A 72,089-nucleotide genomic window follows, 5' to 3' on the forward strand; every position below is an offset into this window, starting at 1 on the left:
TGATGGGCTTCCCCGGAATCTAAACGTCACCGCATAATATACGTCCAGATCGACCAGGTAGCAGACCCATCACCTTCCCCTCTCCCCCTCCCCCTCTATAGATTAAAAAAAGTTTGCAGTGCATGACCGGGCAATGATCACCACACACTTGGGTTGGTTTTGGTTGTTTGGATAGCTTCAGAGGTCCTGCATAAGGGCTTCGCCCCTAGTCTGGGAGCTCCCGCCAATCTGTTAACGCCTAAGTATGGGACTGTTTACTGTATTTCCAGTCTTAGCCCTTGTACACACGGTCGGACATTCCGACAAACAAATCCGTCGGATTTTCCCCGACGGATTTTGTCCAAAACTGTTGCATACACACAGTCAGACAAAGTTGGCAGAAAATCCGATCGTACTTAACGTGATGACGTTATTTCGTTAGGACGGGACTACGTTCAGGCTAGTAGCCAATAGCTTTGGTCTAGGACAGTGATGGTGAACCTTGGCACCCCAGATGTTTTGGAACTACATTTCCCATGATGCTCATGCACTCTACAGTTTAGTTGAGTATCATGGGAAATGTAGTTCCAAAACATCTGGAGTGCCAAGGTTTGCCATCACTGGTCTAGGAATTTGATCTGAGCATGCGTGGCACTTTGTCCGATCGGAATTCTCTACACATTATTGGACAAAGTCCGATCGGATCATGTTGTGGGAAAATTTTATAGCCCAGCTGGAAAAATTGGACCGTCGGATACTCCGATGGGGCCCACACACTGTCGGATTATCCGACAACACGGTCCTATCGGACATTGTCCATCGGAATGTCCGACCGTGTGTACAAGGGCTTAGTGTTACTGTGTCTTTTGCTCTTGGATTTGTATTTGTTCCATCAGTGTTGATCATGACTCTGTTATGTTTTTCTTTCACTTAAAGCGGGGCTCCACCCAAAAGTGGAACTTCCACTCATCGGAACCCTCCCCCCCATCCGGCGCCACAATTGGCACCTCTCAGGGGGGAGGGGGGGGTGCAGATACCTGTGCAGTACAGGTATTTGCACCCACTTCCGGCATAGATATCCGCAGAATCTACAGATATTTACGCCACTTCCTGCGGATCCCCCGCTGTCCGCTGGGAAACACACGGATCCCAGGGACAGCGGGGGACCATCCTTATTGCGCAGCGCGACTCGCGCATGCGCAGTAGGGAACTGGGAAGTGAAGCCTCAAGGCTCCACTTCCTGATTCCCATACCCAAGATGGCGGCGGCAGCACCCGAGAGACGATCGAGAGATCGGCTTCGGGTGCCGACATCGCTGGGCGGGTAAGTGTCCTCATTTTAAAAGGCAGCAGCTGCAGTATTTGTAGCCACTGACTTTAAAAAAAAAAAAAAAAAAAATGGCCAAACTCCCGCTTTAATAAAGGAATTACAAAAAGAAAAAAAAGCTAGTACAGTATTTAGGAAGGGCATTCAGTGTTGTGCTGAGGGCTCTCTCTTGTGGCCACTTTAAATACGACATGAAGTAAGCCGTTTGTGTGGAGTGAGGTTTTGCATTGCACTTACAATCTATGATGAGAGTTGAATGTTGGCAAGGTCGTGAGTTCAACCATAGGGGAAATCTGTTGTGAACTTCCGCTAAGTAGAGTTTCCTTTTCTTAGTGAGAGCCCTGAAGTCGTAGGTGAAAATCGGAGAAAGGTCATAGGAACAAAAAAAAAACTGAAAATAAAAGTAAAAAAGAGATAACCACACATCTGGTGGAAAAAAAAAACATATGCAAGGGGTGTCCCTTAACAGTTCAAGCCTGTAGGCCCTCACAGATTTCCTTCCGGGGATTAACGTATGCTTCATTTCCCATCTGGGTTTAATAGTGTGATTTGGCATTTTTATTTGTAACCCTTTTTCCAGTCGGGTTCAACCTGTCTTGCGGGTCTGGCAGAGTTCTGGTCCTCCGTACGTTCGGGAAGAATCTTTCATTCTTCCAGAAGAGAAAGGCCTTTCTCTAGGGATTCTACAATGTGGGTGCATCCAGTGCTGGGACAAAGTCATCCAGAGCCCAGAGCAAACATGCCAAACTGCACCCCCCCGCCCCCAAGGTGTATGAGCATTATGTGTCATCAAAAATCCCCCCCCCCAAAAAAAACTGAGCACTAATCTTTTTCACCCCCTAAGTATAAATTGCCCCTCCTCCCAGTGCAAATCTGTCCCCCTGCTGAAATCCCCCCTCCCAGCACAAAACTTACCCCCCTCCCATTCCCCAAATCTGCCCAATTAAAGTGCCCCCCCCAAAAAAAACACTCCTCCTAGCACAAATTATCTACCCCTAAAATTGCCACTCCCAATAACCCCACTGCAAATTCCCCCTTCCAGCACAAAGTGCCCCAATCATCCCTCCTAGCACAAATCTTCATCCCCTATTCCTTCTCCCCCTAACTTTTAGCATACCCCTCCAAAATTTCCCCTCCTAGAACAATACTTACTCCCTGCTGCCCCCCAAATCTCCCTTTCCAACACAAATCCCCTCCCCCCTATTTCCTTGTGGTGCCCCCCCACCTCACATGATACCACTGTGCCCAAGGCGGCCAACCCTCCTGCCCACCCCTTGTCCTGGCCCTGGGTGCATCCTTCCTTTATAATGGAGAGTTTGGTAGGATAGCCCCACCCGTAGATTTTTACTCAGGTTTCTGAGTACCTTTGTAATAGTATTCAAGTTTTTCCTCTTTTGCAAGTTATATTGGGACAGGTCGGCGTAGAACTGCAGATTTTGATATCGCGTCATACCTTGGCATGATAGAAATGGAAAGGTAGAGTCATGTCCCTCAAGGAGTCCCTCAAGGATCACCCTTGTTACCAGTCCTCTTCAACATTTACATCCGCCCACTCCTCCAAATTATCAGATGTTCAGACCTCTGCTTCCACTCGTACGCTGACGACACACAACTTTATTTCCGTATCACTGGACATAGAGATCACCACCAACAACTAGAAAATTGCCTCAATTTAATAGAAGACTGGATGACCACTAACTCCCTCAAACTCAACGAATCAAAGACAGAGCTTCTTATCCTACACCCAAACCATAATTCCTTAACCAAAACCTCCTGGACACCACCCGCCATCTTTGGGCAGACCATCTCCCCAAAGACCAAGGCGAAGAGTCTCGGGGTCATTTTGGACTCACAAATGTCAATGGATGCACAAATAGGAGCAGTAGTCAGTGGTTCTCACCATCTGCTACGCCTACTACGCAGACTCATCCCTTTTATCCCAAAGAATGACAAAGCAGTGGTAGTTGGAACGGTCATTAATTCACAACTGGACTACGCAAACTCGCTTTACATAGGATTACCACAATATCAACTTGCACGATTACAACTGATCCAAAACACGGCGGCAAGGCTGATAACAGGAAAAAAAACCCTGGGAATCAATCGCCCCTTCCCTGAGGAGCCTACATTGGCTAACCGTAAAGAATCGGATCACATTCAAGACCCTTTGCCTCACCCACAAATGCGTGCATAAAGACGCTCCTCAATACCTAATTGAGAAAATAAATCATTGCACACCAAGCCGCAGTCTTCGATCAGCCCAAAAAAACCTCCTCCTCGTGCCCAAATCCCGGTACAAATCAAAGGGGGATCTGAGATTCGCTGTCCAAGGACCTTGGTTATGGAACGCTCTACCAACCAACATCCGCCTGGAAGAAAACCACCTGACCTTCCTCTTCTAGATGTTGGACAACCAAGCTCTTCACAGCGCCTTGAGGCGATTCAGTTCGCGTTGTGCGCTATACAAATACTTCATTCATTCATTCATTCATTCATATCTCTGGGTATTTGTTCAGGCAGGTGAGCTGGTTTTGGTAAACGGGGGATTCTGTCAACGATGACATCTAAATCAGAGAGGTCAGGGATGAGTGACTTAAACAAAGAAGAGGCATAGGTGCGCAGGTCAGCTTATTGGACTGATTTGGGGACCCCCCTTATTCTTCCTGGACCTGTCTTCAAGATCTGCTAACTTAGCCTTTATCAATTCAGTATCCCCCTCTCTTTCTTCATTGCAGTCTACTAATTCTTTAATGGTGGTAGGATATTCCTGATCCCCTCTGGATTCCACTGCTTGTATGCCACTGTTAAATCCAGGGCTTTTTCCTGGGGGGAATAGGTGCAGGAACTCCTCCCGTCTCAGTCACCCCTTATCTCTGCTCCCTACCCACCTCTGACCACCGTCCCTTGATTCCACCCCCCTACCAGTACTGCCCCTTTTAGAGAATACAGAACCAAGTATCATTTTGTGGTGCTAAATCATTTGTATGGAACATGTTGATGATAAAAAGAAAAGCAGTAAAATAGATCCCCTGCAGCCAGCAACAATAGAATCCCAGCAATAGATCCCCACACCATAATAAACTCCCCCAGCAACAATGGACTCCACCCCAACAACAATAGATTCCCTGCAGCAACAGTGAACTACCCACAACAAAATATCACAACCAGTAACAAAATATCAATTTCAAACAACATTAGCCCCCCCCCCAGCAGATCCCCCAGCAGCCAATATCAATAGACCCGCCAGCACACCCCACACCCCATGCTATTACATACATTCAGTGATGGAGGTGCCGGAACTGCGTTCCCCCGCGTTCCCGCTGAAAAAAAGCCCTGGTTAAATCTATGCATGCATTTGATCATATCAGCTTGCAGTGAGCTGAGAGACAGAAGCATGTCTTTTATGACAGTGTCCATCACAGGTTGGTGTGAGGTAGGAAAGGATTCAATAGAATCTGGCAGCTCCCTTGTGTCATCCCCTGATTCAGTGACAGGGCTTGCTTCTGGATTGTATCCGTCTCCATCCATCCTAAATTTGGCTTTGGCTGGGCTGCTAGAGGCTGGGGATGGAAGGTAAGACAGTGGGCTGTCAGGGTAGCCCCTATTTGGAGCCACCCCGCCCAATGTGTGTGATTTGGGCTGTGTTTTAGGTGCAGGGATAGATGACGGTCCAGCGCCATTTTGCCTGCCTCTATGCTGTTTAACCACTTCAGCCCCGAAAGATTTTACCCCCTTCCTAACCAGAGCACTTTTTACGACCGCTTTAAATGACAATTGCGCGATCGTCCAACTTTACACCAAAACAAAATTGATGTCCTTTTTTCCCCATAAATAGAGCTTTCTTTTGGGGGTATTTGATCACCCCTGCGGTTTTTTTTTTGCTCTGTAAACAAAAAAAGAGCGACAATTTTGAAAAAAAAAGCAATTTTTTTACTTTTTGCTATAATAAATATCCCCCAAAAATATATAAAAAAAACATTTTTTTTCCTCATTTTAGGCGGATATGTATTCTTCTACATATTTTTGGTAAAAAAAAAAAAATCACAATAAGCGTATATTGATTGGGCTGCGCAAAAGTTATAGCGTCTACAAAATATGAGATCGTTTTATGGCATTTTTATTATAATTTTTTTTTATTAGTAATGGCGGTGATATGCGTTTTTTTTTTATTATTGTGGCTGCAACATTATGGCGGACACATCGGACACTTTTGACACTATTTTGGGATTATTGTCATTTATACAGCGATCAGTGCTATAAAAAACTGATTACTGTGTAAATTACAGGGAAGGGGGTCAAACACTAGGGGGCAATGAAGGGTAGCGTATATTGAACGGGTTGCGCAAAAGTTATAGCGTCTACAAAATATGAGATAGTTTTATGGCATTTTTATTAGAATTCTTTTTTATTAGTAATGGCGGTGATATGCGTTTTTTTTTTAATTTTCTTATTGTGACTGCGACATTATGGCGGACACATCGGACACCTTTGACACTATTTTGGGACCACTGTCATTTATACAGCGATCAGTGCTCATTACTGTGTAAATTACAGGGAAGGGGGTTAAACACTAGGGGGCAATGAAGGGTAGCGTATAATGAATGGGTTGCACAAAAGTTATAGCGTCTACAAAATATGAGATAGTTTTATGGCATTTTTATTATAATTTTTTTTTTTATTAGTAATGGCGGTGATCTGCGTTTTTTTTTTATTGTGACTGCGACATTATGGCGGACACATCGGACACTTTTGACACTATTTTGGGACCATTGTCATTTATACAGCGATCAGTGCTCAATACTGTGTAAATTACAGGGAAGGGGGTTAAACACTAGGGGGCGATGAAGGGGTTAAGTGTGTCCTTCTAACTGTGGGGGGGGGGGTGGGCTACCACTGAGAGAGATCACTGCTCCCGATGACAGGGAGCGGTAGATCACTGTCATGTCACAAGGCAGAACCGGGAAATGCCTTGCTCCGCGACACGACCGTGAGCCCCCGGTAGACATTGAGTCTGCAGGACCCGCGGGCATGGTCACGCTGTACGTGGCAGGCGCGTACCCGCTAGCTCCGCCAATTAAGTGTGTCCTAGGGAGTAATTCTAACTGTGGTGGGGGGGTGGGCTACCACTGACAGAGATCACTGCTCCCGATGACAGGGAGCGGTAGATCACTGTCATGTCACAAGGCAGAACCGGGAAATGCCTTGCTCCGCGACACGACCGTGAGCCCCCGGTAGACATTGAGTCTGCAGGACCCGCGGGCATGGTCACACTGTACGTGGCAGGCGCGTACCCGCTAGCTCCGCCAATTAAGTGTGTCCTAGGGAGTGATTCTAACTGTGGTGGGGGGGTGGGCTACCACTGACAGAGATCACTGCTCCCGATGACAGGGAGCGGTAGATCACTGTCATGTCACAAGGCAGAACCGGGAAATGCCTTGCTCCGCGACACGACCGTGAGCACGGTCACGCTGTACGTGGCAGGCGCGCGCCCGCTAGCTCCGCCCATTAAAGGGGACGTACAGGTATGCCCATTTGCCCATCGCTGCCGATGTATATTGGTGTGCAGCGGTCGGCAAGTGGTTAAGGATGAAGAAGTCCGTTAGGTGCTGCGGCTTCCTTTCCGCCTTTCTTTTTCTGGGCATGATCCCGGGGTGTTCCGGAGCCAGAACGCCTGGAAAAGCAGTTTAAAGTGCGTCCTGGCTGGTCGTTTTGTGCCGCTGTATCCCGCCTGATCAGCGGCGAAAGCAGGCTTAGAATTGTGAAAGCCGTTTGCGCAATTCAGAAAGTACCTTCAGAGGTTTAGTACAGGCTTGAGTATACATTTTTTTGAGAGTCGGAGTCTAACTGGCTTGCGAAAACTGATCCGGTCGACGAAGGCGAAGAGCCAAGAAAGTATCTGGCTTGTTAGCCTTGGTGTAAATTGTGTGACGAGACCTGCCAAGGGCTTTCTCAGCCAACTCAGCTAACAGTTATGCCTCGTACACGCGATTGGACTTTCTGCCAACAAAACCGTGGAATTTTTTTCTTCGAAAGGGTGTTGGCTCAAACTTGTCTTGCATACACACGGCCACACAAGTGTTGGCCAACGATGACAAACGTAGTGACGTACTACATGGTTTTTCAGATCTTTAGCGCCACCCTTTGGGCTCCTTCTGCTAATTTCGTGTTAGTAGAAGTTTGGTGAGTGTCGATTCGCGCTTTTCTTTTTCGCGCTTTTTATTTCGTGCTTTTCAGTTAGTTTCTGAACGGCCGTTCGTCAACCAGACATGTTGCGGAATCGGAGGAGATAACTTGTTATTTATTATTGGCCTTGGAGTTATTGCTTTGACTCTTTTTGGTTGAATAATAATGATTGGATTTGTTATATTTTCTATGTTTTTGGATGCATAGAATGCACTTTTTGGTTAAGTTCTATTGGCAGATAGCATGTTTAATTTTTTTTTGTATTTTTTTTCTTTAACCACTTGAGACCCGCGCTATAGCCGAATGACGGCTACAGCGCGGATCTCCTTTGCCGGGACGACGTCTATTGACGTCGTCCCGTGCACGAGCGGCCTGCGCGCCCCCTGAGGGGCGCGCCCGGCGCGCTCTGTGATCGGCGAGTCTATGAGACTCGCCTGATCACCGATCCGAGCAAGGGGTCGATCCTGACCCCTTATCACGTGATCAGCTGTCAGCCAATGCCAGTGCCACCCAGCAGTGCCCACAATCTGCCTCAACAAAGGTGCTGCACCCCAGTGCCACATATCCGTGCCCATCAGTGTCATCTACCAGTGCCCATCAGTGCCGCCCATCAGTGCCCAGCAGTGCCACCTATCAGAGCCACCTATCAGTGCCCATCAGTCCCATCTATCAGTGGTACCTATCAGTGCCCCTTAGTGCCACCCATCTGTGCCACCCATCTGTGCCACTCATCCGTGCCATCTTATCTGTGCCCATCTTTGCCCATCAGTGCCGCCTTATCTGTACCCATCGGTGCCGCCTTATTGGTGCCTATTAGTGCCGCCTTAACTATGCCTATCAGTGCCCACCAGTGCAGCCTATCAGTGCCCACCAATGCAGCCTATCAGTGCCCACCAATGCAGCCTATCAGTGCCCACCAGTGCAGCCTATCAGTGCCGCCTCATCAGCGCACTTCAATGAAGGAGAAAAATTACCTGTTTGCAAAATTTTATAACAAACTATTAAACATGATTTTTTTTGCATCTTTTTTTGTTTGTTTAGCAAAAAATAAAACTCCCAGCTGTAATTAAATACCACCAAAAGAAAGCTCTATTTGTGGGAAAAAAAATGATAAAAATTTCATTTGGGTACAGTGTTGTATGACCGCGCAATTGTCATTCAAAATGCATCAGCGCTGAAAGCTGAAAATTGGTCTGGGACTGAGGGGGGTTTATGTGCCTAGTAAGCAAGTGGTTAATGCACAATTAAAAAAAATTGTTTAGAATAATACTTGGCTATGTGTTTTACTTTAAATGACAGTTTGGGAGTAGGTAGGTACATTTTAAAAAATAACCAATTTACTTTCTCGTAAAAGCATATATTAAAGGCATTTTTATACAACTAGGTGCGAGGGGCCAAGAGGCAGCAGCAAAAGCATGTGAAAGAGTTCACTGATGAAATTTTCAGGTTAGAAACAATGTAATACAGTAGGTGCCGCCGATATTGTGTTTCCAGCGCGATCCTGTTGCGCTGGTTCCCGGCGGCAGGCTTCTCTAACCAGCGCGATCCCGTTGCGCTGGTTCTCGCATTGGCTGCAATAGGAAAATCTCATTTTCCTATAGTAGCGAGCGAGCGAGAAAGCGGCGATAATGTCGCCTCACTAATGAAGCCTGCATGCCTTCTCGGGGGCATACCAGGCCCTTAGGTCCGGTAGGGATTTTAAGGGGAATCCCCTACGCCGAAAAAAACTGCGTGGGGTCCCCCCCCCAAAATCCATACCAGACCCCTATCGGAGCAACGCAGCCCGGCCGGTCAGGAAAGGGGGTGGGGACGAGCGAGCCCCCCCCCTGAGCCGTACCAGGCCGCGTGCCCTTAACATGGGGGGGTGGGTGCTTTGGGGGAAGGGGGGTGCCCTGTGGCCCCCCAACCCCAAAGCACCTTGTCCCCATGTTGATGAGGACAAGGGCCTCTTCCTAATAACCCTTGCCATTGGTTGTCGGGATCTGCGGGCGGGAGGGGCTTATCGGGATCCGGGAGCCCCCTTTAATAAGGGGGCCCCCGGATACCGCCCCCCCCACCCTATGTGAATGAGTATGACCGTGTCCCTTCACTGAACGTGAGGTATGTTGCTCCTTGGGCTTAGTTACTTACAGGGTGCGACAAAGCGGGGGGCACTATGCAGTTTGGGGCTCGCAAAAATGTGGTGCGTTTTCAGATACGTGGGGGGTGCCATTAACAATTGCTGCCACTGTTACTCGCCTGCGTAATGGCAGTTGACTTTTCTACGTGTCAGGAAAGCGTGCAATTTAGCGTGTATTACATGCATTATTGCGCCATAGGGTGATGCCCCTCAACACGCGGGTTAACACACAATGCAGATCTCTAAATGAGCCCATGGCTGGACTGGGACAGAAATTTGGCCCTGGACTTCATCCAGATCGGCACACTTACATTTTGAGTGTCCCGTCAGCACTCCCTTACATCAGAGTGTCCCATCACCAGCCCCCTTACAACAGAGTGTCCCATCAGCACCCCCTTACATCAGAGTGTCCCATCAGCACCCCCTAAAATCAGAGTGTCCCATCAGCACTCCCTTACATCAGAGTGTCCCATCACCAGCCCCCTTACAACAGAGTGTCCCATTAGCACCCCTTATATCAGAGTGTCCCATTAGCACCCTTTACATCAGAGTGTCCCATCAGCACCCTCTTACATCAGAGTGTCCCATGAGCAGCCCCCTTACATCAGAGTGTCCCATCAGCAACCCCCTTACATCAGAATGTCCCATGAGCAGCCCCCTTACATCAGAGTGTCCCATCAGCACCCCCTTACATCAGAGTTTCCCATCAGCAGCCCCCTTACATCAGAGTGTCCCATCAGCAGCCCCTTACATCAGAGTGTCCCATCAGTACCCCTTACATCAGATTGTCCCATTACCAGCCCCCTTACATCAGAATGTCCCATCAGCACCCCTTACATCAGAGTGTCCCATCAGTAGCCCCCTTACATCAAAGTGTCCAGTCACCAGCCCCCTTACATCAGAGTGGCCCACTGAGCCATCGGCCCACCGGGAAACTCCCGGTAGTCCCGATGGCCAGTACATGCCTGAATGAGCCCTGAGATTCACTGAACTGGAGCACGTATCTGTCGACTCGTTGCATGCCAGTGACTGCATTTCAATGTTCTTAGCATTTCCTAACAGTTGATATTTGGAATGAATGTCCAACTTCCCCTTTGCCATTCTCATTAGGGAAGTAATAGTATAAATTAGGAAGTCCTTGTTACCCAATAATGGTTTGACCCAAGAGATCCTAATTCCAATAAACTTGTAAGTTTGAAGGAATGGATGTTGCAAAACCTATAAAAAATAATATATATTTATCATTTATTATACATTCATAAATAAATGTAATATATTTTTTTTTAAATACATTTCTGTTGCAGTTACTATATTTTATGTATAAGATATACTTATACTGTATACAGTGCCTTGAAAAATATTCATACCCCTTGAGATCTTCCACATTTTGTCATGTTACAACCAAAAACGTAAATATGTATTTTATTGGGATTTTATGTAATAGACCAACACAAAGTGGCACATAATTGTTGTGAAGTGGAAGGAAAATTATAAATGATACAAATAAATATGTGAAAAGTGTGTGTGTGGGGGGGGGGATTTGTATTCAGCCCCCTTTACTCCGATACCCTCAACTAAAATCTAGTGGAACCAATTGCCTTCAGAAGTCACCTAATTAGTAAATAGAGTCCACCTGTGTGTAATTTAATCTCAGTATAAATGCAGCTGTTCTGTGAAGCCCTCAAAAGTTTGGAGAACCTTAGTGAACAATCAGCATCTCGAAGGCCAAGGAACACACCAGACAGGTCAGCGATAAAGTTGTGGAGAAGTATAAAGCAGGGTTAGGTTATAATTATATCCCAAGCTTTGAACATCTCACGGAGCTCTGTTCAATCCACCATCGGAAAATGGAAAGAATATGGCACAACTGCAAACCTACCAAGACATGGCCGTCCACCTAAACTGACCGGGCCGGGCAAGGAGAACATTCATCAGAGAAGCAACCAAGAGGTCCATGGGAACTCTGGAGGAGCTGCAGAGATCCACAGCTCAGGGGAGGAGAATCTGTCCACAGGACAACTATTAGTCGTCTCTCCACAAATATGCCCTTTATGGAAGAGTGACAAGAAGAAAGACATTGGAGAAAGAAAGTCATAAGAAGTCCTGTTTGCAGTTTCTGAGAAGCCATGTGGGGAACACAGCAAACATGTGGAAGAAGGTGCTTTTTGGCCTGAAAAACAAAACTCTATGTGTGGGGGGGAAAACTAACACTGCACATAACCCTGAACACACCATCCCTACTGTGAAACATGGTGGTGGCAGCATCATGTGGTGGGGATGCTTTTCTGCAGCAGGGACAGGGAAGCTGGTCAGAGTTGATGGGAAGATGGATGGAGACAAATACAGGACAATCTTAAAAGAAAACCTGTTAGAGTCTGCAAAAGACCGGGGCGGAGGTTCACCTTCCAGCAGGACAACGACCCAAAACATACAGCCAGAGCTACAATGGAATGGTTTACATCAAAGCATATTCATGTGTAAGCCCTTGTACTGTATTGTTTCTGTCCTCATGCTGACAGCGTGAGGAGAGAAAAAGAGAGCTGTTAGCCCTTGTACACACGGTCGGACATTCCGACAACAAAATCCGTCTGATTTTTTCTGACGGATTTTGTCCGAAACTGGTGTTGCATACACACGGTCGGACAAAGTTGTCGGAAAATCCAATAGTTCAGAACGTGATGACGATATTTCGTTAGGATGGGACTACGTTCAGGCTAGTAGGCAATAGCTTTGGGTGTAGGAATTTGTATCTGAGCATGCGTGGCACTTTGTCCGATCGGAATTCTCTACACATGATCGGACAAAGTCCCATCGGATCATGTTGTCGGAAAATGTTATAGACAAGTTGGAAAACTTGGTCCGACGGATACTCTGACGGAAACAGTACGATGTAGACCACACACAGTCGGATTATCCGACAACACGGTCCGATCGGACACCTTCCGTCGGAATGTCCGACCGTGTGTACAAGGGCTTAGAACGGCCCAGTCACAGTCCAGACCTAAATCCCATTGAGAATCTGTGGCAAGACTTGAAAATTGCCATTCACAGATGCTCTCCATCCAATCTGACAGAGCTTGAGATATTTTACAAAGAAGAATGGGCAGAAATGTCCCTCTACAGATGGGCAACGCTGGTAGAGACACCCCCAAAAAGACTTGCAGATGTAATTGCAGAGAAAGGGGGTTCTACAAAGTATTGACTCCGGGGGGCGCCATACAAATGTACCACCCCCCCCCCCCCCCCGACACTTCTCACATATTTATTTGTAAAAAAAAATTTGAAAACCATTTATCATTTTCCTTCCACTTCACAATTATGAGCCACTTTGTGTTGGTCTATCACATAAAATCCCAATAAAATACAGTATATATATATATATGTGTGTATATATATATATATATATATATGTGTGTATATATATATATATATATATATATTGAATGAATTAACCACTAGCCGACCACCCGTCGTCATTCTACGGTGGCAGGTCGGCTCTCCTGCGCAAATCGCCGTAGCTGTACGTCAGCCCTTTATACAGCTATGGCGTGTGTGTGCCCGCTGCATGGCAGGGGGGCCCGATGTGCGATCGTGGGCACGAGAGCCAGAAAGAGGAGAGGAGAGACAGATTGTCTGTTCCTGCTAGCTAGGAGCAGCAATCTGTTTCACATTCCCCCCCACAGTTAGAAACACACACTGAGGGAACACACTTAACCACTTGATCGCCCCCCAGTGTTAACCCCTTCCCTGGCAGTGACCTTTATACAGTAATCAGTGCATTTTTATAGCACTGATCGCTTTATAAATGTCACTGGTCCCCAAAAAGTTTCGAAAATGTCCAATCTGTCCGCCCGCAATGTCGCAGTCCTGCTAAAAATTGCAGATTGCCACCATTACTAGTAAATAAAAAAATGCCATAAATCTATCCCCTATTTTGCAGAAGCTATAACTTTTGCGCAAACCAATCAATATACGCTTTTTGTAATTTTTTTTTTTTACCAAAAATATGTAGAAGAATACATATTGGCCTTTTGGGGGGATATTTATTGCAGCAAAATGTAAAAAAAATAGCGCAAAAAAATAAAAATTGCAGAGGCGATCAAATACCACCAAAAGAAAGCTCTATTTGTGGGGGGGGGGGGGGGGAATGCACATTTGGGTACGGCGTCACATGTCTGCACAATTGTCAGTTAAAGCGACGCAGTGTCGTATCGCAAAAAAAAATGGCCTGGTCATTAAAGGGGGACAAATCCTTCCGTGGCTGAAGTGGTTAAAAAAAAAAAAAAAAAACAATCCGTAAAGTTAGCCCACTTTTTTTGTATAATGTGAAAGATGATGTTACGCCGCGTGAATCGTGATCTTTATTCTAAGCAAAAAAAAAAAAATCGGGATTCTCATTTTAGCCAAAATTGTGCAGATCTATCCCCAGTGGGGACACTGACAGCAAAAAAAAAAAATCCCAAAGGGGTTCAAACTCTTTCCTACTCCAAAGCTAAAAAAAAAAAAAAAAAAAAAAAAGCATAGTTACACTTTAGAAAACGAAACTTTGTAAACTGTGTAAAGCTCCAGTCAGTACATGCACAAAGTTTCAGTTTGTATCATCTTGTCCCAAGGTTTCCTGCCAAAATGAATTGTGACCATTATTCCCGGAATCATCAAATGTTACATTCTCAAATGTTGAAATAACAACTATGATTTCATTGTAACCAAATAACCATAAAACAAAAAAAAACATAAAACAAAAAAAAACATAAAACAAAAAAAAAATATGTTTATCTGATCCTGGGAAACTCTTTGCTGTGCTGAAAAACTCTAATTTATTGTCAACAATGCTTGTCCTATAAAAAAAACAACACATGTTTTTCCTTTAATAATGAACTTTTTGTACATGGTGATGGAACGTTGTGGGTCATTCTGATGTACCGTAAAGATTAACCATTTGTCTTCTGGGCCAATTCTAACACTTCTCTCCTACATGTAAAAATATATATATATATATTTTTTTTTAAATTGAGCTGGAAACCACCCAATCATTATATTATATTATATTTTATATATATATATACAGGGCTTGTTTTCTCAAAGAATAGGCGCAGGAACCCCTCCCTTCTGAAGCACCCTTTGTCTCTGCCCCTTACCCACCTCTGAGCACCATCCTTTGGTCCCACCCCCTTCCCACCTCCCAGTACCACCCCTTTTAGAGAATATAGAGAATCATTTTGTGCTACTAAGTAATTTCATTTGTATGGAATTTGATAGACCCCACCCCAGCAACAGTAGACCCCACCAGCAACAAAAGACCTGACCCCAGCAACAAAATACCAACCCAGCAACAATAGACTCCCAGCAGCAAAAACAGATCTCCCAGCAGCCACCATCAATTGACCCTCCAGCAGCCAGCAACAATAGACCCTCCGGCAGCCAGCAACAATAGACCCTCCGGCAGCCAGAAATAATAGACCCTCCGGCAGCCAGAAATAATAGACCCTCCAGCAGCCAGAAACAATAGACCCTCCAGCAGCCAGCAACAATAGACCCTCCAGCAGCCAGAAATAATAGACCCTCCAGCAGCCAGAAATAATAGACCCTCCAACAGCCAGAAATAATAGACCCTCCAGCAGCCAGCAACAATAGACCCTCCAGCAGCCAGAAATAATAGACCCTCCAACAGCCAGCAACAATAGACCCTCCAGCAGCCAGAAATAATAGACCCTCCAGCAGCCAGCAACAATAGACCCTCCAGCAGCCAGAAATAATAGACCCTCCAACAGCCAGCAACAATAGACCCTCCAGCAGCCAGAAATAATAGACCCTCCAGCATTCCTTTATCATAAAATACAACAAGTGCTGGAGGTGCTAGAACTGTATTCCCCCACGTTCCTGCTGAAAAAAGCCATATATATATATATATATATATATATATATATATATATATATGTATATATATATATATATATATATATATATATATATATATATATATATATATATATATATATATATATATATATATATATATACATATATATATTTATATATTAGCAGAGGCCCTAGAGAATAAAATAGTGGGGGTTGCAATTGTTTATGTCACGCAGTATTCGCACAGGAATTTTTTTAACGCATTTTTTGGGGAAAACTATACTTTCATAAATTTTATTGCACACAAACATGATATTATACCCAATTGATTGGTAAAATAGAAAATATGATGTTACGCCGTGTAAATAGACACCTAACATGGTATGCTTTACAATTGCGCACGCCTGTGGAATAGCGCCAAACTACGGTTCTAAAGACTCTCCATAGGTGACGCTTTAAATGCCTTTAGGGCCAGTTCACACCATAGAAACACAGTCCAGATACGTTCTAGATGCCCTTCTTGCTTGCGCTTTTTGACCCGTTTTTAATGCGTTTCAGTGCATTTTTGATTTTTTTTGGTGCAGTTTCCCCCCCTCCCCTCTTTTTTATTAAGCTTAAGGTTGCATTCACACTAGATATGTGTGGTTTTCGTTGCAAATTAAAATTCGGACAAACTTTTGTTTTTCGGAAATTCTGATGCATCCGAAATTTCCAAATTACAATAGTACCAGATTTGAACGAATCTGAAATAATGAAAAAAAAAAAAATTCTGACGAAATTCATACATTTCGGAATAGTTTTTAAATACTTTTCGAATTCGAATCATTTTTAGATTCGGATTCGAAAAACTTTTTGAAAATTGAATAGTTTTACAATTTCTAAAGAGAATAAAAATCTATTTTATTCTCTGTGAAAATTGGAAAACTGTTGGAATTAGAAAACTATTCGAAATTGATTTGAAAACTCTTCGCAAACTTTTCAAATCGATCCAAATTTGGATTAAAAAATTTGAATCGATTCGAAAAAACAAAACGAATTCCGAGAAGGAATTAAAGGAGTGAATAAAATTGAACTAAATGAATATATGTAAATAACGAATCGGAAAAAAAACAAAACAAATGTTTTCGTTCTGCACAAGCCTAATTCGCGCTTTAGCGTTTTGAATTGCAGACCCATTTTCCGCGAATCCGCCTGCGATTTGAAAGCGCTGATGTGTAAATGACAAATCGTGGGACTCGCATTTGAGATGCCACGCATTTGAATGGCACCTCAAATCGTGGCGCGGGTCTGCCACGATTGTCACGTGATAAATCATGCCTGCAATTGCGTATCACCCCAGAAGTAGCTCCAGAACTTTTTTTTTGGGTGACATGATTCCCGCGATGCGCATGGGCGTCCGCAGAACTTTTTTTTTTTGGGTGACATGATTCCCACGATGTGTGTGGCTGCGCTTGCAGCCCGAGTTGTTGTAACAGGGAGGAACATGCTCATCTAAAGGGATGCCAGGGATGTGTTCTGTCACTCATGGCTCACCACTCAATCCCTTACACTCTCTGCTCTCAGTGCATATTAAAGGGTTTGCTAGACAGAAAGATATTGAAAGACTAATTGACATAAGACAAATAATAATAATAATAATAATAATAATAATATAATAATAATAATAATAATAATAATAATAATAAATAATAATAATAAGACAAATTGTAGACACAGGCATAAAGGAAAGGATTTTTTTTTTCTTTTACTTTGGTTATGCTTTAAAGGGGTTGTAAATCTTCGTGTTTTTTCACCCTCTGGGCCACTCTGTGCAAAACGAGCTGCACAGTGGAGGCAAGTATGAAATGTTTGCTATTTAAAAAAAATAAAATAAAATGTAACCCTTACAATCACTTTAAGCAATAATTATTCCTCTTCTGTGCTATCCCTGCGCTCCAACTGCACAGATATAATACGTTAGTAGAATTAACTTGGCCTCAAAAAGAAAATACTTGTGGTTTCTTACTCATAAATTCACTTTATAGTGTTTTTGTATTTTAGACAGTGCTGTGGTTGTTGCATACAAATAAAAGAACTCCAAATACGTCAAACATTCTGTGCTGTAACTCATTGCATCTGAAAGATTTGTGCAACAATGTTTCTAAATGGCAACAAAGATATCAAAATAGAGTGAGGGAAGAAAAGAGTATTGGACCCCCCCTGCTGATTCTGTAAGTTTTGCCCTCTGACAGAGAAATGATCAGTCGATCAGGTTAATGGTCGGTTTATTTTAACAGCGAGAGACAGAATAACAGCAAAACTATCCAGAAAAACGCATTTCAAAAAAGTGCTAAATTGATTTGCATTTTAATGAGTGAAAAAAGTATTTGGGCCCCTTGAAACATGACTTGGTAGTTGGTGGAGAAACCCTTGTTGGCGATCACGGAGCTAAGATGTTTCTTGTAGTTGGCCACCAGGTTCGCACACATCTCAGGAGGGATTTTGTCCCCTTCGCAGATCCTCTCCAAGTCATGTAATGTTTAGAGGCTGGTGTTTGGTAACTCGAACCTTCAGCTCCCTCCACATATTTTCTATGGGATTAAGGTCTGGAGACTGGCTAGGCCGCTCCAGGTCTGGAGACTGGCTAGGCCGCTCCAGGTCTGGAGACTGGCTAGGCCGCTCCAGGTCTGGAGACTGGCTAGGTTACTCCAGGTCTGGAGACTGGCTAGGTCGCTCCAGGTCTGGTGACTGGCTAGGCCGCTCCAGGTCTGGAGACTGGCTAGGCCGCTCCAGGTCTGGAGACTGGCTAGGTCGCTCCAGGTCTGGTGACTGGCTAGGCCGCTCCAGGTCTGGAGACTGGCTAGGCCGCTCCAGGTCTGGAGACTGGCTAGGCCGCTCCAGGTCTGGAGACTGGCTAGGCCGCTCCAGGTCTGGAGACTGGCTAGGCCGCTCCAGGTCTGGAGACTGGCTAGGCCGCTCCAGGTCTGGAGACTGGCTAGGCCGCTCCAGGTCTGGTGACTGGCTAGGCCACTCCAGGTCTGGAGACTGGCTTTTCAATTGGTCCGGTGGCAGGGGAAGGAGAGGGGGGGCGAACTTCCCGGAAGCGGGGAAGCGGACCTGTCATAAATGGGTCCCCTTTCTCCGCTACCCCTGAAAAGCGCCAAATGTGACATGGGAGGGGGGAGGAAGCATGTAAGCGGAAGTTCCACTTTTGGGTGGAGATCAGCTTTAACCGCTTAAGGACCACCTCACGCCGATATACGTCAGCAGAATGGCACAACTGGGCACAAGCATGTACAGGTACATTGCCCTTTAAGAGCCCAGCCGTGGGTCGTGTGAGCGCCGGCGGCGGTGCACTCGCAACCTGGTCCTGAGCTCCGTGACCACTCCTCGTGACCTATTAACACGATCGGCGCTGGTGTCCCGCGATCAGGTCACAGAGCTGAAGAACGGGGAGAGATAAGTGTAAACAAACCTCTCCTCGTGCTTTCTAGTGAGCCTGTCACTGATCGTCTGTTCCCTCTCATAGGGAACGACGATCAGTGACATCACACGCCAAGCCACGTCCCCTACAGTAAGAAACACACATTAAGTCACACTTAACCCCTTCACTGCACCCTAGTGTTAACCCCTTCACTGCCAGTGCCATTTTTACAGTAATCAATGCATTTTTAATCACACTGATCACTGTATTAACCACTTAAGGACCAGGCCTCTTTTTCAAAAACTGTTTTTTTTGCTAGAAAATTACTTAGAACTCCCAAACATTTTATATATTTTTTTTCTAACACCCTAGAGAATAAAATGGCGGTCATTGAAATACTTTTTTTTACACCGTATTTGTGCAGCGGTCTTACAAGCGCACTTTTTTTTGAAAAAATGCACTTTTTTGAATAAAAAAATAAGACAACAATAAAATTAGCCCAATTTTGTTTTATATTGTGAAAGATAATAGTATGCCAAGTAAATTGATACCCAACATGTCAAGCTTCAAAATTGCGCCCGCTCGTGGAATGGCGTCAAACTTTTAGCCTCAAAAATCTCCATAAGCGACATTTAAAAAATTCTACAGGTTGCATTTTTTGCGTTACAGAGGAGGTCTAGGACTAGAATTATTGCTCTCGCTCTACCGATCGCGGCGATATCTCACATGTGTGGTTTGACCACCGTTTTCATATGCGGGCGCTACTCACGTATGCGCCCGCTTCTTTGTGCAAGCTTTTTTTTTTTTCTTATTTATTTTAATTGATTTTATTTATTTTATTTATTATTATTCCTATTACAAGGAATGTAAACATCCCTTGTAATAGAAAAAAGCATGACAGGTCCTCTTAAATATGAGATCTGGGGTCAAAAAGTCCTCAGATCTCATATTTGGGCTAAAATGCAAAAAAAAAAAAAGAAAATCTGACATTTAAAAAAAAAAATACCTTTAAGAGGTATGGGCGGAAGTGACGTTTTGACGTCGCTTTCGCCCTCCTATGGTATAGAGACGAGTGGGGGCCATCTTAGCCTCACTTGTCTCTATGCCCAGCTAGGAAGAGGACCCGATCGCCTCCGCCGCTACCGACGGCTCCGCTAAGCGGTGGAAGGTGCGGGAGGGCGGCGGGAGGGGGGGTGGCACCTCTCCCGCCGCCGATAGCGGTGATCTTGCGGCGAATCCGCCGCGGAGACCACCGTTATCGTACAGCCGACCGCAGCCTGAAGAGATGGATATCTTGGTTGTGGCAGCAGCTGCTGCCGTTACAGAGATATCCCTCTTCAAAAAAAAAACGTACATCCCCGTGAGGCGGTCCACAAGTAGTTAATGCCAATGGTTCCATGTGTAAAAATTGTCCGACGTGTCTGCCATAATGGCGCAGTCACAATAAAAATTTGCGATTGCCGCCATTACTAGTAAAAAAAAAATGATTAATAAAAATGCCATAAAACTATCCCCTATTTTGTAGATGCTATAACTTTTGTGCAAATCAATCAATAAAAGCTTATTGCGAATTTTTTTTTTTTTTTACCAAAAATATGTAGAAGAATACATATCGGCCTAAACCAAGGAAAAAAAAATGTTTTTTTATATATTTTTTGGGGATATTTATTATAGCAAAAAGTAAAAAATATCGCATTTTTTTTCAAAATCGTCGCTCTATTTTTGTTTATAGCGCAAAAAATAAAAACCCGAAGAGGTGATCAAATACCACCAAAAGAAAGCTCTATTTGTGGGAAAAAAAGGACGCCAATTTTGTTTGGGAGCCACGTCGCACGACCGCGCAATTGTCAGTTAAAGCAACGCAGTGCCAAATCGCAAAAAAAAAGGGGCCTGGTCCTTTAGCTGCAAAATGGTCTGGGGCTTAAGTGGTTAAAATGCAAATCAATTTATAACTTTTTTGAAATGCGTTTTTCTGGATTTTTTTGTTGCTATTCTGTCTCTCAATGTTAAAATAAACTAACCAATAAAATGATAGACCGATCATTTCTTTGTCAGTGGGCAAATGGACAAAATCATCAGGGGATCAAATACTTTTTTTTTCCCTCAATGTAATATAACTACAAAAGTTTTGTAGCTATATTATTTTGATACCTTTGCTTCCACTTTGTAACAAAAACATTACTGTGCAAAAAAAAAAAAAAGGAAAAAACATTTCCTAGGCAAACAAACATCACATAAAATATAAAAAATTCAATATAAAATATAAATGTAATTATTATTTTATATCATTTGACGTAATTATATATATATATATATGTTTGTTTTTCACAGGAAATATATATTTTTTAAAGTATCGTACAGCGATGGTATATTGAAGATATATTGATGTCTAGCAACGATATATTATTTCGACCAATTTGGAAAGATACAATGAGATAAAACACAGAACATTCAAAATATTTGGATAAATTTTATTTGTATAAAATAATCATTCCTCCCCGAGCAGATGTTCCAATTTCCTCTTGGCGTGGGTGAAAAGGGGGGCGGGTCGGCTAGACGGTTGAGCTGGGCAGCCACTCTGATAGGTGCTTTTGGCAGGAAAGGAAAATGTAATCGTTCTCTTCAAACTGATTAGATCTTTCCATGAAAGCTCTGGAAAGAGATAAGATGGACCAGGCGCTGGATGGAGGAGATCCACCTCCTCCTTACTATTCACCAGACTCTCTACCCCTACGGGCCACTGACTTCCAGACCTGCTTTCCAGAAACAGTGGTCCATGACTCTCAGCACATCCTCGTGCAACAGCCAACCAGTACAGATGGGGTGCTGGTGTTAGAGTCGGCAGAAGATGGCCCCCGACCGAAGCCCAGAGATTACCTTTGGTTCTCCATCTTGAGCTTCCTATTTTGTTGGCCCCTGGCGATTATTGCCTTGAACTCTTCTTTAAAGGTAACCGGGGTGGGGGGCTCATATAGCATTAGTGCCAAAAAAGGAGACAACCAGATAACTGTAAACTCTATCAATGGACAGATGGGGTGATGGTGAGGGTGGGGGGCTCATATAGCATTAGTGCCAAAAAAGGAGACAACCAGATAACTGTAAACTCTATCAATGGACAGATGGGGTGATGGTGAGGGTGGGGGGGGGGGGGTCATATAGCATTAGTGCCAAAAAAGGAGACAACCAGATAACTGTAAACTCTATCAATGGACGGGTGATGGTGAGGGTGGGGGTGGGGGTGGGGGTGGGGGGGGGTCATATAGCATTAGTGCCAAAAAAGGAGACAACCAGATAACTGTAAACTCTATCAATGGACTTATTTTCCTTGTTTCAGTCTGTAGACTACATCAGCTTTTGTAGCTTTACATCCTTACATTTTTGCTGTAGAAATTATTATTATATTATTATTATTATTATTATTACTGCAATCATTTTTGCAATACACACTATTCCCAAAAGCAGTGGCGGCCCTTCTCCTAACCATGTGTCTGGCCCCCTAATCTACATGCGGGGCGCCGGACGCATGGATTCCAATGTTTTTTTTTTTTTTTAAACCACGTGACTAGAGCCAGCGGCTCTAATAGGCTTCAAAAAAGAGCGGGCTCGGGGCGCAGAGCACTGTGCCCCGAGCCCATCCAGTTGTGTCACAATACCAAATGAATATTCGCTATTGTCACACTGATTTGCCTCGGGAAGTGGGTACTGAGACACATCACCCGATTGGCTGAAAGGACAGGCGATAATATTGGCCGCCTAGGAGGAGAAGCGAGTAGCAGGGAGGAGACCCATGAGAAGCCAATGCCCATAGCCTGGAGGAAGGCGATGCGCGCTCGATGGGGTAAGTCTTGGGCCCACTGACTGACCGACGGGGGGGGGGTGGTGTGTTGCGGATGACCCGACAGACCAGGGAAGTGGTGGCTGTGGGTGCATTGTTTGCCACCCTCCCCCCAAAAAAAAACCCCACCAGCCACCACTGCCCAAAAGAGATCCTAGTTTATTTAAGTATATGTATATATACTGTGTATATATATATATATATATATATATATATATATATATATGTGTGTGTGTGTGTGTGTGTGTGTGTGTGTGTGTGTGTGTGTGTGTGTGTGTGTGTGTGTGTGTGTGTGTGTGTGTATATATATATATATATATATATATATATATATATATATATGTATGTATGTATTACATTATTGTACAATTATAACTAAAATATTAATAATCAAATATTAACAAAGTTACCACTGATTTAACAGCTGTCATTTTGACAGCTGATAATTGCCAGTAATAGTGGCAGTAGGGGTAGAAAAACAGGTCACAGAAGGAACATCCCAGAAAACTTTTTTTTTTTGTTTGGGAATATCTTCCCAACATCTATGTCACATAAGTTGTGGCTGAGCCTGACATGCAGAGGGAGGCCTCTCCTAACAGCCCCGTCTTGGGGACCACTGACGTTGTGACAGTGGTTGCAAGAGTACGGTGAGGTATGAGGGCCTGTGTGTCACCAGAGTTGGCCGGATAGCTTGAACAGCAGATGTCAACAGGAACAGCAGAAGTCAGCAGGAACAGCAGAAGTCAGCAGGAACAGCAGAAGTCAGCAGGAACAGCAGATCTCAGCAGGAACAGCAGACCCTTGGCTGGTAGACAGCAGGCAAAGGTAGACAGCAGCTGGTGGAAGGTACAGGAAGACTGGTGGCCCATAGTAGAAGAAGCTCCAGCGGGAGCTAAGCAGGTGCAGGCAGGGCAGATAAAAAATGGATGCAAGTTCAGACAAGCCAGGTCGGCAACAGATGGTCAGATGCAGGCACAGACAGCAGGCAAGGAATTTTCAGGGTACAGACAGAGGTTGACAACACAAGATCAGGAAGATGGGCAGAAGGCAGAGCAAAGTCCAGAGATGAGCCAGGGTTAGGGCAGGTAGTGATCAAGCAAAGTCAGGAGCAAGCCGGGTCAAACACAGAAGTCAGCAAAATCAGCAGGAACACGGGTAAAGCTGAAGATCAGACAGCAATGAACTAGTGCAGCTGCTGCACTTATACAGGCCAATCAGTGCCAGTGTCAATGGCCAATGCACGCACATGCGTGAGCAAAGCATGGTGGGCTGGGCACCTGCAGGCTCACGCCTGTGCATTTGCCTGCACCTCGGAACTTCAGCTATGCTATGGCCAGCACGTTCCAGACAGTCTAAAATCCACAAATGGTTAAATACAGTATTAAAAGCATTTTGTTGTGTCTGTGTTAAAAATTTCCACTGATTCTTCTTGAAATTGAGTGAGCCATAAACATTTGCAACCATCACATCTAAAGGTCGCTAAGCTGCAATATATGACATTTTTCTTTACAGTAAAACTACTAGTAATTTTCCATGATTTTATGAATTTTGTTAATTGATTATAAACAATTACCAATAGTTACAGAAACACTGGTCAAAATAGCAATTTTCCATGTTTTTATGAATTGTGTCAATTGATTATAAAAAAAATTGCAATAATTACATAGAATTAATAATAATTATTATTATTATTGCAATCACTTTTGCAATAGACAATATTGACAAAAGAGATCCTAGTTTGTTGTACAAAAAAAAAAAAAATGTATTAAATTGTTGTACAATTATTAATAAATTATAATTAATGTAATATAATATAATATATTACAATCATTTTTGCAATAGACAATATACAATATTGAAAATAGACAATATTGGCAAAATGGATCCTAGTGTGTTGTAAAAAAAAAAAAAGTATGTATTAAATTGTTTTACAACTATTAATAGATTATAATTAATTAAATATTACAATATATTACAATATTGACACGGTTACCTTCAAATTAACATCCTGTTAATTGGATGGTAACTTTTTCAATACTGTAATAAATAATAATGCATGCACACTAATGCAATACATACATTTTATTGCACAAACGAGACATTCTTTTACGCAATATAGTCTGTTGCAATAATAATAATAATAATGGTTTCCATAGCAAAAATGTAAAAAAAAAAAATATATATATACTATGGCCCATAAGGATATAAAGCTACAAAAGCTGAAGTCGTTTTTTCCAGACTATTATTACTTTAAGTAATAAGTAACTATGTAACTATTGCATTTTGTTTAAATAATCAATTGAGAAAATGTTGTTGTTTATTTTTTTTTTAACCTGGTGATTCTTCCAGTAACACATTCCTAGTCCTAAGGTGCCTCCAGCATTTCCACCATAGTGGAGAAAATGTATTAATTAGAACAGCAAAACATTTCCTCCTCTCTTTCTTTCCAGAACACAGAGGGAGGTGTTCTATAGTCATCACAGAGACAATAAGACAGAGGCCAATGTTTGCAGCGCACACAAATTCTGTAATAATCATTTTTTTTTATTATTGAATTTTTTTTTAACTCAGACATAACAAAATGCTTTTAATGTTACACTGAATGTAGCCTCTTGCTGATTTTTGATGTAGGAGATACGCCCTTAAAAAAGTATTTTCTGAGTATACCTCCTATGCCCTGTTCTTCTCCCCCTGCTACCACCATTACTGACGATTATCGGCTGCCAGAATGACAGCTGGGAATCCTTAAGTATTACATAGCAGCAACACTGTTAGATAGATGCATTGTTCTGTTTTAATTACTGATCTATAATCTGATGTTCAGGAAATTTACTAGTACATTTTTTTTTTTTTAAGTAAAATATATTCCTATTTAACTCCTTATTAACCCTTATTTAATTCAGGCCTAATTACTTGCTCTTTTCTCCGCTTAGTTATTATTTTTCTGCTGTTTCTTTTTCCTACTTTATTAGTATATTGCATTTAACCACTTGTGGACTTTCGACATAGGAGATGTGCTCTGAAAAAAGTGTTTTAGGACGTATCTCTTATGCCCTGTTCTTCTCCCACTGTTGCCACCATCACTGACGATTATCGGCTGTCAAAATGACAGCTGGGAATTCTTATGTATTACATATCAGTTACAGCTGTTAGCTACATTGTTGTGTTGTATTTACTATCTAACAGCTGTAACTGCTATGTAATACATAAGGATTCCCAGCTGTCATTTTGACAGCCGATAATCGTCAGTAATGGTGGCAGCAGGGGGAGAAGAACAGGGCATAAGAGATACATCCTAAAACACTTTTTTCAGGGCACATCTCCTATGTCGAAAGTCCACAAGTGGTTAAATGCAATATACTAATTAAAGTAGGAAAAAGAAACAGCAGAAAAATAATAACTAAGGAGAGATGGGAGGAAGAAATGAGGCCTGAATAAGTTAATTTTGATAGTCCATAATTGCCAGTAGTGGCGGCAAGAGGATAGGAACAGGGCATAGGAGATACGCCCTACAAAACTTTTGTAAGAAATACTGTATCTACTATATCTAAAATCCACACATGGTTAAATACAGTATAACATTAAAGTAGAAAGAGAAATTTGCAGAAAAATAACAGCGAAAGCGCAGAAAGAGAGGAAGAAATTCTGCCTGAATAGCGTTAACTAAGGGTTAATAAGGAGTTTAAAAGAAATATATATATATTTTTAAACGTTACTAGTAAATTTCCTTTACTGATGTCAGATTATAGTTCACACTTACATGCATGAGATAGATACATTGTTGTGTTGTATTTACTATCTATCTCATGCATGTAAGTGTGAACTATAATCTGACATCAGTAAAGGAAATTTACTAGTAACGTTTAAAAATATATATATATTTCTTTTAAACTCCTTATTAACCCTTAGTTAACGCTATTCAGGCAGAATTTCTTCCTCTCTTTCTGCGCTTTCGCTGTTATTTTTCTGCAAATTTCTCTTTCTACTTTAATGTAAGGCCGCGTACACACGCGCAGACTGTTCGCCCAACTTTGTCCGTCCAACAGTTTCGGCAAACAGTCCGCTCAAACTTAGCATTGACGGACATGCCCACACACGACGGACGAACAGTTTGCTGAAACCGTGCGCGATGACGTGAACGGCACGTACGACGGGACGAAAAATACGACGTCCTATACACTGCATTATAGCTTTCGGCGTGAAAATCCTTTCTGAGCATGCGCGCAACTTTGTTTGACGAACAAGCCTACACACGAGCGGACTGTTCGCTGAAACAAGGTTTCAGCGGACAGTTTTTCGGAAATTCCGAAAAACCTTGTCCGTCAAACTGTCCGCTGAAACTGTCCGCTGAAAGCCCACACACGAGCGGACTGTCCGCCCAAACACTGTTCAGCGGACAAAGTTGGGCGAACAGTCCGCCCGTGTGTACGCGGCCTCATACTGTATTTAACCATGTGTGGATTTTAGATATAGGAGATACAGTATTGCCTACAAAAGTTTTGTGGCGGACACTATATGATGGCAGGACACTATATGATGGCAGGACACTATATGATGGCAGGACACTATCTGCCAGAACACCGGGATTGTTCTGTAAGGTTGATGACGTTTCTCTGCTTGTCCAACCAGCTTCTTCAGTCTTCAGCATTACAGGAAATGGCCAGGTGAAGGTGACTAACTAATGCTAGCTATACCATGACCTGGATGTATGGGAACCATCACAGATACCGATCTGATCCACTCTTCTATCTCATGGAGACTCACAATGATGAGAAAGTGGGAAATCTGAACCAGTGAGCCCATCGTGAAAACCCCCCAAAAGGATCTGATCACCCATTACTGACGTAGGGGTGGTGGATGTTGGGGAACTAAACCCCCTCAGAGTATCTTCTATCTTTTGGGGACTCTTACCTACTATGCCCATTATGAGAGGTTCCCACCATCCCTGTGCTGAGTTCCCAGGTCTGTACACCCTCTGTGCACATTACGAGGGGTTCCCACCATCCCTGGCAGCTTTTTTTTATGTATATTTTATTATGGAGAATGTAACAGGAGGAGCAGGGACACCTAAGGTATGTAGGAAGGATTGAGCACTTTTTACAGGACAACGGAGACCGCCCCTCATTTCTATGCACACAACCTCCTTCATTAGAATGAATAAAATGAGTTCTTTGTTTCCTTATCTGATGGAACAAATCTCTTCCGCATCCGATATTTTATAGAAGTTTTAAAAAGATCTTTCCTGTTGTCACACGTTTATCCCAAATGATTCATTGAGCTGCAGAAACTTCCTCTTTATTCATTAATGTACCAAAAAAACATTTACACTTCTCAGCCTCCTCCTTACATTCCTTACTCCTTAACCTCCTCCTTACACACCTTACTCCTCAGCCTCCTCCTTACTCCTCAGCCTCCTCCTTACACTCCTTACTCCTCAGCCTCCTCCTTACTCCTCAGCCTACTCCTTACACTCCTTACTCCTCAGCCTCCTCCTTACTCCTCAGCCTCCTCCTTACACTTCTTACTCCTCAGCCTCCTCCTTACTCCTCAGCCTACTCCTTACACTCCTTACTCCTCAGCCTCCTCCTTACACTCCTTACCGCTCAGCCTCCTCCTTACACTCCTTACTCCTCAGCCTCCTCCTTACACCCCCTTACTCCTCAGCCTCCTCCTTACACTCCTTACTCCTCAGCCTCCTCCTTACAGTCCTTACTGCTCAGCCTCCTCCTTACACTCCTTACTCCTCAGCCTCCTCCTTACACTCCTTACTCCTTAGCCTCCTCCTTAAACACCTTACTCCTTAGCCTCCTCCTTACATTCCTTACTCCTCAGCCTCCTCCTTACACCCCCTTACTCCTCAGCCTCCTCCTTACAGTCCTTACTGCTCAGCCTCCTCCTTACACTCCTTACTCCTCAGCCTCCTCCTTAAACTCCTTACTCCTCAGCCTCCACCTTACATTCCTTACTCCTCAGCCTCCTCCTTACTCCTCAGCCTCCTCCTTACACTCCTTACTGCTCAGCCTCCTCCTTACACTCCTTACTGCTCAGCCTCCTCCTTACACCTCAGCCTCCTCCTTACACTCCTTACTCCTTAGCCTCCTCCTTAAACTCCTTACTCCTCAGCCTCCTCCTTACACCCCTTACTCCTTAACCTCCTCCTTAAACTCCTTACTCCTCAGCCTCCTCCTTACATTCCTTACTCCTCAGCCTCCTCCTTACTCCTCAGCCTCCTCCTTACATTCCTTACTCCTCAGCCTCCTCCTTACTCCTCAGCCTCCTCCTTACACTCCTTACTCCTCAGCCTCCTCCTTACTCCTCAGCCTACTCCTTACACTCCTTACTCCTCAGCCTCCTCCTTACACTCCTTACTGCTCAGCCTCCTCCTTACACTCCTTACTCCTTAACCTCCTCCTTACACACCTTACTCCTCAGCCTCCTCCTTACTCCTCAGCCTCCTCCTTACACTCCTTACTCCTCAGCCTCCTCCTTACTCCTCAGCCTACTCCTTACACTCCTTACTCCTCAGCCTCCTCCTTACACTTCTTACTCCTCAGCCTCCTCCTTACTCCTCAGCCTACTCCTTACACTCCTTACTCCTCAGCCTCCTCCTTACACTCCTTACCGCTCAGCCTCCTCCTTACACTCCTTACTCCTCAGCCTCCTCCTTACACCCCCTTACTCCTCAGCCTCCTCCTTACACTCCTTACTCCTCAGCCTCCTCCTTACAGTCCTTACTGCTCAGCCTCCTCCTTACACTCCTTACTCCTCAGCCTCCTCCTTACACTCCTTACTCCTTAGCCTCCTCCTTAAACTCCTTACTCCTTAGCCTCCTCCTTACACTCCTTACTCCTCAGCCTCCTCCTTACACCCCCTTACTCCTCAGCCTCCTCCTTACACTCCTTACTCCTCAGCCTCCTCCTTACAGTCCTTACTGCTCAGCCTCCTCCTTACACTCCTTACTCCTCAGCCTCCTCCTTACACTCCTTACTCCTTAGCCTCCTCCTTAAACTCCTTACTCCTCAGCCTCCACCTTACATTCCTTACTCCTCAGCCTCCTCCTTACTCCTCAGCCTCCTCCTTACACTCCTTACTGCTCAGCCTCCTTACACTCCTTACTGCTCAGCCTCCTCCTTACACCTCAGCCTCCTCCTTACACTCCTTACTCATTAGCCTCCTCCTTAAACTCCTTACTCCTCAGCCTCCTCCTTACACCCCTTACTCCTTAACCTCCTCCTTAAACTCCTTACTCCTCAGCCTCCTCCTTACATTCCTTACTCCTCAGCCTCCTCCTTACTCCTCAGCCTCCTCCTTACATTCCTTACTCCTCAGCCTCCTCCTTACTCCTCAGCCTCCTCCTTACACTCCTTACTCCTCAGCCTCCTCCTTACTCCTCAGCCTACTCCTTACACTCCTTACTCCTCAGCCTCCTCCTTACACTCCTTACTGCTCAGCCTCCTCCTTACACTCCTTACTCCTCAGCCTCCTCCTTACACTCCTTACTCCTCAGCCTCCTCCTTACACCCCTTACTCCTCAGCCTCCTCCTTACACTCCTTACTCCTCAGCCTCCTCCTTACACCCCTTACTCCTCAGCCTCCTCCATACACTCCTTACTCCTCAGCCTCCTCCTTACACTCCTTACTCCTCAGCCTCCTCCTTACACCCCTTACTCCTCAGCCTCCTCCATACACTCCTTACTCCTCAGCCTCCTCCTTACACTCCTTACTCCTTAGCCTCCTCCTTAAACTCCTTACTCCTCAGCCTCCACCTTACATTCCTTACTCCTCAGCCTCCTCCTTACTCCTTAGCCTCCTCCTTACACTCCTTACTGCTCAGCCTCCTCCTTACACTCCTTACTGCTCAGCCTCCTCCTTACACCTCAGCCTCCTCCTTACACTCCTTACTCCTTAGCCTCCTCCCTAAACTCCTTACTCCTCAGCCTCCTCCTTACATTCCTTACTCCTCAGCCTCCTCCTTACTCCTCAGCCTCCTCCTTACATTCCTTACTCCTCAGCCTCCTCCTTACTCCTCAGCCTCCTCCTTACACTCCTTACTCCTCAGCCTCCTCCTGACACTCCTTACTGCTCAGCATCCTCCTTAAACTCCTTACTCCTCAGCCTCCTTACTCCTCAGCCTCCTCCAAAGATAATTACCTACCGAAAACGCGATTACATTTCATTGTTTCATTAATTTAACAGAGCGGTGATATCTAGTCAACCTTCCATAGAATTTGAACTTGTGTCCATAAACTCCTGAGATCTACACAGCTCTGCCACGCATCACAGTCCCGCCTGGCAGGTCAGGGGACCTATTTTTCTATTTTTCCTATCTTCTGCAGTGTCAATAACCCTCACAGGTCCCCTCCCACAAACTTTGATTGAACAATGACGGAGAAGCAGCAGACTAACAAGCTTTGGTGAAATATCAGGGGTTTAAACAGAGTGAAAGAGATTGAGGACAGAGCCTCCCCAGTCCCTTTCTCTGCAGCCTCAGCTGCACGGGGTAGTGAATGAATGGGAAGTGCTCTGTGCTGAGCGGCTTCCTGTTCATGTACTATTCCTTAGTTAAGAATGAGTACAAAAGTGATCGCTACAGATTGCTCACTGTGTTCATTCATTCATACATCCTGTAACATCCCTTGCAGCAGCAGGCGGGAGAGGAGGGAAGCTGTCAGCACTGCAGAGGGGGGGGGGGGGGGTAGATGGGGTGCCAGGAAGCAGGGGGAATTGGCAGCGCACAGGGCGTGTAAGGTGTGCCCAGGCACACCCAGCACACTCTGTGTGCACGCGTATGGCCTGCAATCAGGATATTGTCAACTATATTGATTCCATTAAGGGGGGAAAGATTAAAAAAAAAAATACAGCAGCTGAGTTTGTGGGCCTATGATTGGACTGAAATGATTGGACTGAACCTGTGACTGTCTTTCAGGCAAGAAAATGCTCCGCCCGGAACGACATGGCGCGAGCCAAAGAACACGGAGACGGCGCCCTGGGTGTGAATATCGTGGCTTTGGTCAACGGTTCCATATTGCAAGTCTTGATCTTCCTTTTTCATAATGGATATCTTTCTCGTAAATGAATAAAATTAGTCGTGTGAATATACATTTTGTCGTAGCCGTCTTCCTGCAGAGCTGAAAACATCAATGGAAAAATGTGTTGAATATCATAAAAAAAAAAAAAAAAAAACACGCACCGCGCCAAAGGAATTTATCAACCTTGCTGAGTAATCAGCAAAATATTTGTGAATATATCAGTGGAAATTCCCAAATGAATTTTTCTTTCGATGTTCTCACTTGGGAATTTTCACTGATATATTCACATACTGTATATCGCATATTCACAGTTATTTATCATACAGGGGGGGGGGGGATAATGATTTGATCCCCTGCAGATTGTGTAGGTTTGCCCACTTATGCCGCGTACACACGGTCAGAATTCCGGACAGAAAAAGACAGATGAGAGCTTTTCATCGGAAAATGCGACCGTGTGTACGCTCCATCGAAAATTTAGCTGTCCGAATTTCCGCCAGCCAACAATTGATATCATGTTCTCAATTTTCCCGACAGGAAAAACTTTCTATCTGTAATTTCCGATCGCGTGTATGCAATTTCCGACACTCCAAAAAAATCACGCATTGCTCAGATTCAACTACGAGACAGAAGCTATTGGCTACTGGCTATTGAACTTCCTTTTTCTAGTTCCGTCGTACGTGTTGTACGTCACCCGCAGGGCCGTCTTTAAGGCCGGGCAAAAGGGGCAGCTGCCCTGGGCCCTGTCATTGTTGTGGGGCCCAAAGCAGCTGCCTCATACTTGCCAACTATCCCAGTTTAAATTCCCTTGTTCATTGAGGTTTTAGTCCTGTGCTGTGTCCCAATATCTCAGTGTGAAGTGCTGCTACTAATGCTGCCCAGCTCTGACCTATTGTTGTGTACATATGACTCACCTGCAGACCCTGTGTTTACATGTAAATAACCGGCATTCATATGTAAATAGCAGTGACATGCATATGTAAATAGCTGAGGCCAACAGCATTGCTATGTAAATATAAGGCAGCATTCATATGTATATCATGCCCCCCTGCAGTGAGGAGAGGATGTTCTGTAACCTATAGCAACCAGTGAGCAGTATTACTGTACAGTATTTTCTAGCAGCCAATAAACAAGCAGAAATCATGTGCTGTAACCTTTAGCAACCAGTCAGTAAGCAGTAATGATAGGCTGTAACCTCTGGCAACCAATCGCTGCCTGATCTGATACAGTAAACTGATTTTAAGTCTAGCTGCTATTTATTGTATGTCTCAGAGAAGGTGGAGAGCGAAATTGCATGGGGGGAGGGGGGCCCTAAGAAAATTTTTGCCCAGGGTCCAATCAATATTAAAGCGGTTCTTCACCCTAAAGGGGAAGTTCCGCTAGTATTATCCCTCCCCCCCTCCGGTGCCACAATCGGCACCTTTCGGGGGGAGGGGGGTGCAGTTACCTGGGTAATCCAGGTAACTGCACCCACTTCCGGCCAGGCCGCCGCAGACCCCCGCATCGCTCCGCCCCCCCCCCCCCCCGTTGTGTTCTGGGAAACACACAGTTCCCAGAGACACAGCGGGGAACCAGCGCAGCGCGACTCGCGCATGCGCAGTAGGGAACCGGGCAGTGAAGCCCTCATGCTTCACTTCCCGATTCCCTGACAGAGGATGGCGGCGGTGGCTGCAGCGAGACGAGCGATCGCTCGTCATCTGCCGCCGACATCGCTGGAACCTGGGACAGGTAAGTGTGATATTATTAAAAGTCAGCAGCTGCAATATTAGTAGCTGCTGGCTTTTAATATTTTTTTTTTAGGTGCAGCTCCTCTTTAAAGACGGCGACTCACCCGCGTTCTAAACGATCGGAATTTGGTGTGACCGCGTGTGTAGGCAAGACAGCTTGAGCGGAATTCTGTCGGGAAAACCAATCAGAGCTTCTTCCGACGAGAATTCCGATAGTGTATACACGGCATAACAAAGAAATGAAGGATCTATAATTTTTATCATAGGTGTATTTTATATGATAGAGACAGAATATCAAAACAGAAAGGGAAAAAAAGGGGGATAATAGGGGCGGGGGGAGGGACTTTATATGAAATGCACCACTCAGGGTAGGCTGAGATATTAGTTATAGTACATGTAATGTTCTGTAGTGGCAAAAATGGGCATAGAGCAGTATTTAATAAGATAAATTTAATTAAATAGATAATATGGTACACAATAGATAAAAACATGATACATGCAGTATATTAATTAGATCAATGGTACAAAAATATAAAATAAAATAGAACATAATTAGTACATTGTCTAATGATCAACAAATAGCATACAATATTTCATAGTCAAAATTAATACCATGATAGGGAAATATCTCACATAATAAAGATAACTGTCAGCAGTATGCCCATAATAGACACAAACACAATGAACATATTATAATAATAATAATAATAAAAAAAAATATTATTATTATTATTATTATTATTATTTATTATTAAAATGTTTTTTTATTATTATTATAATATGTTCATTATATTGTAAACACATTACATGAACATATTATAATAATAAAAAAAAATATTATTATTATTATTATTATTTATTATTAAAATGTTTTTTTTATTATTATTATAATATGTTCATTATATTGTAAACACATTACATGAACATATTATAATAATTAAAAAAAATATTATTATTATTATTATTATTTATTAAAATGAGTTTTTATTATTATTATAATATGTTCATTGTGTTTGTGTCTATTATGGGCATACTGCTGACAGTTATCTTTATTATGTGAGATATTTCCCTATCATGGTATTCATTTTGACTATGAAATATTGTATGCTATTTGTTGATCATTAGACAATGTACTAATTATGTTCTATTTTATTTTACATTTTTGTACCATTGATCTAATTAATATACTGCATGTATCATGTTTTTTATCTATTGTGTACCATATTGTCTATTTAATTAAATTTATCTTATTAAATACTGCTCTATGCCCATTTTTGCCACTACAGAGCATTACATGTACTATAACTAATATCTCAGCCTACCCTGAGTGGTGCATTTCATATAAAGTCCCCCCCCCCCGCCCCTATTATCCCCCTTTTTTCCCTTTCTGTTTTAACTTACTAGGGATGGGGACCTAGGTACGTTAGGTTCAAGGCCTCATTCAAAGTCCCAACAATTCGTTTTTTTCAGAGACAGAATATCAACCAAAAATCTAGAAAAAAAAAAAAAACACAAGATACAAATGTTATAAATTGAGTTGCAGTTCAGTGAGTAAAATAAGTATTTGATCCCCAAGCAAAACATGACTTAATACTTGGTTGAAAAAGGAGTTGTGACCTGTACCAGCCTAGCTATGAACAATGACATGTCTCCATCCCTGGTTAGTATGGAATCAAGGATAGACATGACTTAATAGTTGGTGGAGGAACCCTTGTTGGCAAGAACAGAAGGTCAGACGTTTCTTGTAGGTGGTGACCAGGTTTGCACATATCTTAGGAGGGATTTTTGTCCGCTCTTCTTTACAGATCTTCTCTACATCCTTAAGGTTTCTTGGCAACTCGAAGTTTCAGCTCCTTCCATACATTTTCTACAGGATTAAGGTCTGGAGACTGGCTAGGCCACTCCATGACCTTAATGTGCTTCTGGAGCCACTCCTTGGTTGCCTTGGCGGGATGTTTTGGGTCATTGTCATGCTGGAGAAGACCCGTCCACGACCCATCTTCAGTGTTCTGGCTGAGGGAAGAAGGTTCTCCTCCAAGATCTTACAATACATGGCCCCCGTCCATTGGCCCCTCAATGCGGCAAAGTCCTCCTGTACCTTTAGCAGAGAAACAGCCCCAAAGCATCATGGTTTCCACCTCCGTGCTTGGCTGTAGGGATGATGTTCCTAGGGTCACAGTCAGCATTTTTCTTCCTCCAAACATGGCGGGCCCCCTCTTTTAGCCCCCGTACACGCGGTCGGAGATTCTGGCAACCAAATCCGATGGATTAATTCCAGAAGAGGTCCGGAAGTGATGTTGCATACACACGGTCGGACTCAGTTGTCGGAAAATCCGATTGTACATAACGCGATGACGTTATTTCGTTACGACGGGACTACGTTCAGGCTAGTAGCCAATAGCTTTGGTCTAGGAATTTGATCTGAGCATGCGTGGCACTTTGTCCGTCAGAATAGGCTACACATGATCGGAGTATGTCCGATCGGAGCATTTTGTCGGAAAATTTTACCGGCAATTTGGGTAAAGTTGGATATTCCGACGGAAACAGTCCGATGCAGACCACACACAGTCAGAATATCTGACAAAACGGTCCGATAGGACACATTCCGTCGGAATCTCCGATCGTGTGTACAAGGGCTAAAATCCCCCCACATACTGATAGGAGAGGAGAAGGGCCTCCATCTGCACCCCCCCCCCCCCCCATGTCTGCCCACACTCCAATCTCCAGCGCTGTGCCTCAGAAAAGGAAAGTTGGGGTCGGAAATTTGAAGTCCAGCAGCCTCAGATATATCTGGATGAGAGATGCTGACTGCAAAGTGGTGAGTGAGCTCACCATCCATCCCTATCTGTGACTGAAGTCTCCCCCTTCTCTCTCCTGCCTCTGAGTGAGTACACTAAGATAAATCAGGGTTCTCAGAGCATCCCTTACATCAGAGTTCCCCTTTACACCAGAGGCCACAGTGTTCCCCCTTACATCAGAGTCCTCTCCGTGCATCAGAGTTCTCAGTGTTCCCCCTTAAGGGATGCTCTGGGAACCCTGATTTATGTCAGAGTGCCCAGAGTTCTCGCTTACATCAGAGTCTGCAGAGTCCCCTCTTACAGTGAAAGGGAACTCTGTGGACGCTGATGTAAAGGGGGACTCTTGTTGTTAACTTCATATGAGTAGAAATGTTATTTAATAGCAAAATATATGTATAGTTTCTGGTTTGACTTGACAAAAAGGTGGCAACCCTAGGTGGAGTTCTGCTGTTGGGGCCCTATAACCTGTTTTATGGCCTAACGCGTGCTGAAGTGGTCCTGAAGCGGCCTTGCCTGGACTGGAGTAAGCCGTGCTAAGGGGGAGGCCCCCTTGCTGGAGAGAGCCAGGAAGAAGGCCGGTCTCTCAGAAGGGTGGCCCTCTTGGAGGAAGCACTGAAATTTGGGAACGTGCTTACAGTGTTGCCAAGGCTCTGACACTGTGAAGCCTGACATGGAAAATCTGCTATGGTATTTGGGACCCCTAACCAGGGCCGGGACAAGGGGTGGGCAAGAGGGACGGCTACCCTGGGCGCAAAGGTTTATTGCAGGGATGAGGGTGCCTTGACCCTAACCCTAAAGGAATGGGAGGGGCGCCGCTTGGCATCTTTGCCCTGGGCGTTGGATGACCTTGTCCCAGCACTGCCCCTAACCCTCACATCCTTAAATCGCTCGGCAATAAGAAGTGACTGGTGTCCAATATCCTTTCTCAGTCCTCCTATTTTAGCCTTGGGGTGAAATGCTCACCTGCCCTGGCCTCTGGAGGTAACCATCCTTCCTTTGGGGTGTCAAAGTGGTGCTACATAGTAGGTCAGGTCAAAAAAAGGCCAATCTATGTATATAATAAAGAAACCGTAGAGGGTGACCTAGATTTTACTGCTCAGTGGAGAAATTGCACATACGGACCTCTTGCAAGCTTCCTGAAGACAGGTGCTCTACAAGAAATTTACCATAAAAAAAACCCCCAAATGTTTCCTGTTCAATATCTTCTACCAATACGATGAAAAGGTGAGCTAATTTCCTTTTCACATGTGAAAATTGATGGGTTAGGTAGATGATGAAGGTGGGGGACATCCTGTATGGTGGGTTGGATTTACATAAATGGAACATCAAAATGACGTGGTCCTCTGCAAACTGACCTAATTCTCTACCTAGTGAGCAACCTGAAACACTTTAACTCTTCGCTCAGAACCAGTCTTCGGATTTTAGGGGAAAGATGCAAGGCACCAAACCGGGTTTTCAGGTCAACAACGTGGCCGATGAGCCGAATGAGAGAGATCCACCTCCTCAGTACTATCCGATAACATCCAAACCCCCACAGCAGGGAACCACCTTCTACCATGGCCTCCAACAAAGTATGGGCCCTGGAGCTGGAGGGCCTCTCAACTACCAACCAGCAAGGTCAACCACGGTGATGGTCTCACCATCTGGGGGCAATGGTCCACAACCAAAACATAGCAGCTATCTCGGTTTTTCCATCTTCAATCTTCTGTTTTGCTGTTGGCCAATCGGACTTTGTGCCCTGAGATATTCTCTCAAGGTAAGAACGGGGGGGGGGGGGGGGGGCAAATTTAATATCATGCCCAAATATAGCTACAAAGAGGGTGAGCGTGGCTACTATGCATAGTTACATAAGTTGACACATGTTCATCAAGGTCAAGTTAAGGTGAAGAATCCGGGGATATTGAATATGTGCAAATATTACGCTTAAAAGAAATAAATAGCTTCTCCTACAGCAAGTATCAACAAGTATCGGCAACTTGAGTTATACTCTTTGCCGGGGAGCTGGTGAATAAAATTAGGTTCAATAGCTCTGAGTTGTGCTGTTACAGAAGGTACGTGGCGGTGGCCAGACAGATAAATGATGAAAGGATTAACAAAATGTTCCAGAAAAGATCATTTCCGAAATAAGACAACTCTCACCTTAGCTTATTTTTATTTTTATTTATTTTTTAACATGTAAAAATCTGTATTTTATATATTTTTTTTTTGCTAGAAAATGACTTAGAACTTCCAAATGTTATATATATATTTTATATATATTTTTTTTATATATTTTTTTTTAAGGCACCAGCCCTAGAGAATAAAATGTTGGTTGTCAATCATTTTTAGGTCACGCAGTATTTGCGTGGAGGTTTTTCAAATTATTTGGGGGAAAAAAGAATTTTAGAATTTTAATTCACAGAAACATAATATAATACCCAATTGTTTGGTAAAATTCAAAAGATGATGTTACGCCGAGTAAATACATAACAAACACGTCACTCTTTAAACCACTTAAGGACCGAGCCTATTTCTGAGACTTGTTGTTTACAAGCTAAAAAAAATTATTTTTTGCTAAAAAATAAATTAGAACCCCCAAAACATTATATAAATATATCTATCCATCTATATATATCTCTATATATATCTCTATCTCTCTCTCTCTATATATATCTCTATATATATATCTCTCTATATCTCTCTCTATCTCTCTCTCTCTCTCTCTCTCTCTCTCTCTCTCTCTCTCTATATATATATATATATATATATATATATATATATATTTTTTTTTTTTTTTTTAATTTTTTTTTTGTATTATTAGCAGACACCCCAGAGAATAAAATGGAGATCATCGCAATATTTTATGTCACACCGTATTAGCAAAAAATAAAACTTAGAACCCTCAAACATTTTATATGGGGTGCCTGCTAATAAAAAAAAAATGTATATATATAATATATATATATATATATATATATATATATATGTACATATATATATATATATATATATATATATATATATATATATATATATATATATATATATATATATATATATATATATATATATACATATACATATATATATATATATATATATATATATATATATATATATATATATATATTCTAAGTTACTTTTTTTGCTAATACGGTTTGACATAAAATATTGCAATGATCTCCATTTTATTCTCTGGGGTGTCTGATAATAATAAAAAACAAATATCTATCTATCTATATATATATCTATATATATATCTTTATATATATATATCTATATATATATATATATATATATATATATATATATATATATATATATATATATATATATATATATATATATTAGCAAAAAAATAAAACTTAGAGCCCCAAACATTTTATATGGGGTGTCTGCTAATAATAATATATATATATATATATATATATATATATATATATATATATATATTCTAAGTTACTTTTTTTGCTAATACGGTGTGACATAAAATATTGCAATGATCTCCATTTTATTCTCTGGGGCGTGTGATAATAATAAAAAAAATATCTATCTATCTATCTATCTATCTATCTATCTATATATATATATATATATATATATATATATATATATATATATATATATATATATTAGCAAAAAATAAAACTTAGAACCCCCAAACATTTTATATGGGGTGTCTGCTAATAAAAAAAATTATATATCTATATCTATTTATATATCTATCTATATAGCTATCTATCTATCTCTCTCTCTCTCTCTCTCTATATATATATATATGTATATATATATATATATATATATATATATATATATATTTTTTTTTTTTTCTTATTAGCAGACACCCCAGAGAATAAAATGGAGATCGTTGCAACACCGTATTAGCAAAAAAATTAACTCAGAATATATATATATATATATATATATATATATATATATATATATATATATATATATATATATATATATATATATATATATTATTATTATTATTATTATTATTAACAGACACCCCATATAAAATAGAGAATAAAGAGAATAGAGAAAGAGAATAAAATGGAGATCGTTGCAATATTTTATGGCACAACGTATTCGCGCAGCGGTCTTACAAATGCAATTTTTTGGGGGAAAAAATGACACTATTTTGAATTAAAAAAATAAGAAAACAGTAAAGTTGGGCCAATTTTTTTTCTATGATGTGAATGATAATGTTAGGCTGAGTAAATTGATACCTAGAATTGTCAAGCTTCAACATTTCGCCCGCTCGTGGAATGGCGACAAACTTTGGCACTTAAAAATCTCCATAGGAGACATTTAAATATTTCTACATTATTATTTATTTTATTTTTAATTTTTTTAATTTTACACTATCCCGTTAAAAGAAAATGGAATCAATTTTATTCCTATTACAAGGAATGTAAACATCCCTTGAAATAGAAAAGAAGCATTAATGTGAGATTTGGGGTCAGATCTCACCAATAAAAATAAAAAAATGTCTTTTTTTTCCCCAATAAAAAAAAAATGTCCCTTTAAGGCCAGATCATGGCGATACCTCACATGTGTGGCTTGAACACCATTTACATATGTGGGCACGACTTGCATATGCATTCGCTTTGAGTGTGAGCTCAGAGGAAAGGGACACTTTACATTTTTACTTAATTTTTTTATTTATTTTTATTTTTTATTTTTACATTATCCCTTTTAAAAAAAAAATAAAAATCAATTGTATTCCTATTGCAAGGAATGTAAACATCCCTTGAAATAGAAAAGAAGCATGACAGGACCTCTTTAATGTGAGCTCTGGGGTCAGATCTCACCAATAAAAAAAAAAAAGGAACACTTACATTTTTTATTTTATTTTTTTATGTATTTTATTTTTACACTATCCCTTTGAAAAAAAAATCGAATCAACTGTATTCCTATTACAAGGAATGTAAACATCCCTTGAAATAGAAAAGCAGCATTAATGTGAGATCTGGGGTCAGATCTCACCAATAAAGAAAAAAAGTCTTTTTTTTTTCAATAAAAATAAATGTCCCTTTAAGGCCAGATCGTGGCGATACCTCGCATGTGTGGCTTCAACACCATTTAAATATGTGGGCGTGACTTGCGTATGCATTCGCTTTAAGCATGAGCTCTGAGTGAAGGGACACTACTTTTTTTTTCTTATTTATTTTACTTTTAATTTTTTAATTTTTCCACTATCCCTTTAAAAAAAAAAAAAAAAAATCAATTGTATTCCTATTACAAGGAATGTAAACATCCTGGTGGGCAGGAGAGTACAGTATGTGGCAGGCAAGAGGGCACAGTATGGGGGCAGGCAAAAGAGGGAAGGTAGGAGGGCACAGTTTGTGGTGGGCAGGAGGGCACAGCATGTGGTGTTCAGAAGGGCACAGTATGAGGGTACGCAGGAGCACAATATGGGGGTAGGAAAAAGGGCACAGTATGGGAGCAGGCAGGAAGGCACAGTATGTGACGGACAGGAGGGCACAGTATGGGGGGAGACAGGAGGACACAGTACAGGGAAAGGCAGGAGGGCATAGCATGTGATGGGCAGGAGGGCACAGTATGTGGTGGGCAGGAGGGCACAGTATGGGGCAAGCAGGTGGGCATAGTATGTGATGGGCAGGATGGCACAGTATGGGGGCAGGCAGACGGGGGCAGGGAAGAGGGCACAGCATGTGGTGGACAGGAGGGTACAGTATGTGGTGGGCAGGAGAGTACAGTATGTGGCAGGCAAGAGGGCACAGTAAGGGGGCAGGCAGAAGAGGGAAGGTAGGAGGGCACAGTTTGTGGCAGGCAGGAGGGCACAGCATGTGGTGTTCAGCAGGGCACAGTATGGGGGCAAGCAGGAGCACAGTATGGGGGTAGGCAAAAGGGCACAGTATGGGAGCAGGAAGGAAAGGAATAGTATGTGACGGACAGGAGGGCACAGTATGTGACAGACAGGAGGGCACAGTATGTGATGGACAGGAGGGCACAGTATGGGGGGAGACAGGAGGAAACAGTACAGGGGTAGGCAGGAGGGAACAGCATGTGATGGGCAGGAGGGCACAGTATGCGGTGGGCAAGAGGGCACAGTGTGGGGGCAGGCATGAGGGCACAGTATGTGGTGGGCAGGGGGGCACAGTACGGGGCAAGCAGGAGGACATAGTATGTGGTGGGCAGGAGGTCACAGTATGGGGGGAGGCAGGAGGGCACAGTACAAGGTCATGCAGGAGGGCACAGTATGTGGTGGGAAGGAAGGAACAGTATGTGGTGGTCAGGAGGGCACATTATGGGGGCAGGCAGGAGGGCACAGTATGTGGTGGTCAAGAGGCACAGTACGGGGAAAGGCAGAAGGGGGCAGGCAGGAGGGCACAGTATGTGGTGGACAGGAGGGCACAGTATGTGGTGGGCAGGAGGGCATAATACGGGGGAAGTAGGAGGGTACAGTATGTGGTGGGCAGGAGGGCATAATACAGGGGAAGTAGGAGGGCACAGTATGTGGTGGGCATGGGGGCACAGTATGTGGTGGTCAAGAGGCACAGCATGGGGAAAGGCAGAAGGAGGCAGGCAGGAGGGCACAGTATGGGGGCAGGCAGGAGGGCACAGTATGTGGTGGTCAAGAGGCAGAGTACGGGGAAAGGCAGAAGGGGGCAGGCAGGAGGGCACATTATGGGGGCAGGCAGGAGGGCACAGTATGTGGTGGTCAAGAGGCACAGTGCGGGGAAAGACAGAAGGGGGCAGGCAGGAGGGCACAGTATGTGGTGGGCAGGAGGGCACAGTATGTGGTGGGCAGCAGGGCATAATACGGGGGAAGTAGGAGGACACAGTATGTGGTGGGCATGAGGGCACAGTATGGGGGCAGGCAGGAGGGCACAGTATGTAGCGGGCAAGAGGGCACAGTATGGGGGCAGGCAAAAATATTTTTATTTTATTTGGGTACAGCGTCGCAGGACGGCACAATTGTCAGTTAAAGTAGCGCAGAACCGTATCGCAAAAAATGGCCTGCTCATGAAAGGGGGGGTAAATCTTCCGGAAGTGAAGAAGTTAAACATCCATTGTGACCCTTTACTTGTCTCTTTCAGTCGCGGAGATGCGCGGATCGGAATGACCCGGAGGGAGCAGCTCGCCATGGATCCACCGCTCTCGGTTGGAATATCTGTGGTCTGGTGGTTGGGATCACATTACAGATTGCCCTCGTCGTGTATTATTTCTATATATTACGTCATGATAAACATTTTGAACATCTATTCCAAAACCAATAAATATACCTTCTGCTGCACCTTCTTTCATTTAGATTTGTCTTTTGTACATCTTAATGTAACTCAGTCAATATAAAAAAAATTTATCGGAGAGGTGGAAGCGAGGTGCGCTACTCAATAACCGTCAAAAAGCAATCATTGGTTGACAGCTCTCCCCAAAAGTGGGACCCCCCCCCCCAAATGAAGGGGGGTCACCCAAATTAAGAAATTCACAATTAAGTGACCCAAAAGAAGGACCAAGCAATTGTCTTGAGAATCCAAAAATCCCTTCTTGTTACAAATAAGAACAGGAAGGCAAAAGGCAGGTGATGCGCTTCGGGGGGGGGGGGGGGGGGGGTCCCAAATTTTGCTTTTCATCAGCCCTACAATACAAATAGAAAAAAAAATCTAGTCAAAGCCTTGGCAATTGGAGCTGTCAAAAAAAAAAAGCAGCCGGCAATGTTTATCAACAACATTGCTCAACTGTTGAAACAGAAATATAGAAAGAAACATTGTTTCTTTTTGTATCTGTTTCTTCATCTACAGAACAAAGGGATGAACTTCCATTTGCAGATGAAGTCAGTTTCAAGCAACCTGCTGAGTAAAACAATTTTTTTTTGTTAAATGTTCCTCTGTTTCAACCCCTTATTAACCCTTAATCATCCTTAAAGCGCGAGTCCACCGGGACTCCGCGTTTTTTTTTTTTTTTTTTTAAAAGCCAGCAGCTACAAATACTGCAGCTGCTGACTTATAAAATAGTGACACTTACCTGTCCAGTGCACCCGCGATGTCGGCACCCGAAGCTGATCTGTAGATCGTCACTCGGGTGCTGCCGCCGCCATCTTGGGTATGGGAATCAGGAAATGGAGCCTTTCGGCTTCATTTCCCAGTTCCCTACTGCGCATGCGCGAGTTGCGCTGCGCAATAAGGACGGTCCCCGCTGCCTCTGGGATCTGTGTGTTTCCCAGCAGGCAGCGGGGCACTTGCGGAAGGGGGTGGGCACTTGCGGAAAGGGGCGTAATCTACGCCCCTTTCCGCAGAGAGCTATCCCGGAAGTGGGTGCAGTTACCTGGATTATCCAGGTATCTGCACCCCCCTCCCCCCTGAAAGGTGCCAATTGTGGCGCCGGAGGGGGGGAGGATTCCGATGAGCGGAAGGTCCATTTTAGGGTGGACCTCCACTTTAATTAACTCCTTATTCTCCTTCTCCATTTAATTATTATTTCCCTGCTGATTTTTTTTTTTTTTTTGCTTATTTCTATGTTATAAACTGTTAATAAGTTAAACTTTTTTTTGTTTGCCTTGTTCGTTAATATTTTTACAACTTTAACCACCTTTTACCATATATTTACACGTATCACGTTTGAAAAAAACAAACAAAAAAAAACAACAAAGCTGAAGTGTAAGCGAAGTCCTGGCAATTGGAGCTGTCAAAAAAAAAGGCAATGTTTATCAACAACATTGCTCAGCCGCTGAAACAGAAAGATAAAAAGAAACATTGGATTCTTCATCTACAGATCAAAGAGTTGAACTCCCATCTGAAGATGAAGTCAGTTTCAAGTCAAGTAAAAAAAAATAATTTGCGTTACTTTTTTCTCTATTTTAACCCCTCATTATCCCTTAAGCATCCTTAATTAACTCCTTATTCTCCTTCTCCATTTAATCATTATTTTCCTGCTGATTTTTTTTGTTCACTTCTATTTTATAAACTATTAATAATTTAAACTTTTTTTTGTTTACTTTGTTCATTAATATTGTTACACCTTTAACATATATTTTCACATTTGAAAAAAAAAATGTTTTTATTAAATGTTCCTCTGTTTAACCCCTTATTAACCCTTAATTTACTCTAATGAGCTCTAATTAACTCCTTATTCTCCTTCTCATTTCACGTTTGAAAAAAGTGAAACACAGCTGAAGCGTAAACAAAGTCCCGGCAATTAGAGTTGTCAAAGGATGAAAAAAAAAAGGCAATGTTTATCAACAACATTGCTCAGCCGCTGAAACAAAAAGCTAAAAAGAATCATTGTTTCTTTTTGTATCTTTCTGTTTAAACATCTACGGATCAAAGGGATGAACTTTCCTCTGCAGATTTTAAAGCAACCTAACAAGTAAAAAAAAGTTGTTTTTTTTTTTTTAATTAAATGTTCCTCTGTTTAACCCCTTATTAACCCTTAATTTAATGAACATAATCCTCTAATGAGCCCTAATTAACTCCTTATTCTCCTTCTCCATTTAATTATTATTTTCCTGCTGATTTTTTTTTCTTCACTTCTATTTTAAAAACTATTAATAATTTAAACTTTTTTTTTGGTTTGCTTTGTTCAACAATATTTTTACACCTTTAACAGACATTTACAAATTTCATACATTATGAAAAAAGCGAAACACAGCTGAAGTGTCAAAGTCCCGGCAATTCGAGCCGTCAAAAGAAGAAAAAAAAATGCAATGTTTATCAACAACATTGCTCAGCTGCTGAAGCAAAAAGATCAAAAGAAACATTGTTTCTTTTTGTATCTTTCTGCTTAAACATCTACGGATCAAAGGGATGAACTTCCCTCTACAGATGAAGTCAGTTTAAAGCAACCTGACAAGTAAAAAAAATATATATTTTTATTAAATGTTCCTCTGTTTAACCCCTTAGTAACCCTTAATTTACTCTAATGAAATCTTTATTCTCCTTCTCCATTTAATTATTATTTTCCTGCTGATTTTTTTTTTCTGTTCTATTCAATTCAATATTCAATATAAGTCTATTCAATAATATTTTTACATCTTTAACATACATTTACACATTTCACAGTTGAAAAAAGCACAGCACAGCTGAAGTGTCAAGCAAAGTCCCAGCAATTAGAGCTGTCAAAAGAAGAAAAAAAAAAGCAATGTTTATCAACAACATTGCTCAGCTGCTGAAACAAAAAGATAAAAAGAAACATTGTTTTTTTTTTTTTATCTTTCTGTTTAAACATCTACGGATCAAAGGGATGAACCTCCCTCTGCAGATGAAGTCCTTTTAAAGCAACAAGTAAAAAAAAAAAAAAGTTTTTTTATTAAATGTTCCTCTGTTTAACCCCTTATTAAGCCCTAATTTAATGAACCTAATCCTCTAATGAGCCCTAATTAACTCCTTATTCTCCTTCTCCATTTAATTATTCTTTTCCTGCTGATTTTTTTTTCTTCACGTATATTTTAAAATTTATTAATAATTTAAACTTTTTTTGTTTGTTTGTTTTGTTCATTAATATTTTTGCACTTTTTACATTTATTTACACATTTCAAATTTAAAAAAAGTGCAAAATTAAAAAAAATGTTTATTTAATTTGTTAATAACTTTCCAATGCTTTGCTGACAGCTGAAGTCAGGTAGGTATCGGTAATAGGCATCGGCGAGTACTAAAAAAAAAGTATCATAGTAAAAAAAATTGTATTGGTTCATCCCTAGTTTTCATAAATACACTCAAATTATCCACAGGTAGGTCTATGGAGACCATTCCCAGAACAGGGCACACGATACCCCAAGATTCAATGAGCAGTAGAGAACATCCACATCAATCATCCACTGACAACCCCAGAACCTTTCCCCCAACTGACACAAATAATGGGGCACTATTCCTTCCACTAATATCAATGATGGGGCACTATTCCTCCCCACCAATACTAATGATGGGACACTATTCCTCCCACTGACATCAATGATGGGGCACTATTCCTCCCACCGATACTAATGATGGGGCACTATTCCTCCCACTGATATCAATGATGGGGCACTATTCTTCCCACTGACACCAATAATGGGGCACTATTCCTCCCACTGATACCAATGATGGGGCACTATTCCCCCCACTGATACCATTGATGGGGCACTATTCCTTCCACTAATAACAATGAAGGGACACTATTCCTCCCACTGACACCAATGATGGGGCACTATTCTTCTTACTAATAGAAATGATGGGGCACTATTCCTTTCACTGATACCAATAATGGGGCACTATTGCTCCAACTAATAACAATGATGGGGCATTATTCCTCTCATTTACACTAACGTTGGGGCACTATTCCTCTGACTGACACCAATGATGGGGCATTAGTCCTTTCACTGATAGCAATGATGGGGCACTAATTCTCTGACTGACACCGATGATGGTGTCAGTCAGACACCATCGCTGACACCAATGATGGGGCACTATTCCTCCCACTAATACCAATGATGGGGCACTATTCCTTCCACTGACACCAATGATGGGGCACTATTCCTCCACATAATACCAATGATGGGGCACTATTCCTCCCACTGATAGCAATGATGGGGCACTGTTCCTCTCATTGATAGCAATGATGAGGCACTATTCCTCCCACTGATACCAATGATGAGGCACTATTCCTCCCACTGACACCAATGATGGGGCACTATTCCTCCACATAATACCAATGATGGGGCACTATTCCTCCCACTAATACCAATGATGTGGCACTATTCCTCCCACTGATACCAACGATGGGGCACTATTCCTCCACATAATACCAATGATGGGGCACTATTCCTCCCACTAATACCAATGATGGGGCACTATTCCTTCCACTGACACCAATGATGGGGCACTATTCCTCCACATAATACCAATGATGGGGCACTATTCCTCCACATAATACCAATGATGGGGCACTATTCCTCCCACTGATACCAATGATGGGGCACTGTTCCTCTCGTTGATAGCAATGATGAGGCACTATTCCTCCCACTGATACCAACGATGGGGCACTATTCCTCCACATAATACCAATGATGGGGCACTATTCCTCCACATAATACCAATGATGGGGCACTATTCCTCCCACTGATACCAATGATGGGGCACTGTTCCTCTCGTTGATAGCAATGATGAGGCACTATTCCACCCACTGACACCAATGATGAGACACTATTCCTCCCACTGATACCAACGATGGGGCACTATTCCTCCACATAATACCAATGATGGGGCACTATTCCTCCCACTGATAGCAATGATGGGGCACTATTCCTCCCACTGATAGCAATGATGGGGCACTATTCCTCCCACTGACACCAATGATGGGGCACTATTCCTCCCACTGACACCAATGATGGGGCACGCCAGTCTCTATTGCTCCCTCACCCATGTCTCCATGCAGTTTGGTGCTCTGTCTTCTCCTGGTTGGGAAGAGCCATAACACGGCTCCCTTTACATTTCTCCTCTGGACTCCAGGCTCTCTACTGCTACTCACGTGTCGTGTCCAGGACTCAGGCTTCTCCCATATTTCTCAATTGCAAAGTGCAAAGCTCAAAATGACTTAGCTTTGCGTTAACAAGGGTCTTCTCGGGGGGTGGAAAATTTTACTTTCCAGATTCTGAACGGTAAAACGCCTGCCATCGCACGGACACGCAGTAAACAATTATTTCCTATGTGTCCCATTCACACTAAAACACAGACTAGCGCTGCGATACAACGCAGACGTGCTGCACTTTATCGCATAGCGCACAGTCCTGAATCGCACTGCAATGTCAGGCAATGCAGGGTATTGCGTTTCCCGACAGTGACAGTGAATGAAGTGTTGCGTTTTGTACACTTTAAATAAAGCTTGTACGAAAAAAAAAAGAAGGACAGTGTGGTGCACTGAATAGTGCACCACACTGCCCCCTAGCTAGCCAGCAATGCAGAGCAGTCAGAGCATTGAATGGCTCCGGCTGCTCTGTGATTTGGCTGAGGGCCAGTGTGAATTGGCCCTTACAGAAGACCTTTTATGACGCCTGAAACAACCATGTGTCCATGTGTTTGGATAAAGTTTGTAAAAATATATACAAATACCATTTTATTTGAATAAAAGCAGCCTTCGTTCATAATTTGTGCTATATTTCAAACAATTTCTTCACAGTGGCCTTTCTTATTGTAATGAAATAAGTTTACGAAGAACTGAAGGGCTGTACCATGATATCCAAGTCTAAATACAAATTTATTCCAAAGATACACCAAAAGTATTGGGACGCCTGCCTTTACACACACATGACCTTTAATGGCATCCCAGTCTTAGTCCGTAGGGTTCAATATTGAGTTGGCTCCGCCCTTTGCAGCTATAACAGCTTCAACTCTTCTGGGAAGGCCGTCCACAAGGTTTAGGAGGGTGTCTATGGGAAGGTTTGACCCATTCTTCCAGAAGCTCTGGAGGGAGGAGAAAGCTGCCGCTGGAGGCTCGTTCTGACAGGAGTGACACTGCAGTCACTGGGATGCCATTAAAGTTCATGTAACTGGCATCGCTAGTGCAACCTTGGGGTCATTAATGTGACCGGGGGGAGGGGAGGCCTTTAGAACTTCTTGCACCGGGCCCACCCTTTACAGTTATAACAGCTTCAACTCTTCTGGGAAGGCCGTCCACATAGTTTAGGAGGGTGTCTATGGGAATGTTTGACCCATTCTTCCAGAAGCACATTTGTGAGGTCAGGCACTGATGTTGAACGAGAAGGCCTGGCTCGCAGACTCCACTCTAATTCATCCCAAAGGTGTTCTGTCGGGTTGCGGGAAGGACTCTGTGCAGGCCAGTCAAGTTCCTCCACCCCAAACCTGCTCATCCGTGTCTTTATGGACCTTGCTTTGTGCACTGGTTCGCAGTCATGTTGGAACAGGAAGGCGCCGTCCCCAAACTGTTCCCACTAAATTGGGAGCATGAAATTGTCCAAAACGTCTTGGTATGCTGACGCCTTAAGAGTTCCCTTCACTGGAGCTAAAGGGCCAAGCTCAACCCCTGAAAAACAACCCCCACACCATAATCTCCCCTCCACCAAATGGTTTGTACCAGTGCACAAAGCAAGGTCCATAGAGACATGGATGAGCAAGTTTTGGGTGGAGGAACTTGACTGGCCTGCACAAAGTCCTGACCTCAACCCGATAGAACACCTCTGGGATGAATTAGAGCGGAGACTGCGAGCCAGGCCTTCTCGCCCAACATCAGTGCCGGACCTCACAAATGCTCTTCTGTAAGAACGGTCAAACATTCCCATAGACACATCTCCTAAACCTTGTGGACGGCCTTCCCAGAAGAGTTGAAGCTGTTATAGAGGCAAAGGGTGGGCCAACTCAATATTGAACCCTACGGACTAAGACTGGAATGCCATTAAAGTGGGAGTCCGCCATTTTTTTTTAAAAGCCAGCAGCTACAAATACTGCAGCTGCTGACTTTTAAAATAATGACACTTACCCGCCCAGCGCGCCCGAGATGTCGGCACCCGAAGCCGATCTCTCGATCGTCTCTTGGGTGCTGCCGCCGCCATCTTGGGTATGGGAATCAGGAAGTGGAGCCTTTCGGCTTCATTTCCCGGTTCCCTACTGCTCATGCGCAAAAAGGATGGTCCCCGCTGTCTCTGGGATCCGTGTGTTTCCCAGCAGGAAGCGGGGGACCTTCGGAAAGGGGCGTAGATTCTGCAGAAAGAGGCGTACCTTCTGCAGAATCTACGCCGGAAGTGGGTGCAGATACCTGTACTGTACAGGTACCTACACCCCCCTCCCCCCCTGAAAGGTGCCAATTGTGGCGCCGGAGGGGGGGGGAGGGTTCCAATGAGCGGAAGGTCCACTTTAGGGTGGACCTCCGCTTTAAAGTTCATGTAAGTGTAAAGGCAGGGTGTCCCAATACTTTTGGAAATATAGTGTAGTTTGCGAAGCCAATGCATTTTAGGGGCCATAGCTCTGAGGCCGCGTACACATGGGCGGACTGTCTGCCGAAACTAAGTTCGTCAGACAGTCCGCTCAAACTTTTGAATGAACGAACTTGCCCACACACGGCACTTTTTGAGTTGACTAATACGGCAGACTAAGTTCGTCGTACTAAGTCCGCGCAACTTTTGAAATGAACGGACTCGCCCACACACGCGGAGAACAGTCCGCTCATTTCGAGCGCGTGTCAAGGTAGGCAGGGGCCCGCGACAGGGGGCGTCGCGGGCTCCGCCGCCTGGAATGGACTTAAAGGGGAGCCCCAACGCCGAAAAAAATCGGCGTGGGGGTCCCCCCAAAGTCCACAACAGACCTTTGTCCGAGCACGCCTCTAAAAGAGCTATAAGAAGGCGCGGTGGCCCGGCAGAAGAACCGAAGAGAGGGGACAAGACCCCCAAAGACGGAAGACCCCCGGAGCTGTGCAATAAAATATTTTATCTCGTGTGTTGTGTTTTTTTTTGGGTACTTTTATTTTACAGGTGAATGGGTAGGGGTACATTGTACCCCATACTCATTCACATAGGGTGGGGGGCCGGTATCCGGGGGCCCCCTTATTAAAAGGGGCTCCCGGATTCCGATAAGCCCCCCGCCCGCAGACCCCGACAACCAACGGCCAGGGTTGTCAGGAAGAGGCCCTTGTCCTCATCAACATGGGGACAAGGTGCTTTGGGGTGGGGGGGCCGCGCGGCCCCCCCTTCCCCAAGGCACCCCCCATGTTGAGGGCACGCGGCCTGGTACGGCTCAGGAGGGGGGGCGCGCTCGCTCGCCCCCCTTTCCTGGCCGGCCGGGTAGCGTGCTCGGACAAGGGTCTGTTGTGGACCTTGGGGGGACCCCCACGCCGATTTTTTTTCGGCGTTGGGGCTCCCCTTTAAGTCCATACCAGGCGGCGGGGCCCGCGACGTCTCCTTCGCACTGTTCAGCGGACAAAGTTGGGCGAACAGTCCGCCCGTGTGTACGCGGCCTGAGTCTTTCATCAGGGCTTCAAAGAATACAACAAAGTTACAGCATAAGTGAACTCAACGGTTGGTATATAATTGGATTGTTGGAGTGTTGTTGGTTATTAGCACGTCATTGGCAGATGGTTCAAGTAGATTGCACGCAGGTGTATGGCCAACCTTTAGATATACCGTATAAATGTATCTGATATATTGCAAACAAAACTGAAAAGGGAACATAAATCTTACTACATAAACCAGTCAGTGGCCATAAACCAGGCAGATGTACTGAAAGAAACCGAAAAATAAAAAGAGAACTCCCAACTGGTTCCTGTTCACCAATATCTTCCACAGATAAGATAAAAAAAAAGAAGCTCTAATTTCCCTTTCACTAGGGAAAATTTCTGGGCTAGGTAGATGATGGAGGAGGGGAGCATCCTATATGGTAGGTGGGTTTATGTAAATGGAGCAACAAAATGACATAGTCCTCTCCAAACTGCCCTAATTCTCTTCCTAGTGAACAATCTGAACACACGTAACTCGTCCCTCAAACCAGACTTTGGAGTTTAGGTGAAAAATGGAAGAATCTGACAGATACACCAAACCGGGTTTTCAACTCAACGATGAGGCCAATGAGCCAAATGAGAGATCTCCACCTCCTCAGTACTATCCACTAACGTTCATACCCCCGCAGCAGGAACCCACCTGCCACCTTGGGTTCCAACAAGGAATGGACCGTGGAGTCGAAGAGCCTCTCAACCAACAAGTCCAGGCTTTGGTGATAGTCTCGGCATCCGGGGCCAATGGTCTACGTACAAAGCAAAGCACTTACCTCTACTTTTCCATCTTCAATACTCTTTGTTGCTTTTGGCCGATCGGACTTTGTGCCTTGCGATCTTCTATCAAGGTAAGGAAAGGGGGAAATATGGTACTTGTGCACAAATGCAACCACAAAGGTCGGTGAATGTGGTTGCTATGCGTGGTCGCCTTGCGAACCTGGCGTGAATGCCCTTGTTTGGGCACAATTGGCCCTAATAATTTTATCATGAAATGCTTGTTTTCACTTTTCTTTATCCTTTCTCCCCAAAGGGACACAACAGACAGCTAAAAAAATAAACAAGAAAAAAATATATATACAGTATATAAGCACGCAATACAAATAAACAATAATGTGATACAAAGTGTGCAAATTTCAAAGTCCATATGTTTCCATAATGGAAAAAACGTTTTTTTAAAAATAGGGTGAAAGATTTTTTTTTAAAAAGTCCAATATATAGGAGAGAATAGCCGGAAACTCCAAAGTCTTTGTTACAAAAATGTATTGTCTACATATGAGAATTAAAAAACAGCTGGCGCGTATCGGTATGAGCCTCATGCCGCGTACACATGATCGGACTATCTGGCGGACTTAGTCCGGCAGACATTCCGCCGGACTTTGCAGCGGAGGTCCGCCGGACTTTGCAGCGGAGGTCCACCATACTTTTCGTAACGAGCGGACTTGCGCACACAGGACCACACACGAACGGACTTTCCGGTGGACCAGCACGCAGACGGGCGGATTGTCCGCCGGAAAAGACGAGTCCGGTGGATAATTTTGAGTCAAGTCTTCTTTCAAAGTCCGCCAGACTTTTGAGAAGAAAAAGTCCACTGGAGCCCACACACAGTCAAATTGTCCAATTGTGTGTACGGGGCATTAGTCTGATTTAAAAAAAAAAGTCCAAGTGCTTCAAAAAGTGCGGAGTGGTTTATGAACACGGTGCTTCACCCGGTGCTCCTTTTCCACATATATACGGTAATTAGCACCTCTTACCAGAACAGTTGGATCTCAGGTTATAGAGATCGTAAACGCTCACACAAATGTCAGCCGACAGGGGTAATCCACTCCTCCAAACAACGCTCCTCTCCAGTAAGCAGATGGTTCAGCTAGATAGATCCCTCCAAGACATGGGTCATCCTTCTCTGGATTGTCTCAGACATGGGAAGCAATGGAAGGGAGAGGCTTCATGGTGTAGTATTCCAAAAAAAGCGTTCCTTGATGTCATCATGTATCAGTCTGCTGCCAAGATCCCCGGCTCTGTGTTACTTCAATTCACCTTCTACCGTTGTTTTAAAGGTAAAAAAAGAATTTATTAAAAAATATATTACCTTTAAAACAACGGTAGAAGGTGAATTGAAGTAACACAGAGCCGGGGATCTTGGCAGCAGGCTGATACATGATGACGTCAAGGAACGTTTTTTTTGGAATACTACACCATGAAGCCTCTCCCTTCCATTGCTTGTCATGTCTGAGACAATCCAGAGAAGGATGACCCGTGTCTTGGAGGGATCTATCTAGCTGAACCATCTGCTTGCTGGAGAGGAGCATTGTTTGGAGGAGTGGATTACCCCTGTCTGCTGACATTTGTGTGAGCGTTTACCATCTCTATAACCAGAGATCCAACTGTTCTGGTAAGTGGCTCTGATTATATGCGGAAAAGGAGCACCGGGTGAAGCACTGTGATCATAAACCACGCCGCACTTTTTGGAGCACTTGTTGGACTTTTTTTACTCTTTCACCCTACTACTGCTTTAAAAAGATCTTTTTTCCTTTTTTTATTATTAGGGAATTTCTAAAGTGGTTTCAATCTTTATAAATCGGAAAATATCATTAAAATCCTAGCTTGTGATCCAGCCACGAATGCCCTTGTTTGGGCACAATTGCCCTAATAATTTTATAATAAAATACTTGTTTTCACTTTTCTTTATCCTTTTTCTCCAAAGGGACACCGGCAGCGTAGTAAAAAAAAAAAAAAAAAAACGAACACTTTTTTTTGTGACAGCAAATCGAGTTTTTACTTTGGCTATCAGAACAATTGTTTTGGCCTTTTTTTTTTTTTTTTTTTTTGGGTTAAATTATTTTAATATTAAGAAATAATATTTATTATTAGGGAATTTCTAAAGTGGGTTTCAATCTTTATCAATCTGAAAATATTATTAAAATCCTACCTTGCGATCCAGCCATGAATGCCCTTGTTTGAGCACAATGGCCCTAATAATTTTATAATAAAATATTTATTATTAGGGAATTTCTAAAGTGGTTTTCAATCTTTATAAATCTGAAAATATAATTAAAATCCTACCTTGTAATCCAGCCACGAATGCCCTTGTTTGTGCACAATTGTCCTAATAATTTTATAATAAAATACTTGTTTTCACTCTCCTTTATCCTTTCCCTCCAAAGGGACACAGACAGCTTAAAAAAAAACAAATAAAAAAAAAAAAAAAACTAACAAGTTTTTTTGTGACAGTAATTTGTGTTTTTTTGGCCCTAAGAACAATTTTTTTTTGCTTTTTTTTGTTTATTTATTTTAATATTAATTATTATTATTAGGGAATTTCAAAAGTGTTTTCAATCTTTATAAATCAGAAAATATAATTCAAATCATATCTTGTGATACAGCCACAAATGCCCTTGTTTGGGCACAATTGCCCTAATAATTTTATAATAAAATACTTGTTTTCACTTTTCTTTATCCTTTCTCTCCAAAGGGACACCGACAGCGTAAAAAAAAAAAAAAAAAAAAATAAACTAACACGTTTTTTGTGACAGAAAATCGAGTTTTTATTTTGGCTATCAGAACAATTGTTTTGTGCTTTTTTTGGGGGGTTAAATTATTTTAATATTAATAAATAATATTTATTATTAGGGAATTTCTAAAGTGGGTTTCAATCTTTATAAATCTGAAAATATCATTAAAATCCTACCTTGTAATCCAGCCACGAATGCCCTTGCTTGTGCACAATTGTCCTAATAATTTTATAATAAAATATTTATTATTAGGGAATTTCTAAAGTGGTTTTCAATCTTTATAAATCTGAAAATATCATTAAAATCCTACCTTGTAATCCAGCCATGAATGCCCTTGTTTGTGCACAATTGTCCTAATCATTTTATAATAAAATACTTGTTTTCACTCTCCTTTATCCTTTCTCTCCAAAGGGACACAGCTTAAAAAAAAAAAAAAAAACTAATACGTTTTTTTGTGACAGTAATTAGCGTTTTTTTTGTTTTGTTTTTCTAAGAACAATTGTTTTTTTTGCTTTTTTTTGTTTATTTATTTTAATATTAATTATTATTATTAGGGAATTTCAAAAGGGTTTTCAATCTTTATAAATATGAAAATATAATTCAAATCATATCTTGTGATACAGCCACAAATGCCCTTGTTTAGGCACAATTGCCCTAATAATTTTATAATAAAATACTTGTTTTCACATTTCTTTATCCTTTCTTTCCAAAGGAACACCGACAGCTAAAAAAATAAAATAAACTAGCCAATCTCTATTTTATGCAAAACTGAGAAAAACAAATATTCTGACCACACCTATTCATCAAAAGTAATAGCATTATAGTATATTTAGCATTTTTTTTAAGAATATGCAGTCTTTTATCATCAGGGCTACTGTTAGAAAATACAGGGCCCTGTACCTGTACCGCCTACCTGAATTCCCCCCCCCACCCCCCCAAAAAACAATAATAATAATAACGATAATAATATTTTCCCTAGAAATACATTTTAATCATTAATAGTGGACAGAAACATAACATAATGCTCTGTATTTTGTATTGGAAGAGGGAATTTGAGGAGTGGCATAGGGGTAAGGATTATTATAGGAAGGGAAATTTGGGGGGGGGGGGGGTGCTAAGAGTGATGATTTGGGGAGATTGGTATTATAAGGAATTTCTGCTGGGAGGGGGGATTTGAAGTGGAGGGGAGAAGATGAACCATGAAGGTGAACTTGAAGGGGAAATTTTAGGGGTAGAAGATTTATAGTGGTACGAATTTGTTTTTTTGGGGGGGGGGGGGCATTTGAGCTAAGGGAATTTGGGGGATGGAGGGGCAAAGATTTGTGCTGAGAAGGGGGATTTCAGCAGGGCGGCAGGTTTGCACTTGGGGAGGTGGAATTTATGCTTAGGGGGTAAGCATGCAGATTAGTGCTCAGCACTTTTTGTGGGCGGATCTTTGCTGACACATAATCAACATATATCTTGGGTGTGGGGGGGGGGGGGGGGGGGTGCGCAGTTTGGCATGTCCACCCTGGGCTCTAGATGACCTTGTCCTGGCACTGACTATGCTTCAGTTATGAATGAACACAGTGAGTGATTCATCACTCACTGTGTTCATTATTCACTAAAGGAAGGGGCCGGTCAGTGGTAAACAATTCACCTGCTGCCAACCCCCCCCACCCCCCAGTCGGGTCACAGACAGCACTGAAGCCCCCACCCGTTCGGCCGGGTGGGTCACGGGTGGCACCCCCTGTCAGGCAGTCAGTAAGTCAGGGGCAGCACCCCATCTAGTGGGCAGCACTATGGGCGGCAGCGGCTTCTCTCCAGGCTGCGGCAGGTCTCGGTTTCCTAGCCTCCCCTCCCTCCTCCTCCTGGCGGCCAATCAGATCATATCTCCTTCCGGCCAAACGGGTGGCTGGTCTCATGACCGGCTTCCTGATTACAAAGACACTGAATTTAAAAAGAGCCAACTTCCCTAAACTATGAACCTTGCTAGAAGGCATGAATTAGATAAAATCTTAGGAACCAAGACCTGCAGGTCGTACCAGATCTGTGTTGCAGTTAGATGTTAAGGCTGGATTCACATCTATGGCATTTTTAGTGCTTTTTGCATTTTTGCAGATTTGCACTACAGAACGTGTTCCATAGGAAACCATGATAAATGGACTGTAGTGAAAATCTGCAAAATGCAAAAAGCACTAAAAATGCCATAGGCGTGAATCCAGCCTTAGAGCAGGAAGCTGAGTATTGTGGAGCAGGAACCAGGCAAAGGAACATCGTGGTACCAGATAAGGAGACAAAGGCAGAGTTGGGGCAAAAACTGAAATCAGGAACAGCGTGGTAATGAACCAGGAGGCAAAAACAGCGTCCGGGAAACAATACTAGGTCAGTAGCAGCTGGGCAGGCAAGGTAGTAAGCACAGTTTATGTCAGGACCGGGATCTGAACCCATTACTTCTGCTGCATGGAGCTCTTCTTGATGAGCCACCTGAGATTCTGAACAGCACCGTGTCTGAGCCTTTGGACAATCCTGCCTTGTGGCTTGTTTCTGGTGAACCCTGAGCTCCTTGCTCCTCCCATGAACTTCCTGTTTAAGCCATGCTTTTGCACTTCCTGTCTGCCAGATTATTGTGCTCTTTTTCAGCCAAGGTCTTGCTCTTGTCTCTCCTGCTGCCATCCATATCTTCAATATCACTTGTTCATAAACTATGCTTCCTCTCGATCCCAACCAGCAACAATTTGTTACCAACCTTGGCTTCTTCCTGGAGTACGCTTCCGCTTGATCCCAACCTGCAATTACTCATTACCGACCTTTGGCTTGTTACTTGAGTATGCTTCCGCTTGATCCCAACCTGCAACTACTTGTTATTGACCTTTGGCTTGTTCCTTGTCTATGCTTCCGCTTAAAGTGGTTGTAAACTCTGTACTACCACTTTTACCTACAGGTTTACCTGTGGGTACTGAGAATATCTCCTAAACTTGCACCGCTTAGGAGATATTCATTGTATCCACATGGGCACATTTTGACGTCATCAGCACATGCGCACTGAAGAAATGGCTCGCTCGTGCCGATTCAATTCAGTGACTGTAAAACATGTGCCGTTAACTGTGGCAACCATGCGCCCATGGATTACAAATATGTCCAGCGCTCTGCATGGCGCAGACATTTGCCACTGCATTACAGACAATCTGAACTTTCTTACAAACTTTCTTACAAACTCCTGCTTGACAACAGAAAAGGGAAATGAAAATGTCTACTGTTAACCCTGGTGATGGAAAGCAACCTGGGGGTGCCTGCGGGCGGGACTCTTCTAAGCTAGTCTTATACAGTGAGGCATGGAAAGTTGACTTTATTGTTGTCAAGGACAACCACTGGACAGTTTGCCTGCTATCAGCGTTCAGCTAATGTGGCGCAGCCTGTGTGGGGCTACATGTCTGGAAAGAACCAGCTAGCACCAGCGTGCCTGTTAACTTCAGCTTGTTCTACAAGGAGTTAACGCAGCGTCTGTAGGATGGAGCCTGCTTATCAGTTCCTCAGGCGCCGAGCAGACGGGAGTTGGAGGGTGGAGTCATGCCCTGTAGGAAGCTGACAAGCTCCAGCCAGTAGCAGACACCACGAGGCAGCTAAAGATGGCAGAGGGTAATTGGCCAATACCCACTTTACAGTGGATGCCTGACATGCAGGAGCGAGCGCTAGTAGACACTGGATGATTGGAGATTCGTGGAGGACTCGCCTTGGGGGCGATTGAAGGAGTGGAGAGGCTGTGTCTACTCTGTCCCCAGTGCCAGATCCTGATGGGGAGAGTGACTTCTTGGGCCCAGTGTTGCCATTGTGGAGAGTCACTAACTCGGCTTGGACCTGTTCAGAAGGAGTCAAGATATTACTCTGTCAACCTGCCATCAAGAGCTTGTACGCAGCAGCCACGGGGGCCAGGGATCACCAGCCAGAGGCTAAGAGGTGTTGCGGCCTGGCAACTCCTCCATGAAGATCCTGGACATATGTGATGAAGAGGATGCCGCCACGACCAATGGCTTGGCCAGGCGCCTGGTGACTGCATGTGTCAGTGTGCAGGAACTGGATGATATCCCTGAAGAGGCTGCCTGCTCTTGCTGTGCCTCTCTGGAAGCAGCCCATGCTAGAAGGAGGTGCGCCTCCAGGTGAGGTGAATGAGGTAATCGAGGGCCGGGTCATTGATTGGGGTTCACCCAGAATACTGGAGAAATATGGGGTGTTTATCCTTTTGGCTCACTCCTCCTACCGAAGTGTATTTGCTATCTAGCCTTCTGGGCCGTCACATCGCTCCTGGGCAACCGCGCTTGCACGGTTCTCAGTGTGCCTTGTGTGGAGGTTTAGCTAGTGGGAGCTCATTACTTTCCTATTCCCCTTTGGGGCGCTTGCTCCCCCGCTTCCGCTCTGTAGTTGTCAATTATTGCAGCCAGCTGCGCATGCGGGAACGGCAGAATGGTATGTGTGCATTCCTATCTGGCAAAGTAAGTATACCCGTACAGTGAAAATGTCCAAAGTGTTAATATTTTGTGTGGCTACCATTATTTTCCAGCACTGCCTTAACCCTCTTGGGCATGGAGTTCACCAGAGCTTCACAGGTTACCACTGGAGTCCTCTTCACCTCCTCCATGACGACATCATGGAGCTGGTGGATGTTAGACACCTTTGTGTTCCTCCACCTTCCATTTGAAGATGCCCCACAGATGATCAATAGGGTTTAGGTCTGGAGACATGCTTGGCCAGTCCATCACCTTTACCCTTCTTTAGCAAGGCAGTGGTGGTCTTGAAGGTGTGTTTGGGGTGGTTATCATGTTGGAATATTGCCCTGCGGCCCAGTCTCTGAAGGGAGGGGATCCTGCTCTGCTTCAGTATGTCACAGTACATGTTGGCATTCATGGTTCCCTCAATGATCTGTAGCTCACCAGTGTCGGCAGCACTCATGCAGCCCCAGACCGTGACACTCCCACCACCATGCCTGACTGTAGGCAAGACACACTTGTCTTTGTCCTCCTCACCTGGTTGCCACCACACACGCTTAACACCATCTGAACCAAATAAGTTTATCTTGGTCTCATCAGACCACAGGCCGCTGAGCACGTGACCTCAACTACTTTGGTCGACCATGGCGAGGCCTGTTCTGAGTGGAACCTGTCCTGTTAAACCGCTGTATGGTCTTGGCCATCGTGCTGCAGCTCAGTTTCAGGGTCTTGGCAAACTTCTTATAGCCTAGGCCAGTGATGGCGAACCTTGGCACCCCAGATGTTTTGGAACTACATTTCCCATGATGCTCATGCACACTGCAGTGTAGTGGAGCATCATGGGAAATGTAGTTCCAAAACATCTGGAGTGCCAAGGTTCGCCATCACTGGCCTAGGCCATCTTTATGTAGAGCAACAATTCTTTTTTTCAGATCCTCAGAGAGTTCTTTGCCATGAGGTGCCATGTTGAACTTCCAGTGACCAGTATGCGAGTGTCATGGTTATGCAACAGAGTTTGTCTGTCAGCTTACCTCTCACTATGTGTTCATCTCTAGAGACCAGCTACTCTCACCTGACTGCTTTTATAATCTCTCCTCTAAGCATGGCTCCACCCCAGCTCCTATCAGAGAACTCTATATTAACCTGTGCACTGCAGGCCAGCTGTGCTGATCAACATTGTGTGTTTGGCTTCCTGTTTCCTGCTTGCTGCGTGCTCTTCGTTTGTCTCTGTTACCGACCTTGATGTGTTCTCGACTATTCCTGTCTGCTTGTGACTCTGACCTTTTGGTGTGTCCCCGACTATCCCTGTTTGCCTGTGACCCTGAACCTTTGACGTGTACTCTGTTGTCCTTGTCTGCTGGTGGCCCCGACCTTGGCTTATTCCCTTACTATCCCTATCCTCCTGTTGCCTACTGTGGGCGTGAGCTAGAGGACCCTGCGGGTCGTGACTTGGAGACAGTTGCAGCCCAGTCCATCCTCACTACTAGAGGCTCTGGTGAACATCTGCTGGCTCTTAGCCCCTGTACACACGGTCGGACATTTCAACAACCAAATCCGTCGGATTTTGTCCGAAACTGTTGCATACACACGGTCGGACAAAGTTGTCGAAAAATCCGATTGTACATAACGTGATGATGTTATTTCGTTACGACGGGACTACGTTCAGGCTAGTAGCCAATAGCTTTGATGTAGGAATTTGATCTGAGCATGCGTGGCACTTTGTCCGATCGGAATTCTCTACACATGATCGGAGTATGTCCTATCGGACCAGTTTGAAAATTTGGTCCGACGGATATTCCGACGGAAACAGTCCGATGCATACCACACACAGTCGGATTATCCGACAAGACGGTCCGATAGGACACATTCCGACGGATTCTCCGACCGTGTGTAAGGGGGTTTAGACTCCGCGCCCTGGGGAGTCTTACGTTCTAACCCCAGTGGGATCTGTGTTGGTGTTCCAGCGGCCCTGCCTACCTTTACCACCCAGACTCCCATCCGCAGCAGTCAGTTTCCACTACCTTGCGGTGAACTCCTGATCCCAACGGTGTGCGTCTGTCACCTGGCCTCAGGTGTCCTGACAGAGAGAGTGAGAGCGATAACACCAAATTTAACACACCTGCTCCCCATTCACACCTGAGATCTTGTAACACTAACGAGTCACACGACACCGGGGGGGAGGGAAAATGGCTAGTTGGGCCCAATTTGGACATTTTCACTTAGGGGTGTAATCACTTTTGTTGCCAGCGGTTTAGACATTAATGGCTGTGTGTCCCCTGTTTGAGGGGACACCAAATTTACACCGTTATACAAGCTGTACACTCACTACTTTACATTGTAGACAAGTGTCATTTCTTCAGTGTTGTCACATGAAAAGATAGAAGAAAATATTTACAAAAATATGAGGGGTGTACTTACTTTTGTAAGATACTGTATATAGATCATCCAGAGAGGAATGTTTTTATTTATTTATTTTTGCAACAAAAGTGGAGTTACTTTTTAAACATCCATTGTGACCCTTTACTTGTCTCTTTCAGGCACAGAGATGTGCGGATCGGAATGACCCGGTGGGAGCAGCCTACCATGGAACTAAAGCTTTTAAGGAGAATATATTTGCTCTGGTGATTGGAATAATATTAGAAATTGTACTGGCTGTGTTATATTATTTCAGATATTTTAATAACGAATAAATAAATAAACCTTTTTGCTGTGTCCGCTTTCATTTAGTACTTCATTCAAAATCTATAACCATCAAAACAGAAACATTGGTTGGGCCCAATGGCTTAAAATTAACAGCTCTCCCAAACAAACAAAAGAAAAAAAAAGCAAAAAAAAAAGAGCGACAATTTTGAAAAATAAAAAACTATATATTTTTTTTGCTTTCTGCTATAAAGCATATCCAATAAAAATTGTAAAAAAATCGAATTTCTTTATCACTTTAGGCCAATATGTATTCTGCTACATATTTTTTGGTAAACAAAATCCCAATAGGAGTGTATTGGTTGGTTAGTGTCTACAAACTATGGGATAGTTTGTAAAAGTAAGGGTGGAGGAACTTTTTAGGCACATTAACACAAGAGTTAATACTAAATTATTTATTGAAAAAGCATATACAAAATATACATTTGCATAAAAAAAAAGATACATATATACTCAATGTAATTATTGCTGTGCAAGACCATACACCTATATAAAAACTCGGAAATATGGGCGTCATTCCATGGTAAACGAAGGTCCGAGAGTATAGGATAGATTTATAGAATCTTTTTTTTTTTTAACTAGTAATGTCGGCGATCAGCGTTTTTTTTTAGCGCAACTGCGACATTGTGACGGCCAAATCTGACACTAATGCCGCGTACACGCGACCGGACTTTTCGAGGGACTAGGTCCGGCGGTCTTTCCGACGGACTTTCGGCGGAGTTCCGACGGACTTTCCGAATGAGCGGACTTGGCCACACACAATCACACCAAAGCCCGACGGATTCGAACGTGATGATGTACGACCGGACTAGAATAAGGAAGTTCATAGCCAGTAGCCAATAGCTGCCCTAGCGTTGTTTTTTTTGTCCGTCGGACTAGCATACACACGAGCGGATTTCTTGGTTCCGGTGGAAAAATTTAAAACATGTTCTATTTCTAAAGTCCGCCGGATTTTTGGAAAGCAAAGGTCAGATGGAGCCTCCAACACACGATCGAATAGTCCGACGGACTCGTTCCCTCGGACCTTTGCTGTCAAAAAGTCCGGTCGTGTGTATGCGGCATAAGTGACACTTTTTGGGGGACCAGTGACACCAATACAGTGATCAGTGGTAAAAAGGAAATAAATACACTGTCACTGTAAAAATTACACCGGCAGGGAAGGAGGTTAACATCAGGGGGCGATCAAAGGGTTAAATGTGTCACTAGGGGGTGCTTGCTAACTGTGTGGGGGAGGTGCTTTCACTAGGGGAAAACAGAGATCTGTGTTGCAGAAACACAAGATCTCCATTTTCCCCTCTGGCAGAATGGCGGTCTGCCTCTCCTGATTGGGTCCTGGTTGGGTCCCAGCGGGTTTCCGGCGGCACGTATGTGATTTCGCGCAGGAGGGCCGTCCTGCTGCAACGGTCTGGGGGGGAGGGTTAACTCAACGAAAAAGGAGCAGCAAACAATTGTTCCGAGAGTCCAAAAAATTCCTCTATTCTTGTCACAATGACAAGCAAAAAAAGGATCCAATGCATTTTGGGGGTTGACCAACGCCCCCTTCATCAGGAGCCCAAAAACAATAGAAAAATATACAAATATTTGAATATTTCCCAACTCATGAAAGGTTCAAACGAGTATTCCACATTAAAAAATCAAAACCAAATATTTTCTTGGCGTCCAAAATTCCTCACACTCGAACTCGCACATAAACAGGACCCAGACCCCATAACCTATGTTGACCTCTCTCATGCCCATCGGGAATTACTCCATATACTGGATTCCCACTCCCTCATAGCCAGAGACAAGGGATGTAACCGGCATTACACCTTAGCCAACAAACGTGGGCAAAGCCTGGCGAGGGTCCTCCACCCCCCGCCCACCACGCCGACCCATCCAACACATCTGTACCACCGACCAGCAAAAGAGTAGCAACACTACACATGAAGGATTACATATCAGAGACGTCCCTACCACAGATAGATGCCAAAGAATCAGCTGACTTAGACAATCCTCCAAAGAGGTAGAGGAATTCCTAAACGCTCTCAAAGGGCTGAAACCTGGAAAATGCCCGTGCCCAGATGGGTTTTCCCCTAGGTTCTACAAGACATTTGCCCAGCCCCTCGCCCCGTTGCTCTCAGTGGCGGTCAACTCCATAGACGATTCCCATCTACCATCTAGAGACCATTTAACCACTAACATACCCAAGCCAAGCAAAGATCCACCTCAGTGTAGTAGTTATCGGCTGATTTTGCCCCTCAACCTGGACTTTAAACTTTTTTGCAACAATTCTAGCGAACTGTCTCTCACCTCTTCTGCCCTTAATCATTCACAAGGACCAGGTGGGGTTTGTCCCTGGTGGAGAGGTCAGGGACAACACACCACTAAAACCATTCACCTCTAGTGATGGACGAACTTCTGACGGGACGTTTCGCGAACGCGAAACGCGAACGGGCACAAACGTTCGCGAAAACGACCGTTCGCCGCGGGCTCCATTGACTTCAATGGGAGGCGAATTTCGCAAACCTTTAGGTCGAATTTGCGGCCACGGGGTAATTATTAGGGGGTAGCACGTAGTCCCACCACCTGGACAATAGCATAATACATGTATGAGGTGAATTTGGGATCGATAACTACAAGCATTTTTTTTTTATTTGGGAAATTGTTCTGACAATTCAGGACTATGGAGCTAATGAAGGCAATGGAGGAGAGGGAAGGTCAGGGACCAGGGTAGGCAAACAAGAGGGTGCAGGAGATACAGAGCACTGACAGCAGCACCGTAATACAGAGCACTGACATCAGCACCGTGACATACAGCGCTGACAGCAGCTCCGTGACATACAGCGCTGACAGCAGCTCCGTGACATACAGCGCTGACAGCAGCTCCGTGACATACAGCGCTGACAGCAGCTCCGTGACATACAGCGCTGACAGCAGCTCCGTGACATACAGCGCTGACAGCAGCACCGTGACATACAGCGCTGACAGCAGCTCCGTGACATACAGCGCTGACAGCAGCTCCGTGACATACAGCGCTGACAGCAGCTCCGTGACATACAGCACTGACAGCAGCTCCGTGACATACAGCGCTGACAGCAGCTCCGTGACATACAGCGCTGACAGCAGCACCGTGACATACAGCGCTGACAGCAGCTCCGTGACATACAGCGCTGACAGCAGCTCCGTGACATACAGCGCTGACAGCAGCTCCGTGACATACAGCACTGACAGCAGCTCCGTGACATACAGCGCTGACAGCAGCTCCGTGACATACAGCGCTGACAGCAGCACCGTGACATACAGCGCTGACAGCAGCTCCGTGACATACAGCGCTGACAGCAGCTCCGTGACATACAGCGCTGACAGCAGCTCCGTGACATACAGCGCTGACAGCAGCACCGTAAGCAGCCCCAGGAGGAAGTCAGCACAGCACAGGGATGGTGTGATCCCCTCATAATAAGAACCCCCAGGAGGAAGTCAGCACAGCACAGGGATGGTGGGAGCCCCTCATAATAAGAACCCCCAGGAGGAAGTCAGCACAGCACAGGGATGGTGGGAGCCCCTCATAATAAGAACACCCAGGAGGAAGTCAGCACAGCACAGGGATGGTGGGAACCCCTCATAATAAGCAGCCCCAGTAGAAATATGACACCGCTCAACCTCTTCAAAGAGGAGGGTAGGGGCATATAGTACGGTGTGCTTTTTTGGGTCAGGGAAGTGAGCCAAATGAATTAAGAAGGTCTGTGTGCTTGATTCCAAAAATTGTTTATAGACATATACATGGTCTACTGATCACATGTGTTGAATTCCTCCGAGATCCATGCCTCATTCATTTTTAGAAATGTGAGGTAGTTAACACTGTCGTGAGCTAGGCGAGTACGCTTATCGGTCACAATCCCCCCTGCTGCGCTGAACGTCCTTTCGGACAGGACACTGGATGAGGGGCAAGCCAACAGTTCGATTGCAAATTGGGCAAGCTCTGGCCAGAGGTCAAGCCTGCCCACCCAGTAGTCTAGGGGTTCATCACTCCTCAGAGCGTCCACATCGGCCGTTAACCCAATGTAGTCGGACACCTGACGGTCTAGGCGTTCCCTGATGCTGGATCCGGATGACACCTGTCGATGGGTCGGCTGAAAGAATGACCTCATATCCGAAGTCACCAACACATCTTCAAACCGGCCTCTTCTTGCAGGCGCTGTTGGATTGGTACCCGCAAATCCTTCTCTGGGAGTGGGAATTGCTCCTCTGCCAGCGCACGCAAAAGCAGAATGCAGCATTTCTCGAAGCAAGGCCTGGAAGTGCTGCATTCTGACAGCCCTCTGCGACGGCGGTAACATTTCCGCCATTTTGTGTTTGTACCGGGGATCTAAGTACGTTGCCACCCAGTACTGGTCCTTGACCCTCATGCTTTTTATACGGGGGTCCCTATTAAAACACTGGAGCATGAAGGCCCCCATTTGCACTCAAGCGGAAGGTATGTGGTGGTGGTGGTGTTGTTGGTGGTAGTGTCTTTGGGGGTGCACATAGCAGAGAGTGAAGAAGAGGGTGCAGATCGAGAGGATGAGGAGGGTGCAGAAGAATAAGGCTGAGTGAGCCACTCAACCAAGTCTGGTGCGTCCTTTAAAGTAATTGAACGCACCTTCTGCAACTTCCCACTTTGGCTCAAGGCTGTTGCTCCTGCCCTACCCCTACCACCCCTGCGGAAGGGCCTGCCTCTTCCTCTGCCTGTCATTTTTTAAATCACCCTGTGACAAAACTCTTAGTCCCTATACCGCTGAAGGACTGCTGCAGTATAGGGCAGCGGTCAGCAGTAGTGCACGTCAACCCTATGTATTGTGGACCGATAGCGGTCCTTACAGAACAGCAGACTGTACTGCACTCAGGCCTATGTACCGTAGCACCCTATACCAAGTTACCAGTCCTTATAAAAACTTTTGTGGACCAAGCAGGTTGTGTGTTAGTGATTAGCAGACTGTACGTCAGTCCCTATACCAATGAAGGACTGCTGCAGTATAGGGCAGCGGTCAGCAGTAGTGCACGGCAACCCTATGTATTGTGGACCGATAGCGGTCCTTACAGAACAGCAGACTGTACTGCACTCAGGCCTATGTACCGTAGCACCCTATACCAAGTTACCAGTCCTTATAAAAACTTTTGTGGACCAAGCAGGTTGTGTGTTAGTGATTAGCAGACTGTACGTCAGTCCCTATACCAATGAAGGACTGCTGCAGTATAGGGCAGCGGTCAGCAGTAGTGCACGGCAACCCTATGTATTGTGGACCGATAGCGGTCCTTACAGAACAGCAGACTGTAACGCACTCAGGCCTATGTACCGTAGCACCCTATACCAAGTTACCAGTCCTTATAAAAACTTTTGTGGACCAAGCAGGTTGTGTGTTAGTGATTAGCAGACTGTACGTCAGTCCCTATACCAATGAAGGACTGCTGCAGTATAGGGCAGCGGTCAGCAGTAGTGCACGGCAACCCTATGTATTGTGGACCGATAGCGGTCCTTACAGAACAGCAGACTGTAACGCACTCAGGCCTATGTACCGTAGCACCCTATACCAAGTTACCAGTCCTTATAAGAACTTTTGTGGACCAAGCAGGTTGTGTGTTAGTGATTAGCAGACTGTACGTCAGTCCCTATACCAATGAAGGACTGCTGCAGTATAGGGCAGCGGTCAGCAGTAGTGCACGGCAACCCTATGTATTGTGGACCGATAGCGGTCCTTACAGAACAGCAGACTGTAACGCACTCAGGCCTATGTACCGTAGCACCCTATACCAAGTTACCAGTCCTTATAAAAACTTTTGTGGACCAAGCAGGTTGTGTGTTAGTGATTAGCAGACTGTACGTCAGTCCCTATACCAATGAAGGACTGCTGCAGTATAGGGCAGCGGTCAGCAGTAGTGCACGGCAACCCTATGTATTGTGGACCGATAGCGGTCCTTACAGAACAGCAGACTGTAACGCACTCAGGCCTATGTACCGTAGCACCCTATACCAAGTTACCAGTCCTTATAAGAACTTTTGTGGACCAAGCAGGTTGTGTGTTAGTGATTAGCAGACTGTACGTCAGTCCCTATACCAATGAAGGACTGCTGCAGTATAGGGCAGCGGTCAGCAGTAGTGCACGGCAACCCTATGTATTGTGGACCGATAGCGGTCCTTACAGAACAGCAGACTGTACTGCACTCAGGCCTATGTACCGTAGCACCCTATACCAAGTTACCAGTCCTTATAAGAACTTTTGTGGACCAAGCAGGTTGTGTGTTAGTGTTTAGCAGACTGTGCGTCAGTCCCTATACCGCTGAAGGACTGCTGCAGTATAGGGCAGCGGTCAGCAGTAGTGCACGGCAACCCTATGTATTGTGGACCGATAGCGGTCCTTACAGAACAGCAGACTGTAACGCACTCAGGCCTATGTACCGTAGCACCCTATACCAAGTTACCAGTCCTTATAAGAACTTTTGTGGACCAAGCAGGTTGTGTGTTAGTGATTAGCAGACTGTACGTCAGTCCCTATACCAATGAAGGACTGCTGCAGTATAGGGCAGCGGTCAGCAGTAGTGCACGGCAACCCTATGTATTGTGGACCGATAGCGGTCCTTACAGAACAGCAGACTGTAACGCACTCAGGCCTATGTACCGTAGCACCCTATACCAAGTTACCAGTCCTTATAAGAACTTTTGTGGACCAAGCAGGTTGTGTGTTAGTGATTAGCAGACTGTACGTCAGTCCCTATACCAATGAAGGACTGCTGCAGTATAGGGCAGCGGTCAGCAGTAGTGCACGGCAACCCTATGTATTGTGGACCGATAGCGGTCCTTACAGAACAGCAGACTGTAACGCACTCAGGCCTATGTACCGTAGCACCCTATACCAAGTTACCAGTCCTTATAAGAACTTTTGTGGACCAAGCAGGTTGTGTGTTAGTGATTAGCAGACTGTACGTCAGTCCCTATACCAATGAAGGACTGCTGCAGTATAGGGCAGCGGTCAGCAGTAGTGCACGGCAACCCTATGTATTGTGGACCGATAGCGGTCCTTACAGAACAGCAGACTGTAACGCACTCAGGCCTATGTACCGTAGCACCCTATACCAAGTTACCAGTCCTTATAAGAACTTTTGTGGACCAAGCAGGTTGTGTGTTAGTGATTAGCAGACTGTACGTCAGTCCCTATACCAATGAAGGACTGCTGCAGTATAGGGCAGCGGTCAGCAGTAGTGCACGGCAACCCTATGTATTGTGGACCGATAGCGGTCCTTACAGAACAGCAGACTGTAACGCACTCAGGCCTATGTACCGTAGCACCCTATACCAAGTTACCAGTCCTTATAAGAACTTTTGTGGACCAAGCAGGTTGTGTGTTAGTGATTAGCAGACTGTACGTCAGTCCCTATACCAATGAAGGACTGCTGCAGTATAGGGCAGCGGTCAGCAGTAGTGCACGGCAACCCTATGTATTGTGGACCGATAGCGGTCCTTACAGAACAGCAGACTGTAACGCACTCAGGCCTATGTACCGTAGCACCCTATACCAAGTTACCAGTCCTTATAAGAACTTTTGTGGACCAAGCAGGTTGTGTATTAGTGTTTAGCAGACTGTGCGTCAGTCCCTATACCGCTGAAGGACTGCTGCAGTATAGGGCAGCGGTCAGCAGTAGTGCACGGCAACCCTATGTATTGTGGACCGATAGCAGTCCTTACAGAACAGCAGACTGTACTGCACTCAGGCCTATGTACCGTAGCACCCTATACCAAGTTACCAGTCCTTATAAGAACTTTTGTGGACCAAGCAGGTTGTGTGTTAGTGTTTAGCAGACTGTGCGTCAGTCCCTATACCGCTGAAGGACTGCTGCAGTATAGGGCAGCGGTCAGCAGTAGTGCACGTCAACCCTATGTATTGTGGACCGATAGCGGTCCTTACAGAACAGCAGACTGTAACGCACTCAGGCCTATGTACCGTAGCACCCTATACCAAGTTACCAGTCCTTATAAGAACTTTTGTGGACCAAGCAGGTTGTGTATTAGTGTTTAGCAGACTGTGCGTCAGTCCCTATACCGCTGAAGGACTGCTGCAGTATAGGGCAGCGGTCAGCAGTAGTGCACGGCAACCCTATCTATTGTGGACCGATAGCGGTCCTTACAGAACAGCAGACTGTACCGCACCCAAGCCTATGTACCGTAGCACCCTAGACAGACCAAGTTACCAGTCCTTATAAGAACTTTTGTGGAACAAGTGAGTTGTGAATGATTAGCAGACTGCAGCAGAAGGGCAGCAGTCAAGTATAATATTCTTTCTATATTTGGAAGAAAGAATATTATACGTGTACAAGCCTATTACCGTACCACTGATACCAGTCCTGAAAAGAACCTTTGTGGAACTAATAGTAACAGCAAGTCTTTAAAATTATCCTCACTGCCTGACACACTGCTTCCTGCCTGTCCCTATACAAATTGGCAAAAAAGAGTAGGCTGGAACGATTAGCTGGAACAGCTCTTTTGTGGACCTGATAGTAACAGCTAATGATGATGATGATGATGATGATGAAGAAAGACTAATCTGGCTGAGCTGTCCCTAAAATAGCAGCATACAGCGCTCTGTCCCTTTATCTAAACTGACAAAAGAAACTCAGGCTGCTGACCTAACACCTATACCAGTCCTGAAAAGAACTTTTGTGTACCAAATAGCTAGCGTTTTCTCTGTCCCTACTCCACACAGGATCCTTTCCCTACAGTGACAGAAGAAAGAATGTAAAATGGCCACCGGATCGGGTGTATTTATAGGTTAGGGGGAATGTCCAAGTGTCCATGAGCTGTCATGTCTCAATTGGTTGTCCTGTAACACATGATAAACGTGTCACGAAAGGTTAAAGTTCTTGTATACATTAAACACGTAAGTCCGCCGGGGCGAACGACGGAAAAAGGCGTTCGAACCCGCGGACGGCGAAAGTCGGAAATTCGCCGCGAAACGACCGCCGGGCGAACCGTTCGGCCATCACTATTCACCTCATTTCCTACATTCAGCGACATAACTACCTGCAACCTGAACTGCAAAGTAAATTTTTATGGAAAAAAAAAAAGATTCTCCTCCACCGATCATCGTATGCCACTTACCCTGCCAATACTCTACAATAAATACCCTGCCAATACTCTGCAATAAATACCCTGCCAATACTCTGCAATACTTACCCTGCCAATACCCTGCCAATACTCTGCAATACATACCCTGCCAATACTCTGCAATACTTACCC

General features: G+C 44.1%; 3 long non-coding RNA genes across 3 annotated transcripts; all 3 read left to right on the forward strand.

Moving 5' to 3' along the window:
• Positions 1-21,357: 21,357 nt before the first annotated feature.
• LOC143933500 (uncharacterized) lies at positions 21,358-31,803 on the forward strand. Its single transcript, XR_013263104.1, has 2 exons — positions 21,358-21,818; positions 31,631-31,803. It is a non-coding gene; the product is annotated as an uncharacterized LOC143933500 (long non-coding RNA).
• Positions 31,804-36,189: 4,386 nt separating this feature from the next.
• Positions 36,190-43,501, forward strand: LOC143933079 (uncharacterized). Its single transcript, XR_013262997.1, has 2 exons — positions 36,190-38,011; positions 43,305-43,501. It is a non-coding gene; the product is annotated as an uncharacterized LOC143933079 (long non-coding RNA).
• A 9,072-nt stretch (positions 43,502-52,573) lies between these two features.
• Positions 52,574-62,848, forward strand: LOC143933080 (uncharacterized). Its single transcript, XR_013262998.1, has 2 exons — positions 52,574-53,021; positions 62,683-62,848. It is a non-coding gene; the product is annotated as an uncharacterized LOC143933080 (long non-coding RNA).
• Positions 62,849-72,089: the final 9,241 nt, after the last annotated feature.

This window comes from Lithobates pipiens, unplaced genomic scaffold (genome assembly GCF_037356315.1).
Source record: "Lithobates pipiens isolate NorthernLeopardFrog02 unplaced genomic scaffold, aLitPip1_a1.2 Scaffold_27, whole genome shotgun sequence".
NCBI classification, from domain to species: Eukaryota; Metazoa; Chordata; class Amphibia; order Anura; family Ranidae; genus Lithobates; species Lithobates pipiens.